The 69,457-nt window shown below is 40.1% G+C and overlaps 1 protein-coding gene across 1 annotated transcript; it reads left to right on the forward strand.

Annotated features, from left to right (window-relative positions):
* The first annotated feature begins 27,800 nt into the window (after positions 1–27,800).
* On the forward strand, positions 27,801–60,322 carry hs3st2 (heparan sulfate (glucosamine) 3-O-sulfotransferase 2). The gene is made up of 2 exons (XM_022195148.2): positions 27,801–28,814; positions 53,856–60,322. Exons 1-2 carry the CDS (start codon positions 28,312–28,314, stop codon positions 54,472–54,474), a joined length of 1,122 nt encoding a protein of 373 aa, XP_022050840.1. The 5' UTR covers positions 27,801–28,311; the 3' UTR covers positions 54,475–60,322.
* The last annotated feature ends 9,135 nt before the right edge of the window (positions 60,323–69,457 follow it).

Below are 69,457 nucleotides of genomic sequence, written 5' to 3' on the forward strand. Positions count from 1 at the left end.
GCCAGTTTACTCTTTGCTGTCTATAAAGATGAATATCAGCTAGTTAAATCATATTTAGTTGCCCCTGATGTTAAAGATGAATTGAAAGTTCAAATCTCCCTCTGTGGGGAAGAAAAAATGCATAAAAAGCGTGTTTTAAAAATTGAAAAATTTGCTTTTTCTTTCATTTTTTTTGAGCCAGAAGCGTCTACAAAGAAACTAATCCCAGTTGATGAATGGAAATAATTTGTCAGATCATTATTTGAACATTTTACAGGATATTGTCTCTTCCTTTTTATATCACTGAGGGGTTGCATTTTTTTTGCCGTTTAATAATATTCAAATTCTACAAGTGTGATGAAAACATCATCAATATCTGTCTGAGGGGTTGTTTTATCGGGAAAGTGAAATATTAGCATCCTCATTAGGTTTGCTATGTACCCGCGCTCTAAGTCACAGACGAGGACGTTCACTCAGTCCTCACTGGATTTAAGTTCTTTCAACTCAAAACTCAACTTCAAAAGCAGCCTTATGCTGATAGTGTGGCAAAAAAAAAACCAAGCTTCATTACGGTCACATCACAGCCTGCACTCTCTGGATGTGTCAACTCCATCATGTGGATCCTCTTAGTTGCCATCTTCTTCAAACAGGATGCGTTCAGCTTGACTAAGATAGGGAATACAGCAGTATATTTCAGTCTGTGCGCTGGGACATCAAGTGTGCTCAGTCTGAGGATCATGTGTAGAAGTTTTTTTTCCCTTTTTTTTTTTTTTTTTAAAGAGAAAACAGCTCCATGTAGGCCTGCTGAACATTATCCGCAGAGACTGAACAATCAAAAATACATCAGGGGGTGCATTATCTGCTTCAGCTCTATAATGCATGCTAAATTGCATTCAGCTGTAGTAAACTAATACAGTTTAGTAGCTCTATGCTGACAGAGTAATAGAAGTTTTTCCAGAATTAATCACCGATTACATAAATTGACCTCCATTCAGCTGCAAACGTAATTACAGTGATTCTTTTCTACTGAGAGAGCAAACGTAATGTGTACCTCTGTGTTGTGCACAGTATTTTAACTGGCTGATGCATTTGAAGGACGCTTTGTTTTCTATTTTTCAAACAGCCAGCCTCACCTTAGTTGTCATGATTTTGGTGAGAGAACAAACCGCAGTGGTTCGAAGACAGATCGCCCTGAAACACTGCAAATTGTTGCCAACCAGTTGCTTATTTAGACATCCCTGCATTATCATTCATTCGGAGACATGTCGGGAATTATCTGGCTTTTTTCTGTTTGGTAATGAGCAGGTATGGTGGGTTTTAAGAGCTTTTTCGTCTGCTGCAGCCCCAAAACAACATTATTAGAGCGGTGAGAGTGAACCAGACCAGAAAAGTTGCAGAGCGGATTGGTAAACAGTGACATAAAAGCACCATAAAGGCAAACAGAGCTGCAGATTCAGTCTAATCTTTAATACAAGCAACCTCTGTCACATTCTTTCATTTTGTTTTTGTGGAAAATATTATTATAACTGCTTTATGCATTAGCAATGCACTCATTATTGCGTAACAGAATGCATAGGTGGACTAAGTTCTCAACCTGTGAATCCGCTGAATATAAGCACTGATCTCCACTTTGGTTGATGTTTTGGTTCCATAGATTTTGCTGTGAATTTTAAAAAAAATTCATCTGAATAGGTATGACAAACAGCCAGCACTACCAAACTGCCTAAAATACGAGTGCAAACTGAATTTCCTTGCTTGCCTCCAGAACACATATTAATTCCAATAAGCACAAATCCCCCCAAAAAGGCTTGCGGCTGATAAATATCCTTAAGTTAACCTCTGCATAGTGGAGTGTACAGTGCAGCGCTCTCACACATCTCCTGGGAGGATAATTCCTGCAGGCTCTTGCTAAGTTGGGAGCATTGGCGGTTATGTGGCACACAACCTTGCCATTAGTCCCCAGTTTATTGTGAGTTAATGAAAACAAATTGGCAGTGTGCCTGTGAGGTGACTGATGCAGCAGCCTTAGTGTCTAATATCCTTGAAATGTCACAGTTGCATTTGTGTTCGGAACCTTTTCTTTGCTTAAATATTAAAACTGCACCATTCTCAGGTAAAAATGAACTTCCAACTACTAAATACAACATTTTTTTTGTCAGAAAATTATATTGTACAGCATGAATTTTTTGTCAGAAAATTATATTGTACAGCATGAACCAACTACTAAGGTAAGGAAGCATCGCACTCCATAATGTATGTTGTTCACTGCATGCAGCTGCATCACGTCACTCAAGTTTGCTCTGAACTTGAGTTGTTGTCTCACCTTTAAGAGCCAATATATCCAGGGTCTTGTGCTCAGAGAGTGTACACTCTGGCTCTTGCAGCAGAATACTATATAGTTTGCCTTTAGGTTGTGCTTGCTGAGTGAATGCGTTTCACAACACTGTACTGTGTGACAAGTCTGCTGTCATGTGACCGGTCACTTTGGGAATGTTCTGAGAAAGACCGCTGGCCTTTATTTGCTAGCAAAGCTTTGTTTGTGCAGAAAAGACCAGCAGTGAAAACAAACTGATCTCCTAACAGAGGTTACATTAATTATGTTTATAAAATTTTTGTCATTGGAATGAAATTCACAGATGGCAATACACACTGCCCGTCCAAAAACAAGTACACAAGCACACTCTAATCTTTTGTTGGACTACCTTTAGCTTTGAGTATGGCATGCATTCACTGTAGCATCATTTCGATAAGCTTCTGCAATGTCACAGCATTATTTCTGTCCAGAGTTGCATTCATTTTCTGCATAGATTTTGTATTGATGATGAGAGAGTCGGACCGCTGTGTAAAATCTTCTCCAGAACATCCCAAAGATTCCCAGTGGGGCTGAGGTCTGGACTGTGTGGAGGCCAATCCATGTGTGAAAATGATTTCTCATGCTCCCTAAACCTCTCATTCTCAATATGAGCCCCATGAATCCTGGCATTGTCATTTCGGAATATGCCCAGGCCATCAGTGAAAAAAACTCCATTGACGGAAAGACCTGGTTGTACAGTATATTCAGGTAATCAGCTGACCTTCTTCTTTGGACACATAACGTTGCTGAATCTAGACCCGACCAACTGCAGCAACCCCAGATCATAACACTGCCTCCACAGGCTTGTACAGTAGACACTAGCCATGATGAATGCATCACTTCATCTGCCTTCCTTCTTACCCTGATGCACCCACCATTTTGGAACGGGGTAGTTCTGGACTCATGAAACTACATGACCTTCTTCCATTGCTCCCGAGTCCAATCCTTATGCACTGTAGCAAACTGAAGCCTTCCCCCCCCCCATTTAGCCTCACTGATCAGTGGTTTTCTTAGAGCTACACAGCTGTTTAGTCCCAAACCCTTCAGTTCCCTTTGTATTGCACATGTGGAAATGCTCTTACTTTCACTATTAAACATAGCCATGAGTTCTACCGTTGATTTCTTACGACATAATTTTACCAAACGTTTACATGATCTCTGATCATGATCATTCACCCGTTTGTTTCCACTACATTTCTTCCTCGAAGATGATGGTTCACCACTATCCTTTAGGTTCTAATAATGCGTGTCACGGTTCTTAACCCAACTGTAGTAGTTTCAGAAATCTTCTTAGTTGTTTTCTTTGCTTCAAGCAAGCCAAGAATTTGACCCTTCTGAGACACATTAATGTCCTTTCCTTGACTGCAGGATCTGCCTTCCGATATGGTTGTTTTAGAAATGAGAAGCTACTCACTGCATGAGCTAGGGTTAAATAAGTTGTTGCAGCTGAAACATAATCATAACTGCAGTAATCATCTAATGGAAGGCTCTTACCTGTTCACTTAGGGGCCGTTTACACAAGGACCATCTTAACAGAAAACGCAAAAGTGGCGTCTTGTCATTTCACGTTTAGACGAGCGGTTTTGAAGGAAATCTGTGTATATACGGTGACTCTATAGTGTGTGGAATTCGATTGGATATGCATGCCAGGCAGCTGGGTGGCGCTGTGATAAAACTCCGCCATGTCTACGAGCATGCGTACTATCTCCCTTTTCGGATCTCCGCCGCGGTAAATGTTCATGAATGGAATCTGTACAAATTCTGTACGTTTGTTGGTACGACTCCTGTAGTGTACATAGAGCTGACAGAGTTGCTTGAAGGTACGAAGGATGGAAATAATCACACATCTATGTTTACTTCCTTGTACCAGCCAGCAAACTAAAGCACCGGTGCACGTATGTGACATAATCGTGTACGCGACGCGGTCAGCTCTCGGCAAAGTTTTGTGTTTTGCTGTTTAGACGGAAACGTAACGGCGGAGCGTTTACGTACTACTTTTCCACTCTGGAGGCCGGTTTCAAATTTTTGCGTTTTCAAGCCCCCAAAACGCCGTCCTCGTATAAACGATAGGGTGTTTTGTTGAAATATTTTGACGTTTTTACCTGCAAGCGTCCTCGTGTAAACGGCCCCTTAGTTAAATCCAGATGGCAACTTTTTTTTGTCTGTGTGTCACGGCCACAGCTTAAGCTGTGGGCTGTGGCAGTGCTCCCTCCTCCTTCGTTCCTGCTCTCTCTCTCTTCACAGGTGTTTGCAGTCCTGATGAGCCCCAGGTGTCGATGATTAATTAGCAGGTGGAAGCCAGCAGCATCATATAAAAGTGGGCTTCAGTCGTTGTCTGTTGCTGGACCATCTTTGTCCCACAGTTAGGTCTGTGTGTTGAACAGTCTGAGCCATTTAGTCCTGGGCTTGAAGTAATTATTAGTGATAGTGAAATCGAAGCTTCATGAAGCAATGAACCACTTTGACACATCTGCTTCAAGAATGACACATTGCTTCGAAGCATTTGACACAACCAGAAGAGTGACATCTGCTGGTCCTGTGTCAGAACTGCACCTAAGTGGAAAAAAATGAAAAAGCCTCAGGACTGCTTGTCTCACACTGCTTTGCACTTGCAATAAATGTTTTAAAACGTTATATATGTATGTTTGTGTACATATATGTGTAGTGTGTTTCTATGAATGAATGTGTGTTGTGTATGAGTGAATCTATGCATATGTATCTGTGTGTTATTTAATGTATGAAATGCAACTAGATATATCTAAACTAAATTCTAACTAAATGTATACTCTCCCTAACTTCTCTCAAAATGACAAATGGCAAATGCACTAGCGTGATCTCTTCCTCTCAAAAACCCACAATTTGAGGAGTAAATCAGACCCCTATGCCTTTTAAGACCTGGACAGATTGAAATTTCCAACCCCTTCAAAGATCGCTCGAAGCACCGCGACAAGCGATGTGATGTAACGAGGGCTAGTTCTCGATAGTCACGTGATTGTGGGCGTGCTGAAGCAGGGATCGAAACACCGTCTCGGAACACTTTGGCTTCAAAAGCTCGTCACTGTGTCGAGCAAACTGGCTCGAGCGTAACATCACTAGTAATTATGTTTTTGTGTATTTTTTAGTGCTGACCTCTGCCTGCTGTTAGTGACCTGGTTCTTCACATTCTTCCGTTGTCCCCTGGACCTTGTGGACCAAGGATACTTACCATCTCCAGTGATGTGCCTTCTACATCTGCTGGCTCATGGAAAAAAGCCCCTCCACTCTGGCCTGCTTCCTTGGACACCCTCTGGATGCCAATCCCCTCGTGGTGCTATCAGAACGATGGAAGGAAAGGATTACCAACCTCCCCTGTTGAAGTGAAGCCAGCTCTCCCCTTGTAGGGACACTGCCCCCCTTTGAGTCAGGTTTTCCAGCCCTAATAACACTAGAAATATTTTTGTGATGTTTTCTGTTAGAACTTTAGAGGTAGCGTGTCCATCTAGTTTGGTTTTGGGATTTAGTTCTGGGCTAATTTTAGTATTACTCAAGGCTTGGTTTAGGTTTTGTTGGTTTGTATTCCCTGTTTAGTTGTTTTCCTACCTTGGTGGTACCAATAGTGGGTTACCGGAGCTTCTGTGTTGCTATTAGTCCTCCCCACCACTAGAGTTCAGTTCTTTTTTTCTTTTTTTGTGACTTTGTAGTTCTGATCCCTGAGTTTAGTTTCCGTATGTTTTTTGTTTTTTTTTTAATTTTCTGTGTTCCTTTGAGCCTGTTGTAATAAAAGACGCTTTGCACTACATCTGTCTGGCACTCATTTCCTGCTTCTAGTATCTGCCATAACCCTATCACTGTAGTTTCATTCAGGCCATCTGCTGTGACATTTGTGACAGTTTTCTAAAATAAATAATTATGGTTTATTTTTGTCATGGACAAACTCAAGTTTTTCCGTTTTGCTTGGTTATGTTTTGCTGATTCTATGTCTATCATTATGAAAACGGGCACCACTGAGAATGAAAGAAATCTGAGTTCTATTTACATTTTGAGAATGTTTTAAGATTTTTTTTTCTTATAAAGGTGAAGTAACTACATACTTTCAAAATATTTACTAAGGTAACTATATTAGACCCTTATTCCTTAACACTTGTGTTGAGAATGCCTTTCCTTTGCCATCATGTCCCATTGTGGGACGTTTTCGGAGCATTTTCTAGAGAAATGTTCCATAATGCTCCATCCTCAAAACACTGCGGGTGATGTTAGCATGTCACCTGGGGATTCTTATCTCGTGGTCAAGAAGCTTTTCCAAAACCAAATTTGCAGCACTTCAGTCATATTTACGTGCAAAACACGACAAATTACCAAAAATGTCCCTTTCTGTTTCTGCAGTTTTGGCATCCCTCAGCCTTGTATTCTGAGACTCCACCCTTGTGACATTGGTGCAGTGAGAAGTGATGAATGATTGAAGTCAACCCATTTTTTCCCCCTCCATTCTTCTACATGGAGGCTACACTATCTCCTCTGACAGACACTGGTTGTGTGTAGAGCTTACCCTAAGCAGAGCAGGAATGTATGGATACAGAGTCAGCTCTGTGTGAAAAGACAAACTAGGCAGAAAATTAAACACCACTTGCAAAGATAAATACATTTAAAATTGTTGAAACATTAAGGCAGCGATCCTAAAGCTCCCTCTTCTGATTGTGTTCCATTGTTTCCACATCTACCCAAAGCTCTGATAAATATACAGGCCTTTTCCTGTGGCACAGTGTGACCCCAAAGTAATATAAAATAAATGTATCCATCCATATGTGTAAGATTGTTTCCCCTTCCTGTTTCCATGGTCACTGCCAAGCACCTTTCTTTTTCGATTCATCTTCCAAATCCCAGTAAGAACATTAATTGAGAGTTGATTCCTGGAGGATGAAGGCGATGAGTCTGCGCGGATGACAGCAAATGAGATCTGAATATGTAGTAGGGACCAAGAAAGATTTAAATATAAATTATGAATACGGCAGGAATTCTGAGTGCTCTAAAAATTCTCCCTCACACTTCAATAATAGATATGTTTTAGTGCTCTGCCAATCCATATGGAATCTGTACTGAGACGCTGGTGTTTGGTCACATAATTCCAAATAATCTTTGTTCTGTTTAAAATGAGATGGATGAAATTTACAGTGTTGATTCAACTTAAAGTTAAACTTATCACTCAGCTCAGTACTTTTTATTTGATACTGTAAATGTATGCAGCAAACTCGGATTCCAAGCTGAACTTCTGCATTCGCTTTTTCTCATTTTTAACTTTGCAATACGCATCACAGATCCTGAGTGCATCTTTTTTATTACACTACATGTTACATTTGCAATATACACCAGCAAAACAAAAGTTGCTTTATACAAACACCTTTTGTTCTCACTTCTGTTTTCACGGAAGGATGCTGTGTAAAAGCACGGTTGCTTCCTCCTGCACTGACAGCCCTCGTATGCCGAGATGTCTGATGAACTGTAAGGCTCCTCAGGAAAATCAAAATAACTGTTCAAGGGAGTGTGTGCTGTAGGGGAGTCAGTATCAGGGATCTTTAAAAATTAATGCATGGATACAGGCAGATAGGTACCCTGCCCATCTCAATCACCTCAGTCATAACAGATGAAATGCTCAACATTTTTGGATAGGAAGTTATTGGTAGATCTGTGCAGGGATGTGTGTAGAAAAAAAATCACTCTTTTAAGCTGAGACGGTTCCATACCACCTATACTGTCTGCACCACCTGCTGCCTTCTTGAAATCTCATACTGGTGCAGAACCTTTTAATCTTTTGTAGACTACCAGTTCACTTGAGGCAGCAGCAGGATACAAACATGCTCTTTTTACTGTGTTCCAGTCCACAGGGAGAAAATGAAGGAGCTGATGGCCCAGAAGTCTGCGCATTGTAACACAAAGCAGGTAGAAGAAAAAAAAAGAATGAGTAAACCCCATCCTGAGAAAACCAACAATGATCCAACTTCTTTGTGCAACATCATTCGAATGATTGGATCTCAAATTAGACCAGCAACCAATGGCAATCAAAGAACATGCAGAACACCTACTGGTTTTTGATTTTATAGATGGAAAGGTGTGAAAATGCGATCAGATTAATTGCTAGTTACCAACTTCCTCCTCTTCAACAACCAGCATGACCAGCAATTTCTCTGCAACACGGCGAAACCCAGTCGAGTGTGCAAAAGATGAGTTGCTTTTATGCTGTCAAAACATAGTGTTTTCGGTTTGCCTTTGATAAATGACTAGAGGGCTTTTACAAAAAGAAAACATTTAGGATGTCATTATCTTGAAGTATTTCATTAGCAAAATATAAACACGGCAAAAGGGATGCAACGAGGAAATCAATAATGGATATTTTAGCGCAGCATAGAAGTGTTGAGATGCAAAACACCACAAAAAACACAAAAAAGGTTAAGAAGGCTTTACAGAGCATAGGGACTTTTGGGGGCCTGAATGTTCCCAATTTCATTTAAGTAACAGCCCACAAGTACAGGACAACTTAACTACTCCACAGGTACACCTAGGACAGACAGCTTTTCAATATTTAACAGTGAACATGATGTTATTCATAAAGTTGCAGTATGAGCTATGACATGATTATACACTCAACAAAAATACACTCAACAAAAATATAAACACAACACTTTTGTTTTTGCTCCCATTTTTTATGAGATGAACTCAAAGATCTAAAACTTTTCCCACATACACAATATCACCATTTCTCTCAAATATTGTTCATAATCTGTCTAAATCTGTGATAGTGAGCACTTCTCCTTTGCTGAGATAATCCATCCCACCTCACAGGTGTTCCATATCAAGATGCTGATTAGACACCATGATTAGTGCACAGGTGTGCCTTAGACTGCCCACAATAAAAGGACACTCTGAAAGGTGCAGTTTTGTTTTATTGTGGGGGTCCACTCCTCTTCAGTGGCTGTGCGAAGTTGCTGGATATTGGCGGGAACTGGTACACGCTGTCGTATACGCCGATCCAGAGCATCCCAAACATGCTCAATGGGTGACATGTCCGGTGAGTATGCTGGCCATGCAAGAACTGGGACATTTTCAGATTCCAAGAATTGTGTATAGATCCTTGTAACATGGGGCCGTGCATCATCCTCCTGCAACATGAGGTGATGTTCTTGGATGTATGGCACAACAATGGGCCTCAGGATCTCGTCACGGTATCTCTGTGCATTCAAAACGCCATCAATAAAATGCACCTGTGTTCTTCATCCATAACAGACGCCTGCCCACACCATAACCCCACCGCCACCATGGGCCACTCCATCCACAACATTGACATCAGAAAACCGCTCACCCACACAACGCCACACATGCTGTCTGCCATCTGCCCTGAACAGTGTAAACCGGGATTCATCCGTGAAGAGAACACCTCTCCAACGTGCCAGATGCCATCGAATGTGAGCATTTGCCCACTCAAGTTGGTTACAACGATGAACTGGAGTCAGATCGAGATCCCGATGAGGACGATGAGCATGCAGATGAGCTTCCCGGAGACGGTTTCTGGTTACCATTTCCCGTTTTAAGGGTGAAACATTCATGCATGTAATGAGTGAAATGTCAGCATTCTATGCTAATTATACAGAAAATGTCAAATGTAGAAATCAGTCTATAATGTATCCTCAAGTGTTATTTACGTATGGCTGAATTAATGTAGTAATAATTTAAAACATCTCTGTTGCAGATGCAAATATAGGAGAAGACCTACTGCCTTCACTCTCCAGAGATGACATCAAAGATCTGTTTTCTGGTCCTGAAAATTTCCTCAGGCATCGGGCTCTATGGCTTGTGGTAAATATACAAAAGGTAAGTTTCTTGTCTATTGCAGTATGACAAAACAGTTCATTACTACAAAATTAATTTTATTATTAATTACTTTAACAAAAAAAATCAATTTTAACAGATGCCCAAGAGGAGTGACTGTGATCGTCTTGTGTTTGGCTTGAAACAAATATAACTGCAGTAAATGTACATCATTTGTACTTATTTAGCACTTTTACTTGAACTCCACAGGCCCATACTTTTGTCAGGGCCTCCTCCTTCCCTTGTCTCACCTGGCATCCAAATCCCCTTTTCCTATCTCTCTTCCTCTCTCTCTCTTTCCCTCTCTGTTCCACTCGCTCCCTCTCCTTTCTCTCCTCTGCTGCATCAGGAGGAGGCGCAGCACTTCTCCCCAGGATCCAGGCAGCTGGAGCTCATCCCCTGGTTACTCCTCAATCCATAAAGGACCGGTTCCTGCACCTCCACGGCGTGAGATCGTTGACTCTGCTGCGCAGTTAGTTCACCTCTCGCTCATCATAGTTTCCTGTAAAAATAACCATTCCTAACGATTGTTGTCCTCTTTTGTCTAGAGTAATTCCACTGCCAGGATCCATTCCTGAACCACCTGTTTCCCTCAAGCTTGTCTGGTGTGGCATCCAGCATCATGGTGTGGAGGTGCATGTCAGCAGGTGGGGTTGGTCGTATACATCGAGTTGAAGGCATCATGAAGACAGAACAGAACATTCACATCTTGCAGAAGTCGATGTTACCGAGTATGAAGAAGCTATTAGGGCATCAGCAAGACATTTTCCAGCATGATAACGACCTGAAGCATTCGGCAAAAACACCAAGTAGTGGCTGAACAAGAAGAAGTTTAAAGTTTTGGAGTGGCAACCACAGTCTCCAGACTTGAAACCCATTGAAAACCTGTGGGAAATCCTTAATCACTATCAGGACAAGTCTACACACATAAAAAATGAAGAGGAACTGTGGGAAGACTGTCAGTCAACCTGGTCAAAAATTGCTGGAGATATCTGCAGAAAACTGGTAGAGTCCATGCCTCGCAGGCTGCAGGAAGTCATCAAGCAGAAGGGATACCCTACAAAACATTGACATGACAATATTATTGGTATTTGTTAAAAAAAATAATGTGGTTTGAGCCCAATTTAGGACTAATTTTCTTTACATATTGAAGCACAAACAAAATGGTCATAAGTTTAGACCACCTGGAATTTAGAAAACATTTTCTTTCTCTTTAGTTATGTGTAAAAAAAATTCAATTGTGATGTTAATAAATTTGAATGGGTAATTCACAGTAAATATGTCAAGATTGTATGGAATAGTTTGATGCAATAACAATCAGTTTTGTACTTTGGGCCAAAGTTTTGGCCACCACTGTATACTCCCTAGCCAGACCACGATGAAAAATGTCTTGTACCCCCCACCCCTCCTCCTCCTCATTTGACCACACGGTCTTCCCAATGACCCCGCCCACTAATTTGTATGACATCAGGAAGTGGGCTCTACATTCCAAAAAACGTCGGAAGCAAATCTCGTTCCGAAATTGCGCGATTTCGGAACGGGATTTGCTTTCTAGCATCCTGAGCTTTGGATACAGACCACAACAAAGAGCGATCGCCAGGTAATGTGGAAGTTTTTGTTCACTTCTCATCTCTAGTATGTTGTGGGACACTCATTGAGACTACCCGAGCTGGTCAGCGTCGGAAAAAAAGCACGTTAGGGTGGACTTTGATGCGGGGGGGCCACTTGCCCCATACTTTTCGCTAGCTGAGCTGCTAGCTGAGCTGCTAAGCTGCCTGCCTGGCTAAATACAGGAGCTATGTCAAAAATTCATTTCTCCATCACTCACATGTATGAAATGACATATGAAAACAGACCCCAGGTTGAAAAAACCAAAGTTCCCCTTTAACACACATTGCATAAAAGAAAGGGCAACAGAGAATAAAAGCTGGGCTGGGACTTACCAAAAAGGGAAGGGGGGTCCTCAAATGAATCACCTGTGATAAGATGTTGCAGGCTGTGCTAGCCTTGATACCAAACAGATTGGCAACATTGGGAAACTCAACATTGCTGGCAAGCCTGTAGATCTAGTCCTCCAGGACAGGTGAGGGTTCCGCTCTGAGCGACAGTTGAAGACTTGGCGCTGAGCTCCTCCCACATAGGCGAGGCGGCGCTGATTCACTCAGGAATGGCCAGGAAGTAGGGCTGGTACAGGAAGGCCCAGCGATGAGGGAAGGCTTTGCCAATGGTGACTCCACAGAACACTGGGGATCATGGTCAGGCTGGTTGCAGTGTGGGTGGCAGGTAGGGTGTGTGGTGGGGAGGGGAAGAGTCAGGTATGGCAGGGGAGTGTCCACAAAAGCTAAAACATCTTCAGGCAGGAGGTACTTTAGCTAGGGTTTTGGGTGACCAGTCTGTGCCCCAGAGAATCACCTGGGTTCCTTTGATCCTGGCTACGTGCCTTCTTCCACTCTCCATACACCGATAACGCAGAAATTAAAAAATCAAAAGCCTCATTATCATCTAAATCCTTATCTAAAAGGAGAAAATCGGAGGAAGCAGAAGAATGAGGCAAACTAGGACTGAGCTGCCCCTCCTGGCTGGTTACAGCCACTTTGATCGGCAGGGGGACTTGTGATGGCTCAGAGCCAGCCTGTGTGCCTGCTGGATTCTAATTTGACCAGATCATACTGTCACGGATCAGGTGAGAACCCAAAGTGCAAACACACAGACAGCAGGCAGAGACAGATCTACTTAAACAATAGAGCTTTGTAAACTGTATCAAAAACATTCTACACAAGAAAGTGCTGTGAAAGAGTATTAGGAGACCTGAACAAATGCCAAGATCGCCGGACTTGAACAAACCGGCTCATCCAACATTTACTGGAACTGGAGATCAATGTACAAGCCTACTCAGTGAACTTCCTCCACTCAACCATAGCTATTTTATATAAAGAAGTCATGTAATGGATGGCATCCATGATGACTTCTGTCTGCAGCACAGCGACGAGTATGGCCAAGCAGTTGGGGTATGTGAAGTGAAAGGTGTAGTAGCATGCCATTATGTACATCATGTTGTCAGTGATGTCCACCTTTGGGAAAATCAGCACAGGCATGGTTCCAATGGCCAGAATGCAGTTGCTCTCACAGACAATCACAACAGGACTGAAGAGCTGTCTTGCATTCAGAAAGGTGTTGGGGTCTTCAACAGACTGAAACACTCAAAGAAATAGAAGTGAAAAAGAAAAGGAGCGAGATTGTTCATTCAGCTCCAAAAAAAACGAGGATTCCAAAGAAAAGCGCTGCAATCTGGTTTGTGAACGGAGGATAAAATGCAAACGAGGAAAAAGAAAAGTAAACAAAACTCACAGGTCCATGCCGACTCACGGGTGCGACAGAGATGATCTTGCTGCAGCTGGACGTCCTTCAAGATGGGTCAGGTTTACTCCGGCAATCGGTAACTGGTAACCATGGGCAACTTTTTTAGATTGCGTGGGGAGGCCAACACCATGGAACCAACTGTCGCTGACTTGCCATCACCATACTGCTTTGGAGGATAGCAGATATGGGGAAGTCGTAGGGCCGGCTCTCCCATAGCCGTCAACCTGGACACTCACATCTCTGAAACCGTTGGAGCAAATTTTTAGTCAGGCTTTATCTTGATAAAGATAAAGCCCAGTTCCTGCAAAACAACCCCACACCATAATCCTCCTTCTACCAAACTTTACACTTGGCACAGTGCAGTCCGACAAGCATCATTCTCCTGGCAACTGCCAAACCCAGACTGGTCCATCAGATTGCCAGATGGAGAAGTGCAATTCGTCACTCCAGAGAACGCGTCTCCACTGCTCTGGAGTCCAGTGGCAGCGTGCATCTGACGCTTTGCATTGCACTTGGTGATGTATGGCTTGAATGCAGCTGCTCGGCCATGGAAACCCATTCCATGAAGCTCTCTGCGTACTGTTCTTGAGCTAATCTGAAGGCCACATGAAGTTTGAAGGTCTGTAGCGATTGATTCTGCAGAAAGTTGGCGACCTCTTGACACTATGTGCCTCAGCATCAGCTGACCCCGCTCCGTCAGTTTACGTGGCCGACCACTTGGTGGCTGAGTTGCTGTTGTTCCCACACACTTTCGCTTTCTTATAATACAGCTGACAGTTGACTGTGGAATATTTAGGAGCGAGGAAATGTCACAACTGGATTTGTTGTACATGTGGCATCCTATCACAGTTCCACGCTGGAATTCACTGAGCTCCTGAGAGCGACCCATTCTTTCACTAATGTTTGTAAAAGCAATCTACATGCCTAGGTGCTTGATTTTATACACCTGTGGCCATGGAAGTGATTGGAACACCTGATTCTGATTATTTGGATGGATGAGCAAATACTTTTGGCAATATAGTGTATGTGCATTATATGTATATAGTATTGAGTCTCGGAGAGAAATGCTTTCACGCTGACAATAGTTGTGTAGAGAATCAGTGCTCAGAGCTGTTTATCTTGATACCCAATTCCTTGTAATTGTGTAAAAGTAGTGAACGGTAACATCCACTGACCCTCAAATACCTGTGTATTTCCTTAATTTTCTGTTAATTAAGCATTCATCTCCCCTGCCACTTCTCACTATTTGCCTTTTGTCAAGTTTTGTCAATGATTTTGTCTAAACAGTGTATAGATAGCGACAAAAACTATGAAGTAACACAAGTTCTGCTTTTTTTGTTTTTCTCTTTTTTTTCAAAAATGATATTTAGGATGAAAATTACAGACAGCATTTTGTAATTTACAGTTTTACTTACAACTGTCACTTTGTTGTGCATGTATTTGGATTATTGTTACATGAACACGGAGATGGAGCTCATCACATGTTAGTTCAGAGCAGTATTTTCTTTCATATTGAAGGGTTTTGAAGTAACCAACACTGAATATGTATCTGAGCATTCCATGACATCATGACTAATTAATGTCTGTGCCATTTATGAATCAAAAAGTTACAGCTGTAAATGGAAGTACACTTGTAAAGACAATGCATTTCTTGTCAATCTTGAGTTTCCAGTGACTTCTATGTATGATGACATGACTGAAACATATGTGTCTAGGTCACATAAAAACAGTCATGCATTCTGTTACCTGATAATTTTCATGACATATTTTCAACTTTTGGAGTCAGAAGATCTCACCAACAGACATTCTTCTGAAAAACATGGTATTGATCTGCTTTGGTCTCAACTTACAAAAGCTGACGGATGCTCTAAAAGTCTTGAGTTTGTGAAAAAGAGCCACTTCAGCTGAAAAACTCACACAAAAAATGCTGAAGATGCCACATCTGACCATCTCCTCTTAACTACAAAACAGTAGAGCAAAGGTATAAAAAGGATCCTGATTTTGTCAATAATTTGCATTGTAAACAAGCAATATCATCTTCATGTGTGACCTAATATGCCTTTAAGCCCCAAGATAAGTAGTTTTAGAAAAACAAACTATGTATTTAAGGAATTTTTAACATTCATTTTGTCAGTTTTTTTGCTAAAAAAAATACCAGTAAGGTAATCTGGCAACTGATCTACTGTGCTGTTATCATTAATTCAACGGTTTTTAATTTAAACACACTTTAAGTAAACTAAATAGCTTTTTTTGTCACACCAATATTTTGTTTTGGCTGTATGTGCTTGTGCATTTAGTTAATCTTCAACAGAAATTAGTTAATTTAAAAAACTGCATCCCTTAGAATAACTTAAAACACATATGTGTGTGTAGGGTCTTTATATTACCTTGTAAATATGCAGATGTGGACAATAAGAAATCTTATTTTCCTGCTCAGTATGTTCATTGGAAGGACTGCTTGATTGAAAAGAGCGGACAACTTATAAACGCTTCACGTAATATTCTGTGCATGCGGTCACATCTCCCTGTGCGAAAATTAAACAATCTACAATTTTGCTTGAAGCAGAAAATGGCCAAATGAAAAATTCTCATCTCTGCTGGACGTAAGATGCTGCAGGACATTCCAATTAATATTTGTCACTGTTAATTCTCTACTAAAGTCATAAATGAGACAACTGTAACTAAAATGTGGGGCGTTTGCAAAAAGGGACATCAGAAGTATCAGTTGTTAACTTTGCTGAGCCAAATAATCTTTATCTCAACCAAGCAAAAGCAACAAGTTTATTTGCACAGAGAGACCCAGCCAGTGTCATTATCAGTGTTGTTTTCTGCTATTTCCCACTTTGAGTCTGTGATCCATCAGCCCGCTGAGGGACGGTTCTCATTTTGGCTGGATTCAGGATTGCTGAGCCTCAGAATAACAGCAGGGATTAGATTTCCCTTGTTTATGTGCTTCTCACCGGGTGCTGGCCACCCAGAATAAAGTAGCTGCGATGCAATCAAGGAATACAAATCTGAGACCCACTCGAAGGACATTGAAATCCGCTTTGCAGTCATTATTAGAACCCTGTCACATTTAAGCAACAGGAACAGGAGTGTATCCTTGTGCACACAGTGATCAGTCACCGAAGCAGCCCCCCCGTGTCTGTGTCACTGAAACCCCTCCAAAAAGGCACAAAATCCATCAGCGGTGTGGTTTGTCTAAATCAATAAGCATCTGTGTTCAGAGGAGCAAATAAATGGCTTCATTTTTAACAGCACCGATGTCCTTCTGGGCAGGCAGCTGTCCGTCATCACAGAGCTGCTACATCAAAATGGAGCAAATGCAAATCGGTCAGTGTTTGAATATTTTTATGATGCAGAGAGATTTGCTTATTAAAAACGAGTCGCCCGTATATCACTTAAACTGCTTTAGAAACTGCTAAATATTTGAAAACGGCAACATTTTGTAATTGATTATTTCTGCTTTTTAAATCACTCAATCTTGTAAATTACTTATTAGATCCACAATTACTTAGAAGCAGTGTTTCATATTATCTCAACTAAATGTGCCTCACATTCCTGCAGTGATGAAAGAAATCAAGACTAGAGGGATCACAGCAAAGAGGCTCAGACATTTCTAATTAGATTTTTTTTTTTTAATTTTTTGCTAAAGTTGTAACTAATTTGAATTTTAGAATTCCTCCTGACAGTTAAGAGTCTTTTTTTCACCTTCCAGCAGCTGGATCTGTGGGTGTTGACTTTACTCTCTGTGCAGGTGGATCAGAAATATTTACTGCATTCAGGAAACTGCTGAGTCCTGTCAAAGCAAACTGTGTGATAATTAGAAGAGTTTTTTTTTTTTCCTAAATATCGAGATGCCCAGCAGACAGCGGAGAAGATGGCATTTCTAAACTGTGTCCGCTCTTTGTGAAGAAACAAAAGAAAGCAATGCATCAGAATAGTTCCGATTTGGACAACACAGGCAAAATGTCAGCAGCAATTAGCTGAACCCTGCCGTTGACAAGGAGAGAGGTAACCTGCTGTTCGACGGCCTTTAGTCGGTGCTTGGCTTTTGTTCTTGTTGTCTTTTTCTTGGTGGATCAGCAAACACACAGGAACATGAGGAAGATCATGAACAAAAAAAACAAAAGATGAGTACAAATAGGGGATGTAGTGAGAGGAGAAGCTGGCTTGAATTAGAAAAAAAGAATACAAATTAGTAGTTATTTGACAATAAGCTTTCAAAACTCAGTAATGAAAAGAAGACAAAAAATTAACTGAAATGATTTTGCTCCCTGAAGTTCATGGACAAGACAAGTCAAAGTAAACAGTGGCTGATGAGAATAAAAGAAAACTTATTTCCTATTTTTTAAAAATAAAAAAAATACCGCTTCTCCAGCATTATCACTTAGAAGGTGCAGGGTGCTCAGAGTCTTGAATAAAATGACATCAGTTTATAGTGGAAATGTCTTTAATTAAACAAAAGAACATAAATTCGACCAGGGTTTGATTGTTATGGCCCTTGGTTGTTGCAGGATTTGCTTCTGAGCTTTTGTTTTGGTAATGCATCACAGATAAGCATCTAACTAACTACCTCTGTTGTTATGTTAATTTACTTTGTCTGAGTAGCATCCATTGCCCACAGGTCCTCCTTTTGTACAATCTGTTGTTTAACTAGTGATAATTACCCACCTTTTAATAATATCAGCTTTAACTAAACAGCGTCTACCTGCCTGTTACTCATCATTCACTTAGCAGGCTGTGTTGTTTTAATGATAATTCAAAATATAATGAAATATAATGCAACAAAGCTCTCGGGCATTCGGTATTTCTTTTAAATATTCTGCTGTGGATCAACTGTTTTCATCTATGAATACCGCACATTAACATTTACTCCTCTGTCCACTATTGTTTGCAGCTGTAACCTCATCATTTTCAAGGATAAAGCCATCAAATTTTAATAATTTTAAAATGTCCTCCACTTTATTAGTTCAGGTGTGCTTCTGCACATTAACAATATACCATACAGATTTGTATTTATCCCCCCAAAAATCCACAGTCTGCACTCGTTCACTCGTCGGTGTGGTAGACATGACACAATTTAATTGCATGTCTTTCAGTGGTTCCAGCGAGTCAGCAACATTTCTTTAGTGTGAATCATGCACACCTTTTTTCTTTTTCTCTCAAGCACAGATGAAGCTCCCGCACATTTATTGATTAAGTTGTAAATGATAAAAATAAAACTGTTAATAAATTTAATAGACCACAAAACAATCACTAAGTTTTGATTATTCAAATGTCAGTTCTTGACCTTAAAAGGCCAACATGCAAGAATTTCATCTCTATTTGCACTACCAGTCAAAAGTTTGGATACACCTTCTCATTTAATGGTTTGAAATGTGTGAAATGAATCAAAATCTGTTCGAGATTCTTCAAAATAGCCACCCTTTGTTTTGATTACCGCTTCGCACACTCTTGGCCTTCTGTCGATGAGCTTCATGATGCAGTCACCTGACATGGTTTTCACTGCACAGGTGTCCCTTGTCAAGATTAAGTTGTGGATTTTCTTAATGGGGTTGGGACCATCAGTTGTGTCGTGTATAATTCAGGTTGGTACACAGCTGACAATGCTATTTGACAACTGTTAGAATCCATATTATGTGAAGAACCAATCAGCTAAGTAGAGAGAAACCACAGTCCATCATTACTTTAAGAACTGAAGGTCAGTCAGTCTGAAAATTTGCAAAAACTTTGAATGTACCCCATAGTGCAGTTGCAAAAACCAGCAAGCGCTATGATGAAACTGGCTCAAAAGAGGGCCACCCCAGGAAAGAAACCCCAAGTGTCACCTCTGCTGCTGAGGATAAGTTCATCTAAGTCACCAGCCTCAGAAATGGCAAGTTAACAGCACCTCTGATTAGAGCCCAGATAAATGCCACACAGAATTCTAGAAGCAGACACATCTCTACATCAACTGTTCAGTCCAAATTTGAGATCTTTGGTTGCATCCGCTGTGTCTTGACACAGAAAAGGTGAAAGGATGATCTCTACATGCATGGTTCCCACCGTGAAGCATGGAGGAGGAGGAGGAGGTGTGATGGTGTAGGGGTGTGCTTTGCTGGTGACGCTGTTGGGGATCTATTCAAACCTGAAGGCACACTGAACCAGCATGGCTACCACAGCAACCTGCAACGACATGCCATCCCATCCGGTTTAGTTGGACCATCATCTACTTTTCAACAGGAAAATGACCCCATAGACACCTCCAGGCTGTGTAAGGGCTATTTGACCAAGAAGGAGAGTGATGGAGTGCTGCATCAGATGAGCTGGCCTCCACAGTTACCTGACCTAAACCCAATCCAGATGGTTTGGGATGAGATGGACCGCAGAGTGAAGGCAAACGGGCCAACAAGTGCTCAGCATCTCTGGGAACTCCTTCAAGACTGTTGGAAAACCATTTCATGAAGCTCATCGACAGAATGAGAAGAGTCCACAAAGCAGTAATCAAAGCAAAGGGTGGCTATTTTGAAGAATCTAAAATATGTTTTGACTTATTTCCCACTTTTGTGTTTTCTACATAATTTGTGTGTTCATTCATAGTTTTGATGCCTTCAATGAGAATCTGCAATATAAATTATCATGAAAATAAAGAAAAACCATTAAATGAGGTGTGTCCAAACCTTTTCCTAGTAGAGTATATACTTTTGTAAAAAGGACCAAAACACTCCCACACTGTCGCTCATTTTATTAGTCCTTCTAATATTAATTTTGATGGGGCAGTGCAACGGTAATAAAAGAGATTCATTGGTGTGAAAACTGCATTTTAAAGTGTCCTCAAAGTGCTCATTCTGTCAGTCCAGGGTCCAGATTAATTAATTAAAATGTGCAGGAGTATTTGATGGCAGAAAAAAAGACAATATTTAACTAAAATAGCAAGAAAACACAAATTTCGCTGGAAGAAGCAGCAGATCATCTGACTGCTGCTTTACACTTTGATCGCTGCTACAGCAGGACATTCTGATGAGGGTTGTTCAGTAGTTGTATAACACTGTGTTATGGATTCAGTGCATGTGTTTGTTCTCAAAGCAGCAGAACATTACTGCAACTCCCAGGGTTCTCTTTGGGCTCTTTGCTCTTCTTCCTGCATAATCTCATAACTGGTCCAATCGACAAACACTCTTCTGCAGATTTGTTCTTCCAATCTTCTGAAAATGTTTCTGATCTGTGTCTTTTAGGCATCTTTGCTTTAATTAAAGTGAATTGCTGGGTGATAAAGTCAACAAAGCCAAGGTTTTCCATCTCTTTTTTAATATAAAATCATACATTTTTAATTTTAATGTCTGTCTTTTAATTTTTCAGTCAAAGCATGTGGTGTATTTTTGATTTAATACCTAACTCTGCAGTAGTTACTTTAGATTGAGATGGTGAAGATACACAAGTCAATCTGATTTGCCACCAGAAAAGTAAGGAAAAGATTGCAAACAATGCGTGGGTGTTAAGCACAGATAAAAATGACACATTTTACTTTACTGTATAACCTGAATTCTAAAACTCATTATCACTGTCAAACTCTTTTTTTTTCGCCAAAAAAAAAAAAAAAAGAATAATAGTTGTTGTCCTCACACTGGCATCTTTTTCAGCTTCATCTACAAAACTGCAGCCTACAGAATGCCACATAATTTACCCATATAACGTCAGGTTCTCCACATAGAGTGGATGGAATAACTTAATGCTGTCGAGTCCTGATACCACACTGATACTGTGATCCTATAATCTCTGAATAGCACGAAACTAAATGAAAAAGTGAGATATCCTGATATCCTTGGCATTATGGGACGATGGGAAGAAGAAAGAGAAGGTGTTTCATTACCACAGGCTGCTCCGCCGCGCTGCTTTGCAGAGCTTGGCAAGGTTGCTTATTCTCAGTGGTTTATACCAACTTAAAAGGGAAAGATTACTTGAATCCCCCAGGACAATATTCTCTGCTGGAAATGCAAGCTTCAGCCAGGGCACAGCTGGCAGTTTAGCAACATAAATACAGCGGCAGAAGAGATACTCCGTTGCATTTAATTGGGACATAGCAGCAAGTGGTCAACACATGAGATTTCAGTGTTGATATACTATTAATTAAACATGAATAGGCTGGTATTTGCAGAAAATGGAGTGTGTGATGTTTTGTTTGCTTTTGCTGTGAAGCAGTATCAGCACGAACAAAAGTACACAAGGCACAGCGTGTAAGCGAGAATATTTGCTGCACGACAAACTATCAAATATTGCAGAAAGTTGTCATTTCGGAGCAATTTGAGGGACACCTGCACACATCAAGCAAAAGGTTCCTGATACTCTGCTCTATTACTGACTGCAATTCCATACATTTGCACAGAATCCAAAAAATAAGGTCACCTTCACCAGAGTACTCCCAAATGATGACACAAACTTGATATTTACAGAAATTATTCTGTAGATTTTGAAGTGTTTTTTAATATTTTTTGTCCAGAACGGCTATGATTTTATAGCCTTCGCATTTCTTCCTTTTACTTTGTGAGTATGATGGTCATGTCTCAAGGCATAATTAGAAAAAAGTACCTATAGTGTACCACTCTACTGTTCACTGTCCTTAGATGCTGAAGGAGTTCAATCATTACTTAAAGTGTGGGGGATGTGAGGGAAGTGTAGTGTTGGACATAAGTGCAAGTGTTTAAAAAGTGTTCTGGAAAGATCCTTTCAATGCCTGCCGTCTGTGTGAGCAGACATTAAGTAGGTTATTTTCTGGAGAGGATACTGTATGTGTTTCTGTGTGGAGGAAGGAGTTGAAGCTTGAACACTAATTTAGTGAAGTCACCACTGTATGCAAGGTTTATTTATTTGGTAAAACAGCAACTCATAGGGCCGACTCATAGCAGTTTATCAATTGCAAATCAATTCCATTGCTCAGCTGACTGAGACACAAAAATGTGAACCACTCATACTCCAAACATATTCTGACACCGCCAAGAGCTTTTCAAAATTCCAGCAGTGTAAGAACACATATAGATTTAAAATGCTGTCTCTTCATGCCCTTGAATTTCAGTTTGGAGCCCACAGTCTTTCATAAGAGACACAAACATTTGCGTCCTTGCAGAGTAGCGCCTCTCTCATGTACGGTGTTGAGTGACAGTGAGTGTTAGGACTGTCCTCAGCGCGGTCTCTTCTGCCACGCTGAAATTTCTGTTTCATATTCATTTTGACCTGAGTGCACTCGTGTTGTGTACATGTTTGTGGATCTGGCGGCAGCTACATGGCACGAATCGAGAATGCTAAAATGACGCTATATCGTGTGGTGTCATTCACATGCATTCAAGAAAAGAAGTGTTTTGGTCGGTTCATCTCTCAGTTCATTTGAACTCTCAGTCAACTGTGAGTGAACGTGCAGAAATAAACTCACATACTGGGTGAACACTTCAAGTCATTCATTCATTTGCAGGGATAAATCCAAGCAAAATAGTTACTGGATGCAATTCCACTGCTATGAGTCTGTGTAAAGCCATGAGGTAGCTCAAGATTATTCATACATAGGATCTGCAAGACAGAATGAATGGAGTTATATGACGATCGGCGTATATTTGTCTGTTTGTCTGTGCGTAATATTATTCAAAACAGACTAACGGATTTGGGTAATTTTTTTTCAGAGAAGGTCGGAAATGACACAAGAATGAAGTAATTAGACTTTGGCAGTGATGTGGCTTCTGGTCTCGATCCACGGATTTGTTCAGGATTTCTGTATCATTGCAAGATAGCAGCACGGCGTCACCGTAACTATGACAACAAGCAAACTCTACGTCAACTGCCAGCTGATTATCACATGATTGCGATTCTACTACATGTCAACCCCTGGTGATTATCGAGACTTATCCGTTAAAATTGATACAGGGAACAGTTGATTAAATTGTGGGCGTGTTTCCGAGTCCCATCAATTCCCACCACGTCGCTACATATTTAGGTCACACGATTCAGTATCTGTACATAGCGTACACATGCATAACACACACCTGTGGTCAGCGCAAGGTCATTTGGTTTGTGGGTACATCTATACTAAATGCTAAATATGTTGCCGTGATTTCTGCCACAATTTTTTTCAAGATTTTAGCCGTCAGAAATGATACGATTGAGCACCCTAGGCAGACTACTGCACTGTCTGAGTGCTTTTCTTGTTATATTGTGCTATAGGGGAAAAAATGCCTGCCTTGCTTGTAGTTTTTCTACTTCCTGAGATTTGGATACAGACCACAACAAAGAGCGATCGCCAGGTAATGTGGAGGTTTTCGTTCACTTCTCATCTCTAGTATGTTGTGGGACACTCATTGAGACTATCTGAGCTGGTCAGTGTGGGGCAAAAGCACGTTAGGGCGGACTTTGACGCGGGGGGGCCAGCTGCCCCATACTTTTCGCTAGCCGAGCTGCTAGCTGAGCTGCTAGCTGAGCTGAGCTGCTAAGCTGCCTGCCTGGCTAAATACTGGAGCTATGTCGAAAATTCATTTCTCCATCACTCACATGTATGAAATTACATATGGAAACAGACCCCAGGTTGAAAAAAAACAAAGTTCCCCTTTAAAGAAACTTTTAAAATATCAAGCATGGTGAGCAACAAAATGGCACATCAAGTAGTGGAGGCTGGATGACAATGAGGAGCACACACTGCTGCAGTCCAGTGAGTTAGTCGGAGCTCCAGTCAAGCACTGCACAATTCAATGAACGATTCTTTTTAATGAACACTAACTTAAAGAACTACTTTGCTCCTCAACAGTGGCAAAGTCTCAGATTTGCGACAAGTCCGCCTCATTGCACTGCTTGTTTTCTAACAAGAGCAATACCTGATGGGAGAGAGGAATGTGGTTCTCTAATCTTACTTAGATGTAGAATTTGTTTATTAGAAAGCAGGCAAAAAGGGGAACAAATAGCAGACCCAAACAGATTGTTATTGTTTAAAAAGCACATTTTTTAGAGCTGGTTACATTTCTGGACATCATCCAACATGTGCCGCAGGTGAAACGATGCTGTCTGTGAGGTAGCTCAAGGGGCCTGACAGATGATTTCATTAAAAAGTACATAGCTTTAGCAGTCTAAAAAACTGCCACTTGTTTATTTTCAGGGATACAGCACAGCAGTATGGTGGTAAACCCAAAGCAGCCAAGAATGTTGTCTGTCTTTACAATGTGGCAATATTTGCACCTCCGGATATTTTCCTAAAATATTATGTGGAAGCAGTTCATCTGTGCAACATGACACTACTTTATATTCTTCTTTAATATGTAATAAAGGCAATTTAATGATCAGTACGGGGAATAATAACGCTGAAAACATAATACTGTTTTTTTTTTCAGTTCATGATAACAGGCTCAGTTTCACAGGCTTTTGTGTTAATGTGAGGATCCTGCTTTTGTTTTAATGTCAAATACGGCTTTTATGAGCTCTGAGTGCCGGGAAACTGAAATAATAAAGAGTTAGAAGGGGACAGAGGCTGGTTATTGAGTATCTGCATTCTCTATTTAAGAGGGATTTCACCTTCACCTCTTTGCACCTCTCCACTTTGAGCAAATACAGTACACTTTTATCATCCTAATCCTTTATGAAACTGACTTCTTTCGCATTCGTGGTTTATTCTTTTGTATGAACTGTTTGCCTTGAAGCAGTAAGTACATACAGGCACATGACTTTGCTCTGAGTTCTTTCAATTCTAGCTGCTTCACATCATTGTTGCTGCTCAGACAGCGCTTCAAAGGACATTCATGCAACACACAACCGCTGCAAATGGATCCCAAGCTTCATGAAAGAGCCAATACGAGGGAAAGGCTTAGGCATGTGTCTGCAGGGTCTGGGACATACACAGAATAACAAATATATTATATTGATATTTTTGCCTTAAAAAGCAGGCAAACATAAATATTGCAGCTGCTGTTTATCTAGATGCTAAAAAAGCCATTCACTCCTCCATAATTAAACAAACTTAAGCTACGACACTGAAAATTTTGCATTCCAGTCTGCATCCAGCTTGCATCATAGCAACGCAGAGGATCAAGTGCGATCTTGACTTTCAGTGGCTGCGAATGCCCAGCTGTGTGTACAGAGCGTACTCAACATGTAGAGAATAGCGCTCAGCCTTCATGAATCATTCCGTTTCAAGCGAAAGGAAAACATGTTGTACACGGCAGAAATTTGATTACAAAACTGTTCGTAGCTGCTTTCAAAACCAAGGTGCTGTGGCTGCTGGAAAATAAGAGGTGGCGAATATCTAATTATGGTGGCCCTGAGAGTTCAAACACATTGCAACTTTTTTTTTTTTTTAAAAAGAAAAGGAAATCATGGATGGATCCCTGTGCGGGGTGGCTGGTCACAAGCTCAGGGAGACGAAGAGTCAGGGGGGCATCTGTCCAGAGCTGCTGTTTGAAGTGATGGTTAACATTCCTTGCTGGTAAATCCATCAAATAAACAGCAAACAGATGCAAAATTTGCCAAATCAAGAGCCACAAAAGCAGCGACAGGGGCCCAGAATTACAGGGAGAATCAAAAGGACCAGAGAGAGATGCCAGCTGAGCGCAAATAAATGCAAAATGACTGTAAATGAATACAAACTGAGCAGAGATTTTCAGCACAAACACAAAAGATACAAAAGAACTACAAAGAGGTGCAACCACAAGGCTCAAAACACTTCAGCATTGTGTGTTGCCTCCTTCAGTCTGGATAGCTTGCTTCTATATGTAGGGGCTTCGTACAAACACAAGAGAAATTCTGCATGAATGTGACAACAAACGTGCAGAAAACTCAACCCAATACACCAAACGGCAGATATCTGGAGCGATATCTGAATCATGCTGTCACTGGGATAAAACAAACACACATTTTAGCCCATTTTCCAACACAACAGTTGGAGAGTGGAAATCAGAGACCTCATGAATCACCATGGCAGCAGCAACTGTGTCCCAGCCATCTTCATCACTTTCATCATAGTCTGTGTTGTTTCTCACTGTATTTTCTCACTTTTTAGCATTTTCTTTTTTGTGAAAGTTGCACAAGTGTTGACAACAGTGTCCTCTTAAGATGCTGACCCTTGAGCTTTCTGAATCACCTTGGACAAGATGAAACTTCAAGTCAGAATAGGCTCAAGGACTCAAGGGCTCAACAGACTAAGCGAGTACAAGAATCTAAGTGGAAAAAATGATTCTCAAGACTTGTGGCTCACAAAGTGGTGGACAGGTTGGATGACAAGTGGACAACTGTAGAATTTTCTGAATTCTCTTTGATGTTGATGTTCGTCATGGCTTCACAGATAGAGATAGCCGCAACATGAAAGCAATTTTTGCCATACATGGAAAATTGGAGTGTATATCAAGTTACATATTTACAGAGTGATGTGCTAATTATAACAAAACGGACTAAATCTAAACTACTAGCATGCTTAGCAACCTGTCCAAATGACAAAAAGCCAAGTTTATTTATGATTTTGTAACCGCTGAAAACTGTTATGACAATCCAACTACTAATTTATGAACAATGTAAAATGAAAATATTCTGCCAACCCACAAAACATGAAATTGTCAGGGTGACTCCAAACTTTTGAACAGTGGTGTACAATTTCAACAGGACTCATTTATAACCCCCCCCAGAAATAAAGAGAAGCAAAAGCCTGGGCACCAGCAGACTTTGGAGGACCTGCTCAATCTTTTACCCGACGCTGACAGACTCTCCAGCAGCAGAGGGAATACGAGGACAGCATTCATAGACAGGAAAAAGGAATACAAGAGGCAGCATTGGGCCGTGCAGCGTGAAAATGTGGAAGGAGACGCAGGAGGCTCTGAACAACTTCTTTAGCAAAGTTTTAATCCGGACGTCTGTTTTTGACCTTGACTTCAACCCATCATTTCTGGATGCCTTCACAGCTTTTATGGAAAAGTAAGCAGGGTGCACCTTCAGTTCCTGTGAGATTAACAGACAGGAGTGCATGTCTGAAAGGGGCTTAAGTTGGATAAATATGATTTCTGTGAAGAGTTTGCTGATGCTGTTCACTAACATGGATCCTTTTCTGTTGAATCTTCCTCTTATTGTTAATGATAAAAGCAGTGAAGGAGGCGAACTTTTTTTTACTTCAAAATGTGAGGATGGGAAAAAGAAGTTGCCCCCTCTCCAATTTCCCCAAACTCTCTATATGTTGTGCTGAAGAAAATAATCTGGATGTCCCTTTAAAAAATACACGCATATAGAATTATGATCATGTGCGTGACGTCAGAGGGCTGATTAAATATTTATACCTGGCAGCCTAAGTGCATATTTCTTCACAACTTCATTATGAAAGGGAAGGAAAGGTGGGCTGAGCATCAAATTCCCCTCTGAGCAGAACAGAATTTTCGTGCTGGTGAGAGTTTTAGGGACGCTGAGGACGCTTTATTTCTTCTCTCTCTCGCACACAACAAAAAAGCAGAAGCTGGAAAACGGTGGGATTCCTCTGGTGTGCGTTCCAAGACAGTGGTATCAGTTAAAGATCCAAATGAGTCACCTCAAACTACTTAAGAAGAACTCGTTTAGAGGAGGACTGATCCAATTTTGTCGGCTGTAATCACATTCAGCTCCCAAGTTTTCCCACCCTCACAGTTCAGCAGCCTATTGAAAAGAAATGATGCGCAGTTGATGCCTCCAAGAAGCCACCCCTATCCTCATATGCCAGTGTGTCTGACTTTGGAACCTATATTGTTGCCAGACTCCGACCGCAGAGCAACACAAGGAGGGAGACTCCGATGGAAAATCATGCAGCACTTTGAACCCATGGAGACATGGCACATAGGTTCCTCTCCTCTGCGAACAGATTCAGCGCCAGATTCGCCTTCATATTCACCGTGTCACTGTCTTGCACCTACTTGTGCTATAGTATCATTTTCTGCCGCGGCACAATCATGACAAACCAGGGCTACGAGGGGAAGCGATGTCCGCCGAGCAAGAACGCGGGAGGGAAGAAACTTCTTGGGAAATTAGACAACTGCGCGTCGCTGGAAGTCAGGTCCGCTTTGGATGAATCCGCTGCCCAGCGAGGATCAAGTGATCTCCGGGACCAAAGTAAAGCCCCTGGTAATCACTGGACTGACGCAAAGTTGAGAAACATGAGCGTTGCGCAGAAATATGGGAACAAGAAGCTGCCAAATGCGTTAATAGTCGGCGTAAAGAAAGGAGGAACCAGGGCGGTGCTGGAGTTCATCCGGATACATCCAGATGTGCGCGCACTCGGAACAGAGCCTCACTTTTTCGACAGAAACTATGACAGAGGGCTGGACTGGTACAGGTGAGAAAAATATGAAACAAACACTGAAATATTCACTTGCACTGTCACTGAAATAGGTGCATTTACCGTGTCAGCTTTGTGCGCCAACGCTGCGCTATGTGAACAGTCACCTCTGTGATCTGTATGACGGATAACTCTTCAAGATAAGAAGACACTTTAAAGTCCACATCCTCATTTAACTTGTTTTCAATATAACTGCAAGTCCCAAGGCACTTGTCTGCGGCATAAAATCGTTTCTTATCTCATAATGGCCTGTAATTCATTTTAACTGGCTGTACTGTGCCTTCAAAAGCATTCTGTTGGCAGAGCAATCCCACACACCCTTACACCCATGCTGAAGTTTCATGTCCGGACTGAGATCACTATTTAGAAATACTTTTTTTTTTGCTTTTTCTTAGTGTGTGGAGTGCCGTTTCTGTCAGACTTTCACATAGCTGTCAGCAGGCAGCACCATGAGCCTGATTTAGAGTGATACAGTTCACACCAAAAAAATCGCAACCAACACTACAGATGACACAGGCAACCCTCAGGTTAACAGCTGCCTTCAAACAGGATACATCCCGGGCACAAAATGTTCTGGGTTGGCTGTTGAAGGTAAAGAGGGCCCTCGGCTTCACCCCCATCCACACGATTGCTGTTTCTGCACCAAGTTTCTATACAGGGGCCCTGTTGAATCTAAAACAAGACATCTTTCTACTTTTTTCCCCCCCTTTCTGTTTGTAATCTACTGAGTAACTGTAAAACTTCAATTCTTACCATGAAGCAGAAAGCAAGTAAGGTGCTCCTCAGCAAAAACCCAAATAATTACTGAAAACTCACTAAAAATGTTTTATTCGAGTCCTCAAACATTCTCATAAAAAGGCTTGATAATATCGTATTACATGACATCTCATGGTGGCTTGGTGGTTATCACTTTGGCCTTGCAGCTAGAAGATTCCCGGTTCACGTGCCTGCCTTCTCCCTGTCCACGCACGGGTTTTCTCTGGGTAAACATGCTCATGTAAATTGGTAACTCTAAATCATCCGTAGGTGTGAATGTGAGTGTGATTGTTTGTCTCTAACCCGAACCCAACCCTAATGAGGATTAAGCGGTGTAAAGACAGTGAATGGATGACATCTGATTGTTGGAGCTTTCCATTTACACGATGCCACCAGTGTCATCTATGGAATTGCTGACAAAACCTAGAACAAGAGATGAAGTGTGTTCTCAGGCAGCACTGCAGGAATGATCACCAAGAGGCTGCAGCAAAATTATCATGTATATAAGTACCTGTCCATCATGTTTCGGCTGATGGTTTGCTCAGATCGCATCAGACGTGCACACTATGAGGTGTTTTTGATTCACCTCAACTTTTAACAGACTGAGCTAGCATAATTTTTAATACTAATAAAATAGTCACAGGATGTCATGTTGAAATTCTGAACAGGCAAACATTTCTTTGTATCCGAGTTCTGTGTTTATACTGGGTTCGATGTGCTGAAACGAGAGTGATTAGTTGCCAAAATGAGCTGGTTTTTGGAACTACTAATGTAAATTTGTGTGCTTACAAGAGGGAAACTGTATTTTTTTCTTCACATGAAAGGCCACACGTAAGTGGTTAGCACTTTGCCTTGCAGCAAGAAGATCCCTGGTTCAAATCCCAGGGTGGGCCTGGGATCTTTCTGCATGGAGTTTGCATGTTCTCCCTGTGCATGCGTGGGTTTTCTCTGGGTACTGCTTCCTCCCACAGTCCAAAAATATGCTGAGGTTAATTGATAACTCAAAATTGCCCGTAGGTGTGAATGTGAGTGTGACTGTTTGTCTGTGTATGTAGCCCTGTGACAGACTGGCGACCTGTCCAGGGTGTCCCGAGTCAGCTGGGATAGGCTCCGGCACCCCCCGCGACCCTAATGAGGATAAAGCTGTGTATAGAGAATGGATGGATGGATGAAAGGCCACATCTCTGGGCTGAAAGTGTGTTTTTTAATGAACTAACCTCGTGCTCAGTCACGCATACAACCGTCATCCTTAGCTAAAGTCATTGTTGCACTTTGAATGTGGCCATTATAAGGGCCTCATTTTAGATCTGATTAGGTTTTCCAAAGGTAAAGGTGAATACATGAAAAATACACCCTAAAATCAGTAGTGGTTAGTTACACATTAAAAATAAGTTAAACTCTGTAGTTGATCTTGTTCTGTCAGATAATGAGTTTTAAAATCAAATAAATGTCAATATTTTATAATAATAATGCATCCTTGATAGTGCCAGTATGAACAAATAGCTCACAGTGTACATACTTCCACACAAAGCCTGATTTTACAATAGAGCTATCATTTATTATAAGCTGCTCCCCACTGACACAAAGAGAATTTGTCCTTTTCATACTCAAGCTAATAAACCAGAGGCTATAATATTTTAAAAACGCACCAATATAAGACATAAAAAGTACATTACAATCCCCCGGCGTGATGTTAAAATAGAAAATACTTATCCAATAATTTGCATGTTATTAAAGACTTTTTCACTTTCTGATATTTATCTTAATTTCCCATATATTATACTTCAAAACATATAGTGTGATTTCACATTACTTGCATGCATGGTGAGGAGCATTTAAACAGCAAAGTAAAACTCCCCGAGGGGTTTCTTTATGAATATTTAGTCTTTTATGTTGTCTACATTTCAGAAATTAGATTTAGAAACAATACATTCATAAACAATGGTGCCTAGCTTAGTAATGTGAACAGCATGAGCTGAAATGTCAGTTACATACGTTCACTCACACTTTTATCGGGCCAGAGGATGTACTTTTTAACTGCTGAAAGAATCAGTTAATTTATGAAAACACAGTCACATATACAGCCAAATGGAGTAATTTAGGACATAGTGTATTGATAGGCCTGTCTTCATAGTGACAGAGGAACTAAACCTCAGTTTAAACATCTGAATTACGACTGAAGACTGAGTACGCTGAAGTAAACAGCTGTGGTGCATTTATCAGGCTCTCCAAGAGACCAGATCACACATCACCACATCAGCCATCATCCTGCCTCATCCATTAGTCCGTTCACTGCTTCTGCAGCCTTCCATCATTTAAATCTGTCATTTTAATACAGCTTAATGATACACAACATCAACCTCATCAGTAAGAAAACTACCAGACCGCAGATTTTAGCTTAACATAGCTTTGATGTAGTTTTTGTTTTTTTTGTTTCTTTTCCTGTCACTTCGAATTCGAGATAAATTGAGGTCTCATGCTGAGACGATGCCACTTGTGGACAAAGCTGGAACATTGAACACTTGTCACAAAACTGACAGCTCACATATTCAAGATATATACTTAAGCAATACCTTGGACACAAAGACTAAACTAAGGAAAAATAAAACAACAGTTATTCAACCCTGAGTGACTGAGGCTGGCCCTCAGCGATTATCTGTCACAGTGTTCAGGTTGTTGGCAGCAATGTCACGTAAAGTATCTTTCCGTTTAATTTAACTGTGACATTTATCTCTGTAGGCAAGTAACTATGTGTCCAGTCGACATGTGTTGCCCTGTTTTGCTGCACTCTGTCTACCTGTCTATCAATGCATTTCAGATCACAGTTTCTTCTACTGTTATTTTCCTTTGGCTATTATTGCTTTTTATTCTCACATTTTAGCCTTGAAATATAAAAGATGATGGTCGACAGAACTCTTCAGTTCTCACACACTTTCATGTTTACAGTATAACAACTTTTGTTACTACAGTATAAAAGCAGCTTATATACAACCCAAGAGATATGCTGCATTTCAAGCTCAAAAGTATTCAATAGAAAAACAATATGCTAAACAAACAATGTAGTGTATCGACAAAATAAACTCAGATTCAGGAGAAAACAGCCTGTCTGATTTTCTTCTCTATAATAGAAATAAAGAAAACATTGGAAATGTGGATGTCTATAAAATGTATAATCTATAGAATAATAAAAAAAAAAACCAAGTATAAACTTATAGTCTGTAAGTTATCATATAAAATCAAATAAATGAGATACAAATGTACACTGGCTGCCGTTGATAATTATCTAAGGATTGCCATAAAATTTGGAACACATATTCACTGTCCCCAGTGGATAAATCCTAACTTTGTTGATCCACTGACTCACACCAGGTCAAATTTTTCATATCACTTCCATGACTTTGTATTTTCTAAAAAAAAAGAAAAAAAAGATTGAAGCTCAATATTGTGGCTCCGACTGCTTTAATCTTAGAAGTGCCCGACTCTGCATAATTTGCAGACAATCCAAAAATTGGCAAATAGGTGGAACACGAGCGGATCTGAGGTGAGTCATGCAAACATCTCTGGACCTTGGAATGTTCCGTGATGGCCCCCATTTGTTATTCAAAGTGACCACACCCTTAATTAGGCATAACTTTTAGCCTTAATGACGTTTCATCAGTGAGTTATGCATAAAATGTACCCACTTCACAGGTGTCAGAATAAGCTAAATTAGCTATGGAGACCAAAACCGTGCAGTAAACATATTTATTTCTGCTGCGAAATGGGACATCTTAACATGGGTGTCTATGGGGACTGACTGACTTTTGGAGCCAGCCTCAAATGGCCATTCGAGGTACTATAGTTTCTGACACTTCGGCACTGGCTATATATTTAATTAAGTCTTGGCGGTTGCTGCTTGGTTAGAATTGGAGATCAAAGAACTAAGACAGCCCCAGATTAATTTTCCTTTAATTGGTGAATTTGATCACGGAAGCTGATCGCTAACCTTTAAATGTGTGACAAAATGCTCAAAACAGGAGTTGCTCTTTCACATTTTTCATTAGAACATGCAAAGAATTGGTGCATCATAAGACAGCATTACCCAAATGCCTGAGATATCATTTTCAGCACAGATCCATCTGTAAAAGAAACACTTTGTACTCAAGACAATCCTCTGCAGAGGATAAAAAGTGTTTTTTAAAGACACATTTCAAAACGCCTTTTTTTGTTATTTGAGCTAATTCTCTGTAGCTTACAGCTCTGGAACTGTCTAAAACATACAACGTGTGACATCAAATTAACTCTCGTAAGTTTGAGTGTACCGGCCAGCTCTGCACAGTCTGTCTTGTTACATTAAGTGTGTGACAGACCATTTAGACTCAGAAGAAAAATGGTGCGGTGTTCATTACCGTGCCTCCTGAACAGAACACACACACGGCCTCATTTATTTTGTGTGAGGGTTTTCGCATAACCACACAGGACTTGAAGAGAACAGACATTTCGCTGCCACCAATTGCCAAACGCTTTCCTCGCCACTTTTTCCATTCTCTAAAGAATCATAAAGATCAAACAAAAACACATTGCTATACAGCATCAAGACTTAAAAGGGCATCTCAACTTTATTGATTTCACAAGAGTCAGAAGCACTTCCAGTTGCTTCTCTGAGAAGTGCAGAAATTGTATGAGAGGCTGCAGCTACGAATATTCTCCAGGTCCACATTAATTGGCTCGGGGAGGCAGGGAGCTCTGGAACAGAATCATCAGAAAGGTTGATGAGGACAGAAAGTTAGATGGTTCTCATTTAACACAGAAAACTACACATTATAGAGTGAGGGATGGTTAGGCCCAACTCTGCATTATTAATGAGCTGTCTTCATTGTAGCGCTGCTCAGAGACATGTAGTAGTTAACATTAATTACAAAACAACTCTTTAAGACATTTCCCCAGCGAGAGAAACGGAAGGAGGTTGTGCTTTTATTCCAGTAGAATAGTTTAGGAACTGTTCTAATCATGCATATATTGCAGGCTAATCATGCTAAAGCTCCTGTGTAGGTAATTAAATGACCAACAGTGAATCTGGCAACTTTGGTGGCGCGAAGATTTTATATTTATAATATAATAAGTTGTCACATTTCGCAGTACTTGCTTACATATTAGTCAGTAATCGGTCAGCCACTTCGGTTCAGAGTGAAACAACACAAGTATGAGATTAATTGGAATTTTTTATTGTATAGTTTTGCACATTCACGGGCCCCAGTGCATCATAATAATGTAAGTGAGCCCCCTGAATTTGCCTGTACTGTCAGCATAAGCTTGTGATTTTGAGATGTGGCAACTGTTTGATGGATCGTCATGAAATTTGGCAGAAACAGGGCCAGCTTATGACACCTGCCAACCAGGTGGTTGCCTGAGGCCTCACCAACTTCAGAGACTCCAAAGAGGAGGAAGAAATATCACATCATGCATCCTGATCTGTTCTTGTCCAATGCATCAGACAGTGCAGAGGGTTGACTCTCACATGGCCTGACTTTTTCTAAACTTTTCCAAACTTGAGATTCATTTGCTCACACTGCTGAGCAAGAATCACATATGAGGAACCAGGTTGCTGAAATGCCCCGCAAGCATTTTAATATCACCCACACTGCGATATATCATATTATATTGTAAGTGCACAGGTGTTTCCCCAACTTGGGTTACAGGAGTCAGTGATAAAAGAAAGCCTGTAATGAGGAGCAGTAATCTACACTCTGGTCTGATGCTAAGATAATAGCAAATGCAGGAATTTTAATAGTGATAGCATATCAGCTAAAATCCAGATGTTTGCTGTGGAATGAGTGCAAAAGACACACTTTACATGCTTAAAAGAGGAAGGCCCACCCCCAGATCTGCGTAAAAATGAATGTAGTTTTGATCAAATCTAAACCAAAATTAAAGTTTGGTTTGTTGCTCACGGCTGCTTATAGGAGATGTTCCTCTTAAATGATTAAATACATGCAACACCAGAATCCATATGTGTCCAAAGAAAAGAGAGATGCATGCATTTACACGCATGGTGCAACAGCAGTAGCCTCATCAATTATTCATGACTCGTAATTATTCCCGGCAGAGACATGATCAGTCAGGCCTTAAGAGTAAATTACAATTTGTACATTTGTACGCTACAGACAGGTGAGCTGTCACACACAGACACAGTTTTACAATTAGGCCATTTGTTACGCAGCGACCGTCCTCAGGTAGAGCTCTGAACTCTGTCACACTTGTCAGATCGTTTTTTTTGTTTTACTGTCAGTAAAAGTCTGATCTGTTAATTAAAGTCAGGATTGATATTTTTCTGCTTTTTCTGCGCCTTTTTATTTATAATGAATATTTGCAGTACACTGCATATAACTATGTTAACTCTCTAATCATTGAAATAACTATAAAAAATGATACTGATAACTTTTCTTTGAAGATGCCTTTCTTGGCACTCAAGGACATGGTACAAACAAACAATTCCATATATACACATTACAAATTGAAAACATTAACGCAATAGAGTGTGTTAAATGCACAGGATAATTTCAAGGCATGTGAACAATGCAAATTAGTCCTGCTCAACCTTACCTATAATGTGCAGTGTAAGTAATCTGAACTACACACAGGATGTGAACTTTTGTGGACCCGTCATTTACCCCAACCTCCTCCCTCCTGTGCAGCACAAAATAGAAACACTGAACTAGACAGAAAGTATTGGACATTTATGCATATAGCAAAACAATCAACAGCATGTAGGCATAGGTTTAAGGAAGCAAGGTTACTGATGAAGTCTTTAGTGATTTTGTATTTTTGCTTGGTCACAGTCTGCTGTCAGCTATGCCATGTTAGACTGATGACAGGTGTCAGATTGTCACTTGATGTCTCTTGAAAACTGTAAAAATGTAATTAAATATGGGCTTCAGTGGTCCCTCCATGAAACAGAGCGATCAAAGGAACTCTGTTATTATACAGACATTGTGATTGTGAAAATATCCAACAGTCAGCGATCCTCAGCTCACATTCAGTGATTGTCAGCTTGTTAACTGTCCCCTTTTGGCAAACCCAGCGTGTCCCTGCTGACCAGGGATCAAATCCTGTCTGAGCTTTCCCTCCTCGGTCCCCACTTTTCTGTCTCCTTTTGTACTTCTTACACCATCTAAGTAAAGACTAAAGGTGTGCAATCTGTCTGCTTTCCATTTATAAATATCCTTGACTGTCACATTGCTAGAGGCAATACTGTAAAACCCAGAGAGAACAGCTAGGGGCTCCGATGTTGATGGAAATGCAAGAAATCACCATTCATGTCAGTGGAAATGCTGCTGTAAAGCTGCACAAATAGGTGAGAAATTAAGGCAAAGTGTGCGAGCACAGAATGTGATCTTCCCATCAATCATTCAGGCATTCACAATATCAACAATAAAGGCATTAATTGTGAATTGCGAAATTGTAAAACATTTTTAGTTTAGTAGAAACACAGATGATAATACCATGATTGTATGTGTTCATCAGCTGGAATTTCAAAACTCATCAAAATAAATGCAGAAAATTAATCAAATCATTTAAATAAATGCACAGAATAGACAGAATCCTCATCCGAGAATGTGCAGTTTAGGATTTCAGAGGCTTTTAGTGTGTCGGAGTGTCTTCATTTCAGTGACCGTGGATACTTTGCCTTGCCACATGTTAATGTGACAGCTCGTAGCTCAGTTCAATTGAACGTGTTATTGCTCAAGGAGAGCAAGTGTCAGTCATTTCCCTCTGCAGGCCAAACCATGAATAATTGTTATTTCAAGGAAAACAAGAGCCTTGAGTTGAAATGACAGCAGTTAAATAGGATTTTGTTCAAGGGCGAATATTTTATGCTATTTTTTTTACAGTGCTGCAGGACTGCATTGTCCTGCTATAAATGTGTTTTGATTCTATTATATGGGCTGAGGACATTCCTGATGTCAAAAAGATCCTCTCATGCAACACATCTGCCTGAGTCAGCCGGCTATTTTCAGCCAATCTGTCTCCAATTAAATTAGAGAAATAGATGCTTGATTCTCAGGTCAGCCAATTGTTATTCACCTCTGTTCCTCACCTAGCTGAATTGGCCGCTGGATCACTGTAATCGCCCGGACTGCTCTTTGTTAACTCTTAATAGACTTTTGAGGTGGCAGGCTTCGGTTGTCGGTGATTAATGACAAGGTGTCATCACAGCTGTAATCTAAGTGAGTGATAGTTTAATAATGGAGCACGCTTGCCGTTGGAGAGACTGGATCTATGCTTTCATTTCAGGAAAAAGGAAGATGCCATTTTTAGGAAGTGCAGTGGCACCGACATTATGAGAATCACGCAGCATAAGAACATTTCCTCCTCACGGTCTACCTGTGTAATACACGCTGTTAATGGGTTTGGACGGCGGGGAGCAGTTCTATTTGTGGTGTTGGCTTTTTCAGTACATTTCGTGGCCAAATGGTTTGTACGATTTCCTCACGCCAGAATGAAGAGAAAGACTGCACACAGAAAAAGCATACGGAAAAAAATAATTAAGACAAAATAATGTAAGCAAATTGAGCAGAAACATCTCAAGTGAGACAAAAATGGATTTCTCCACAGCTCCATTTAGAAATATATTCTCGTGTCCCACGCAAACTAATTACCCTGAAGCTTCTGTGACACGCTCCCAGGACAGTGCACAGTTCAGTTACTAATAATATAAGTTTTCACAAACCTGACGGAAACATTTATTAAATTAGTCAGACAAACCAACAACAGAGACATGCCGTTTTTCTTAGTAGTACATTTATGCAAAGTTTGAACTGGATTCTTTTGCATTTTTTTTAATTTTTTGCCAAGGTTTGACCATCATTACAACGCATGCTGCTTACTCTGATAACACTCTAGCAATGAGAACCCAGGAGACTCGTTCTTAGAATTCATCGTTTAACTTGTTTTGCTCTTAAATTACTCCAGAGACCTGTTAAACACAGCATGTAATGGATACTTTGATTCGGGCCTCTGCATGGTCAGCCTGTGAGCCTGCATATTGTGTAGTGGCCAGTGTTCATTATTAGTCCTTGTAATGACAAATATTTGTTGTCCGGCGGGAGGTAAAGGCCATTCACTAAATCTCCCTGTCGCTGCCCCTGTTGAAACACTTCACATTGTGATTAATGGTCTCCAAGTTAAATCCCAAACAGATCAGTGTTTGCCTGAAATCCTCCAACTCATTAAACTGATTTGTTAGTAATAGCTTGTCACCACAATGCTTTGATTAATTAAAAGTGATGGGAAGGATGACGTGTATAAAATGCTTGTCAGTTTTCAGCTGAAGCCACACATTTTCAAAAAGCTTTCTTGCAGATCGCACAAAAAAAAAAAAATAACGCAGAGTTATGATTTAAAATAGAATATTAGAGTCTGAAAGCCTCACTGACCAAAACACACATAATGTGAAATAATAGTTTGTGCATTCGAGTTAGTGAAGTTAAATGGTGTTTCAGTTCGCATAAGCTCGTGTGATGCAAAACGTATTAAACGGCAGCCATAATAACCACACAAATATGGAGAAAAAATCACTGGAATCAAGCAAAACTACATGGCAAAGCAACAGCAATAAAATAGACATTTTGCTCACTCAGTAGTTTTTTTTCTTACAAAAAACATTAGTTTAGAGCTCTGTCTTTGATATACAGTATATAAAAAAACACACAGCTTGAAAGTCCACTCTTGGATTTACAATAGCTGCAACAAAACCAAACCACTTCAAAGGGTCCTATTTTCCTGGAACTGGGTGCAAGAGCAAATTCTGAGCACAGTCAAATGCAGCTTTTGGAGACTCATACAGTTAGGCCAAACGTAGTCTATTTGCCTAAACTAAGACAAACTAATATTGTGAAATATTCTTGTCTCACAGCAAATTCTGTGCCCGAAATATGTTCAGTCCATCGTCAGGGTGTTGCAAGTTCAGATTGGACAGTGAAATATGTCACACACAGTGCTGCTTTTGAGCTAAACACGCTAAATTTGTTCAGTGAACCTGTGTGCAGTTTTTAGATCAGGTGACAGAACCTGACAGGGACTGTTCTGTCAGAGATGTGCTGTCTAAAAGGAGAATTTAACTTTCACTTGCAGTTTCCTTTAAAGCTTTGGGCTGAATACTGATTTTAGATTAAATACCGAGTTCCACTTAGGACTGTGACATGCTGAGTAATAGTGAACGCTGAGTTATACTGAACACCAGTAAACGCTGAGTGCCAATACCTTAAACTATAGAATACATAGCTACACTAGGGGACACTGTAAAATAGCTTTCCAAGTTGCAATCGCATAAATGTTTAATATTGCCCATAACTAATTGTTGCAACACCCAGCACTTTGCCTTACATTAGAGAATGTATTATATTTGTATCTCAATTACTTGGCTTTGTTTGACTCTAAATCTGTAAATGTGAGTCATTTCGTTTTGCCAGTAAACAAGCTTTAAATTCAATAAAGTTTAATTTGGAAGTTAACTATATTTAGTGAGGTTACTTGTACTCAATCAGAACAATCTAGGAGCGACATGGTGGAGCTGTGGTTAGCTCTATCGCCTTACAGTAACAAGCTAATGACTTCAGGTTTCCCCAGGTCCTCCAGCTTCTTACCACAGACTGAAAACCTGTCTCGTAGGTTAACAAGAGATTCTTGGTTGTTGGACTCCATGGATGCCCCTTGTCCTCTTCTGATACTCATGGGAACAATCTCAAGTTGTGTCCATGTTGAGGAAGGTGTTCAGTTTGGCAAGCTCAGAGTTGCAGCTTCGTTTCTTTGCGGATGACATGGTTCAGTTTGCTTCATCAAGCTGTGACCTTCAGTGCAAACTAGGGAGGTTTGCAGCTGAGTGTAAAGCAGCCCGAAAGAGATTTGGTGTCTCCAAGTCTGAGGGCATGGTTCTCTGCCAGAAACCGGTGGAATCCTTCCTCTAGGCTGGAAGTTAGGATTTATTGTAGCCGACTGTTGTGATGAAAAGTATACTGAGTTAGAAGGCAAAGCTCTCCTTTTACTAGACTCTTTTTTTTTTAACCCTCACCTACGGCCATGAAGTCTGGGTAGTGACCAAAAGAATCAGATTGTAGGTGCAAGCGGCCTAAATGAACTTCCATTGTGGGGTGGCTGAGCTTAGCCTTAGAGATAGAATGAGGAGCTTGGACATCTGGTGGAAGCTTGGAGTGGAGTCACGACCCCTTCATGGTGAAAGGAGCCAGCTGAGGTGATTTGGGCATCTGATTAGGATGCCTCCAGGGCACCTTCCTTAGGAGAATGTCAGGACATATCATTCTGGGAGAAAGCTGCGGGGTAGACCCAAAAAAAATTGCTGGAGGGATTACATATCTCATCTCGCCTGGAAAAAACTTAGAATCTCCCCGAAGGAGCTGCAAAACTTTGTTAAAAAGGAACATCAGGAATGCCTTGTGTAGCCTGCTGCTACAATGGCCATGACAGATGGATGGACGGATGGACAGAACATAAGGTCCATTCCAGTGCCTATACTACCATACTATATAGTATGTCAGAAAAAGTATTAGTATGTCTGAGCAGTAGTGTCAAATGTATTATGCCAGAAATACCAGGATCTCCTTCCTTCAGATACATTTTGCATTATACATGCCAGCATGTTTATCTGGCCTTTCTGACATACAATCCTCTGCTCTGTTAGATACAACACAATGTCTGCACAAGTATATATAAGCTTGAGCTGCCAGGAGTCAGCAGACAGATCACAGCTCATTTCATATTATAGATTGCAACAGATATCTGATCAAGAGCTAAAACCTTCAGCATTATTATGACAATGTAGTATGCTATGTCCTAACTGTATGCATATTGCATATAAAACTGCAGACTTCATACATACTAGAAGCATAAAGAGAACAGAGATATCTACAGTTGAACTCAATCAAGACAAACTGTATTACGGGTTTGTAGCACAAATATTAGCCCAGTTGGGGGTGAAATAATGTTTATGATTCAGTCTCTGGGAATAGTGTCTGAAATTGCATTTTTTTTAGCACTGATCACAGTCAAGGTTGGAAGTATTGTGACACCATAAATGCATTGATATTTAAAGAAAGTGAAGCTGTACAATAATATTACCTTGGATTGGTTGTTGTCGATTTAAAAATATGCATTATTGTTACATGCGTTATTATAAATATATGAATCTTCTGATGCCTAAGACAACATATCAAACATTTGCATGAAACAACCAATCACATGTTTAAGTAGTTTGATACAGTCTTTCTGTTTGCAATTTGTATGCCACCTCTGTATGACAATTTTGCATGTGAGCCGGAAAATATAAAGAGAACTTGCCTTGAGCTGACACAATGTAACAGCCTGTTTTAAGTTCAAACCATCGTGAAATGACAGTAATAAATTCTGAGTTCATTGATTGCTCGCAAGGAGATGATTCAAAGCTGACCTTTACTTGTTCCGATGGTCTGCATCCCTGATGAACTTGCGTTGCTCTTGAGAAGTTTCAAATTGTTCAAAAAGACACACTGTTCTGCAGCCAGGTCCTCCATTTCTCCGCATTTTCTCAGATGAGTTATACTGGCAATGATGCAGGGATGGACTGCAGGGTAATACAACAACCGTGCACACAATAGTTTGTAGTGTCAGCGAGGTTTGGATGGTACTTTGTGGTATTTCCTTGGAAAAAGCAGTTTGGAAGGATTTTAAAAGGATTTTTACTTGGTGGACTGGTAAGAGTGAGACTAATTTGTTTTATTAAAAGTATGCTTTATCCATCACAGTGTCAACAGATGAAAACATTGTGTCTTTATATGTTTATATATTAACACAACATGAACAAATCTTCTGTATTTGTTGATCTTTTGATAGTTTCTGACACTAACAGGCCAAAATTGCGGCATTTAAGTAACATATTTCCAAATGTAATAATCAGTTTTCCATTATTTAATGACACTCAGCCCATTCATGCTCCCCAGAGGATGAGTACTTATGTTTTTCCACCCCCAAAAGGTAATTACATAATATGCTAATGAATATCACATTGCAGACATTAAACTCAAAACAATATTGTATATTGCACTATGGATAATTTATGCGGCCAGCCAGAAATTAACAGACACCGTTGCAGAGATGGGCTGGTTTCAAGCTCACACCAAAATGAAAAGCTGAGGCCTAAGGACAGAACATCCAGTTTTTTGATTAGATTTCTTGGAGACCTGTGCGAGCTCAGCCCTGCGAGGTCGAAATTGCTCATTCTGACTGCCTGAGTAGATACTGAACATTCATATATCCTGTACCTTTAGAGCCCCGTGAGAAGTTAAATCTTGTGTGTAATAGAACAACTGGGCGTTTTACAGATATTAACTGGTCAGTTAAAGAAATGGAATGGATTCATATGCAGATGAACTGCTGAAAGTTTGATTTGGGCGTGCATTAAAGCTGGAGTCTGGGATTTTTAAATATAAATGAACATCAGTTATATTAAAGCCATTGCCAAAACAGTTCACACAATGCTGATTAAGCCTATTGCCGGCAGGTATATCGCCTGTGTACTTCATAGTATATTGAAGTATTAAATTAGTAATTTGTCTACATTCCCATGCTGGGACACCAATAGTGATGCATTTTATGTAAAACAGCTATGATTAGATGATTGAAGTTAAACTCCAGATGAAAAAGAGACCATTAAAAGGAAGGATTAATGTGTTAAAAAAAACAAAAAAACAACTGTGATAGTGTAATTACTGTCCCTGCCAGAAGGCAGTATAAAGTGATGCATAAAATACTCATTTTCGGCATTTATTTTAGGGCAAACATCAGTGTTTCCACTGTCCAAACTTTAGCAGTCTTACTTAAACAACCTTTAACAGTCTGACTTTAGCAGCCAGTCAGTTGTGATGATCATGTTTGTGTAATTACCATCACTGCCAGAAGGGGGAGACAACAGTTCCACTCTGCAGACATAAAATGTTGCATAGATGCTTCATTTTTTACATTTACTTTCATGTGAACATCAATGTTGTCCTCACTGGCCAAACTTTTACAATCTTATTGTTGACACACACAGACTTTTCCGCGGTCAAAAGTGCGTCTTCCTCTCCCAGTAGTTATATATACAGCAAAAGATTGCTGTGGCTGGGTTTAATCTTGAAATAAAGACATCTGTGTTGGTGTCTTATTCATTCTGTAATGATATAGCAGCATCCAGAAGGAGCTAGCCTGAACTCCAGACCTCCTGCTTCTACAGCGCCAACAGAGATAAATAGTTCAGCGTGATAGCCAGCAGGCTCTTTCAGGTTCACTAGAATATGCTTACTAGCTTTTGGCACGCTGCAGCTCATTAATGAGAGGCAATGACTGCCGCTTTCCCACAGTTGACCCTAACAAACCTGTAGATAAGAGTTGCAGGAGGATGTGCATTTCTGTTTTGTTTTGTTTTTTTGTCTTATCTCACGGTATAGGCCCGGGGCTAACATTATGAGAGTGGTTGAGAAAAGTAGAACATTAAAATTGACGAAGTGGGGCATTTTTGCCGTACTTCAACGCCCAAATTCTAACGGTTATAGTTGTGGCGTTTGTATGAAGCAAGCCTTATCTGTTTCAGTAGACACATTTAACGAAGATGAGTGTATGTTAGAGCAGATTATATTAAAACAGGCCGGCGCATATTGTACTGAAAAATACTACTGGTGCGAAGAGGCCCAAATCTAGAATTTCACATGAAAAGCATGTGTGTGTGTGTACCCATCAGTAGCTTCATATTTATTTTCAGTAACTTTGCGTTTTGTCTTCCATCTTTAAACAGACAGATCTGGTACTTTATTTTAGATTGCCTAGGTTAATTTTCAGCAATGTGTTTCTTTGTTTCTTTCATATATGACATAAAAAAAGAATCATTAGCTACACGTGCAGCCACATGAGCATTCAAACCATTAACACAAAAATTAAAAGTACAAATGCTAATATTGAATCAAAATTTAGCTAAATAATTCAATAAAATTGCATTTGCTGTTTTTTTTTTTTTTAACAGTCTCTATTAGTAAAATTGTGCAGTTCTAGCCTCAATTGCAGTGCCGAAGCGTAAAGAGCAAATTAGCTTTCAGCTGTGTTCTCCACGAACAGGTCTCATTTACAGTATTGAGCAGATCTTCCACACCCGAGTTCATTTTCCCAGTGTGATTAAAATGTCACTGCCAAGTCTGTAATGCATCCTGACTTCAAGTTTGACCAAGAATCGAGAAGAAGATTGTAAATTACCCCAAAGAATTTACTGTTGATTCTGAGGGAAAAGGTGGTAATCAATCAAGGCACTTCAAATGTCACTTAATCAAGGTGTGTGTGTGTGTGTGTGTGTGTGTGTCCAAAAAGGCAAGATGTTCACATTTAGTCCCAAGTTACAGAAACGGCGATTACTTTTAAAGCAATCCCAGAGGAATTACAATCGTGTAGGTTTTCTAATTGCAAATAATTATTATCCACCAGGGACTGAACAGCTTTAAAAGCGCAGCATAACCTGCTGCAGTAGAGACCCTCAGTTTTATCTTTTCATTTCAGATGCTGTGCATTTCAGATGATAGTTTCTTGGGGGCATGGTGAGGGAGAAAAAAAAGTCTCTGAAAAGCGCATTTCTGATAGTTGGTTCAGACACCTGCCTCAGGTATCGCATGTTCTCCTTCTGGCCTGATTCTTGCTATCTCAATAACGAAAAGACACACATGCAGCTGCTGCCATGCATTCAAATGAGGTAGATTTATTTAAAAAAATAATATTCTGTTTCCTTCATCACTTAAATAGAGACATATGGCCATTAAGGGTCGACATCCAGCCATTAAAATCAACCCGTGCCAGAGCCAGCTCATGTGTGGATGCTAATTTTATGCTAACCAGACAAATGGACCTGAACATGAGCCCCAAGTACAAAATGTTACATCAAACCCCTCCTCCTGCAGCGTTTCTCATTAACATCACCCCAAGACAGGCAACTTGGAAATTATTGGTCCAGGCTGCTCCCGCTGACATGAAAGCACCCCACATAAATAGCTCTGATTAGAATTTAAAAAAATAAAGACTAAGGTTCTTTGATCATTGTATCTCCGTCTCCGCGGCTGCAGCTAGTTAAACAATCCTTTGCACGGACAGCTGACAGGTGAAGCAGCCGAGCTCATATGACACGGCTGCTGTAGGTATTGGTTTAATGAGCCAGGGGGAGGAATTAAAAGTCAGTTTCTGAGGATGCAAAGCAGAAAAATCTTCTGTTGTTATTTCTAGTTTTACCTAATCTTGTGTGAACAGATACTAGTTAAGTCATACTGGTAACAAGTTGGTCCCTGTTTAGAGATCTTTCACTGGAAGACTACACACACACACAAAAGGGATTTTTTTCATCCATCAGTGATAATAATTCTAGCAGAGAGTTTTAATGTGGATCATAGCAATGAAACTGCAGCTGGCCTGAATAAAAGCGGATGAGCCACACAATTCAGTGTAGCTCAGCAGCATTTACAGTACATTACAAAGCACAGAAGTGTTCTGTATGTAATGACCTGCTGTGTCATATTTCCATCCCATAATGGTGATAAAAATCAAACCAATCCACTCTGTTCAGTTACTACAGCAAGACACAAGCATCCCACAGTAGACGTAGCAACAATACAAGCAGCTTCATACACGGCAACGACACGGAAGCATCAAAACCAAGCCTCATATAATAAATATACAATGCATGGCCATAGTCCATAGACACTGTAAAATTCTGAAATCAATCAGCTCTGAAATCCAACTCCAAGTCAAGTTGTGCCACTCAGCAGCCATCTTGGTAACACCCTCGGGCAGTTATTTTGAGCTAACAAGGTCCCCATATAAATGAATGAGAAGAGAGACATAGCTGGAATTCTAGTGGTATTAGAGCATTAAAATGTACTTCACATTTAGAGTCACAATTCAAATCTAACGAAAACTTACTTTAAAAGTTACGAAATATGTTCTTTAAAATGTTTTACCCTGCAGGTTATGTACATGTACACAACGCTGTGCTTGCTTCAGTGCAACGCCATGATTAGCTGGCTGTTTTTCCTGGTTCAGCTCATATAAGGAAGTTGATTGGTTTTTTATAGAGAGGGATGTTTCATTCAGCTGCCATTTTTATCTATACAGAATTCTATCAGATTTCTGAGTGTCTCTTATAGGGCTGCACCTAACGACGCGTCGATGAGTCGTCTGAGCACGATACGTCATCAAAAGCAAAAGTGAGCGCGCAATGCAACAGAAATTCCGGACGTCCGCGTTTAGATACAGCTGTATAGTAAACGCTGACATCCATGTTTACGATAGAACGCGGACATCCACGCTGCAGCGTGCATACATAATACATGCACGATGCCGCGCCGACGTTCATCCGTGTTCCACGCTCCGGTCGGAAGAGAATTTCTGTTGCATTGCGCGCTCACTTCCGCTTTTGATGACGTATCGTGCTCAGACGACTCGTCGACGCATCGTTAGGTGCAGCCCTACTCTCCTACAGCATCTAGTGTTTATTATATTGTTTATAACTCCGCCAAGGAATGACAGAGCTATATGACGATCGGCGTACGTTTGTCTGTCTGTCTTTTACCAACATTATTCATAAATGGACCAACGGATTTAGATGAAATTTTTAGAGACGGTCAGAAATGACAAGGGCCAACCGATTATCTTTTGGCAGTCATGTAGCTTATAGTCTGGATCCATGGATTTGTTAAAGATTTCTGTACCATTGCAAGAAAGCGGCTCACGTGAACACTACATCAGCTGCCTGCTGATGATCCTGATGATCACATGATTGCGATTCAACTTGTAGCACTTGGAATGGTGGGCTAAGGGCTAGGTTATGAAAAGGTTCGGCTCTGGAGGCCGCGTGAAAATTAATGAACACAAGACTCAGAAATTAGATTACCGGTAATGTATTAAAAAAATAATCAACAAAAAATACTTGAATACATCAAGCCAAAAAAAATGACCAAAATAATAGAACAAAACAATAACAGAAGACCAGAGTGAGAATAAATCAAACATTCACCTGTAATTCTGTAGCTTCACTTTTAACAATCAAAAGTGACAGTGCTATGTGCAGTTTGGCAATTCAGTGACAATAAATTCAGGTGAGCATGGTTCCACTGTTGCCAGTGGTGTTAATCAAAAGTCATTCAAAAGACAAGTCCATAACCTGGACAAAATAAATCCAAACAGGGTGAATCAATCTATCTAAACAAGTAAGCAAGTCCTACCACACCAGTGGGGAAGGGATGAACCTGTGAGGCTTGTGGCCTGCCAACAGTGGAGTGGGTGAAGGGGTGAATGCAGCCAACTTTTTCCAGTTTGTTCCAGGGTAGCTCGCCATCAAATCAAGTTCTCCATAGAAGCCTAACCTGTTCAGCGGTCAGGCTTAATTATCAATCAATCATCATATTTTCCGTTAATTGTTGCTCACCAACATTCAGCACAGTATGGGTTCAGGTGGGTGACATCCAGAAATCCAAAAACATGGTTCCAGTGGTGAAGGTCTGTTAGCATTGATATGAGCATTAGCATGATACTAAAAAGCTTTTAACATGCTCAGCAAAAGTTTGAACTCACTTCCTCCTTAATGGTATGATTTCCAGGTGTCTAAGATTGTGAAAAGTGAATGGTTTCCAGAGATGAGTGGTGTGGGGGTGATCCTGTTGTTCAAGTTGCAGGTGTGTGACTGAATGAAGCTGATATGCTTCAAACAAAGGAATGGTGTGGATTCCAGGTGAGAGAGAGGTGATTGGTTCAGGTGTTGTGACTGACAGTGAGGAGGTCCAGTAATATGGAAGTGACTGACTGATTGTGACTGGCAGGTGTCTTGTTCATGTTGGAATCTTGATGGCCAACAATGAACTATTACAAACTGACGAGAGACTATTGCAGAGTGAGTGCTACAAACTACAACTCAACTGCTGCAGACTTATCAGTACTTATCAGTCAGAAATGATACAAGGAACAATTAATTAAATTGTGGGGGTGTTTCCTAGCCCCATCAATTCCCACCATCTGCTACATATTTAGGTCACACAACCTATCCATACATAATGTACACAAACATAACACACGCCTGTGCTCAGCACAATGTCATTGTGTTTGTGGGTACATCTATATTAAATGGCCACATTCTATAGTGCCGTGATTTCTGTCTTTTCAGGATTTCAAGCAAGCGACATGATACAACAGCTGAGCAGTCTTGGGGGAGTACTGCGTTTTCTGAGTGCTTTTCTTGTTAAGTTGTTTATTATTGAATGTCATTGGCAGCCTACATGATTGTTTCAGCTATCTGTGGCTGTTAATAGTTGAAAAGTCTTGCATTTTTTCAAGCACATGACAACAATGAACCAATAGTGTCCACTTTGGGACAAAATAAGAACTTACCACATAAGTACTGCATGCATTATCAATCAGCTTCAACAACATTCATAACTAATTTTGACAGCATGTCATCACTGCTTTGGTATGATGCAGAAACACAAAAGTTTAATCATGAGAGATCATACGAAAGTAAAGGAAACATTCGTAGTGGTATACGCATGCTAGATAAAAGTGTCGGCAACATCACAGAGTAGTCCCAGATGAAGATAGCCAATGAGGACAGGATGCTGATGGTGGTGGAAAACTGATAACAGAAAATTGTTTTTCTCATTTTGAATAAAAAATTTGGTAGTACAGTCAACAGCCGCACCGCTACCGTGGAGACCAGGATTCGTTGTACATATGGGATCACTGTTCTGTTGCAGCTGGTGCCGCAACAAAGGAGAGGCACAGAGAGGCATGTTAGTGTAAAACAAACCCAACTAAAACAAAGAAAAGCATGGGTGGCTGGGTGTGAGAGAGGGACATTGGCCAGGTGTACCAGGTTAGCTGATTGTAGCTCCAACCAGCCAGAGACCTGCAAGAGAGAGAAGACCAGGGCTCTGGGGTTGTAACAATTCTTAAATTAAACTTTCATTTTCTACTTATCAGTTCGGTTTGCCACAAAAAAATAAGCAACCAAGTGTAGGAAAACAAGGCACTTTTGCAACAAGTTTGGGTGTGGTTAGGCAGCAAAACTATATTGTTCAGTTTAGGAAACTGTCATAGTTTGGGATAAACTACAACTATTTCATCACAAGTTTGAAGCTTCTCATCTAATATATGATTGTTTGAATGGAAAAAGTGGCATTAAGCAATAAAATAAATGGAAAACAATTAATTTCCCTCCAAAAGTAATTCAAAATGCAGTTTAGTTATACAATTACTGGAAGACTCTGTTGCCAAATCTTGTGACAGATTATTATTATTTACCACCAATTTGTGACAGTTTTGGAAAGCCAAATTGTTGTGATGAGGGCTTCTGTTCAGAAGATCAGAAAATGTCTATCTGTTGTTCCAGAGGGAACAGAGGAAAAGTTCTGAATGTATCTGTAGAAATCTTGCTAACATGGCTCATTTTACTTCGACTGTAAAAAAAAAAAAAAAAAAAGGCAATCAGTGCCAACATAGAAACTCTCTAGGTGCCTTTCCTTTCCTGTTCTATAAGCTGTGGATTCAGCTCCAAGCAGTTACGCTATCACAGCATCTGTGGACTTTTACTGGCTGCCTCACACTTCTCTGATTTTGGGTTCATAGAACATGTGTAGTAGAGCGAAAGTCTCAGAGTGCGTTCATGTCCGACACATTAATAGGATAAAGGTATTTAATGATACAGCTTCTCAAGATTTTCCTAAAGTTATTGGACCAAATAAATCCAAATGTTATAATAAAAATCATCCTTTTGAGGGATTTGTGATGCCCAGAAAAATGTTTTCAGCATTTGACAGCTGCTCGTTTTCCAGCGATAGTGGGTGTGTTTTTCTTTACCAAACCTGCACAGAATGCACTTACACTTTCCTGTCACAGTGACTCAGAACACCTCCGGATGTGATACAGATGTATTTCGATTGCAAATGTGTCCTGCATGCATTAACACCTTGCAAAAACCTGTTAATGATTCGATTTTAAGTGTATGTGCATTCAAACAGTCACATTTGCAGTCAAGTCAATTTTTTTTTTTGCCTCAAAACAACGACAACAAGGCAGAAGAATACTTGGCAGAAACCTGTGAAAAGCACCAGAGTGTCTTTCAAAGTAAAAATAACAGAATAATGGTAAAATTACCACTTCTTTTTTCACACTTTCCAGATAATTGTATACGCTACCATTCAGAAGTTTGGGGTCACAAAAAAATGTCCTTATTTTTGAAAAAAAAAAATTTTTTCAATGAAGAAATACAGTTTAGACATTGTAAATGTAGTAAATGACTATTCCAGCTGGAAATGACTTTTTTAATGGAATATCTCCATAGGGGTACAGAGGAACATTTACAACAACCATCACTCCTGTGTTCTAATGCTACATTGTGTTAGCTAATGGTGTTGAAAGGCTAATGGATGATTAGAAAACCCTTGTGCAGTTATGTTGGCATATGAATAAAAGTATGAATTTTCATGGAAAACGTGCAATTGTCTGGGTGACCCCAAACGTTTGAACATGTATTAGGGCTGGGACTTTAACACATTAAATACGATGAATGTGTTACAAAAACAACAACATGTTAAAATAAAAAGAACGCAATTAATCGCACCTTTCTCATTTCCCTAATTTCTGGGACACTGATGAAAACTGTAGCCAGGTAGGTGGTGGTAATGCACCTAAAGTCTGTTTGCCGGAAGAAGATACACAGGATGCATTGAGTGAATCAGCATAGAAATGTTGGACCAACATGGCAGCTCAGTCGCAAACTTTCTATTTTATTGCGAAAACTGTTCAGCAAAAAGCATTTCTGAAAGCATTTGAAGCGAGAAACAAGCTGCTGAATCTGTCCTCGTTTCAGTTCAACGATGGCTAGTTTAAACGTTTAACGAAAGTTTCGCGATGCGTTGGACCTCCACTTCCAGCGCCACATTTGCACAGATGAAACTACTTTATGCAAATGAGCTCCGGGGTGACACACCATATGTTTAACTATAACAGTCCTGGTACCGGGAAACAGTGTAGCCAGCCCACAATAGACGACTTTTGAAGACATTGAAATTGCTTGTTGAATATAATCATTATAATTTCACTTTGAGTTTGCAGTAATCTGGATGATGAAAAATGCAGATAAATATAAATGAAACAAACATTTTTGTTGTTTAAGTTCCCGTAAATGTCTTTTCATTGATTCAGTCGTCAATCAAAATGTAGTTGAATTGAAAAATTTTGCTTATTATTATTATCAAATATTGCTATTTGACAAAAGTTAGATTCATCACGGTTAATTAATTTCAAAGCTTCTAATTGATTTAACTTTTTTAATCAAGTGCCACCACTAGTATATAATAATAATGCTGCTAGTTTCTGAACTTGAGTCTTTTTTTACGCACATATTCCCGCTTGTCAATATGAGTTTCTTCTGTGTTTTATAGTTTCCGTGTAACAGCCGTGTAATTTTTTTCCGGTGCTAAGACTCACTGGGAGTAAACAAACATAACAGCTGAAAAAATCAATAACTCAACGTAAGTCAGCAGATGTTGCAACTTTATCTGATAGAGGAGACTCACTCTGGGCTTTATATTCTGTAACCAAACGAAACAAGCAGTTTTGAGTGAAAAAAAAATCCCTGTGTGACATACTTTGCTACCTTATCATCCCCATCTTTTCCATGAATGCCTCCGTTCTGTCGTCATCCTGCTGTGGCATGTGTGTGAACATGATGTCTACAGAATGGTGCTGTTGTGTATTCGACACCAGGTGGCTGCGGAGAGTATGTACTATTTTAAGCGGAATCATCTGTGACCTTTCACTGTTAGTGTTCATGCTGTTGGTTCAGTTTTACAACATGCCAAGCTACAGTTTTGAAGTTGCACATACATGAGCCTCTGCTCATCTACACAGTCTTTAAGTATGGGAAAAAAAACTGTGTACGGAATTGACAAAGACAGTTCCTTCTACAGAAAACCAAAGATTCTCTTTAGATTCTGCACCTCCTGGAAGGTCCTTGCAAGTTTTTTTTCCAGTGTGTTGCAAAGCTGTTTGCTCAAAAAGGTGCTGTTCTCATAAAAGATTAATAGTTCCCTGGTGGCCCTGAGGCACCCAAGCACAACAACTCAGGATTCATAAATAAAACTAAATGGATCAATATTTCTAAGACGTTAGAGGTAACCTATGGCTACCCCTACCTTGAGAGAGAGAAACCTTTGAGAAAGGTTAGGTTTTAATCGAAGCCTTCCTCCACTTATAATAAGGATAGTGTGGTATTTATCGTCAGCACTGTGTGGCAGCGTACCTGAGATCCAGAGCCTGATTCACGCTGGGTGAATGTAGCTTTAGAAATTCAGGCTCTCCTGCTTCTGCAATCATAAACCTTAATGACCATTTTAAAAGAACTATCTCAGTATTATTCCACCCAAACTGCAGAGATATTGTGCAGCGGAGCCACTTTTCTATCCAGAGGACACGGAGAACTATGGGCGTATGAAGGAGTGCAGCCGATCTCTGAATTGTGAACGAGGTATTCATCGTCTCAGCAGCCAACACCAGATGGTTATTAATCAACTTTTATTGAACCAAAATGCCAAAGCAGAATGACATATTATGGTGGGAAGGAAAACTCTCATGACAAATATGACAAATACAATCATTTGCCTGTGGTTTGCAAAGCAATTATCTTGGCAGCCTGATGATGATAATGATGATGTATGCTTTTTGGTTGTACAAGCTGTCCTGTCACCGCTGAATATCTAACAAATACATTCACATTGTGTTTATTTGGGCGTTTGTCTCAATGTATCAAAGTGTTACAAGTTACTGGAAATTATTCGACACATCTACAACTTTCTTTGTTATCTCATTGAATATGTAAAACCCAGTATTTGCTTGTACCTTTGGGTTAACGCCCATCTGACATGGATTTTTACATAAATCTGAAGTACGATTTTCATTGCAAGCCAAAATGAATTACCAGCTGCAAGTCATTAATGCATCTGTAACAGTATTACTTCTACTAGAAACTGACTCTCTTCACTATTGTATTGCTAAGATCTTTCTCCAAACACTAGTTTTTAGATCTTCTGTGATGCAAGTGACAGGCAGTACTGTTCAACTTCCACCTGATATATTTTTATTTGTCATCCACGAAACAAAATAAGAAAAGAAAAAGCGTTTGGAAATGTTCCTGGACAGGAAAACAACAACTCTTGCTGACTCATTCATGTGCTTTATTCTTTGTTTTTGCCTCCCAAGGGGACTAATGCCACGAACACTAGACAGCCAGATCACATTAGAGAAGACTCCCAGCTACTTTGTCACCAGAGAGGCACCCAGACGCATCGCCGGCATGTCCCCCGAGACCAAGCTGATTGTTGTAGTGCGCAACCCAGTCACAAGAGCCATCTCCGACTACACACAGACTCTTTCCAAGAAGCCTGATATCCCCACGTTTGAAGAGCTGGCCTTTAAGAACGGAAGCTTAGGCCTTGTCGACACCTCCTGGAACGCCATTCGGATTGGGATGTACATTCTGCACCTGGAGAACTGGCTGCAGTACTTTCGCCCGTCGCAGATGCACTTTGTGAGCGGCGAGCGGCTCATCACGGATCCGGCCGGAGAAATGGGCCGGGTTCAGGACTTCTTGGGGTTGAAACGAATAATCACAGACAAGCACTTCTACTTTAATCGAACCAAAGGTTTTCCCTGTCTGAAGAAGCCAGAGAGCAGCAGCCAGCCGCGATGCCTCGGCAAATCCAAGGGCAGGACTCACGTGCAGATCGACCAGGAGGTCATAGAGCAGCTGCGGGAGTTTTATAGGCCATTTAATATCAAATTCTATGAAACTGTGGGACAAGATTTCAAGTGGGATTGAATGTACCATTAAGAAATAATGCTGTTTTTTTGTGAAAAATGGCTACCTCTGGAAACATGCTAAGATATAAATAAGGGTATTTTTAACAAAATGTTTAAAAACATAAGTTTATTGAGCTATGTGTGCTGTAAAGTGATCAGATTAATATAAATTAATATCTTATTCAGAGTTTAAAGGATTTCACATCATGCTGGGTCATTCAGGTAATTAAAACATATACAGAGACCTTGCAATATAGACTAATTCAGCAACAGGCAACCGATTCCTTAACCAAATCACTAACAAGTAACCATCACCATGCTTTCCTATCATTTCGCCACACCACACATAGAATAATGACACAGTTTGAATATTCATGGCCTAGATTGCTTATATATTCACTATTTCCGCTGAAAATAAACCACTGTCTTTACTGTGAAAATGAGCACTCGACATGAAGTCGCGGCGAAATGTCAAATGAATAATAAAACCAGTCTGTCAATTATTCTGCTATGAAATTTATCTCCTTATTGTCAACAATAGCTCATAGGCAACAGTGACAAATTTACTGAAAAAATGTAAATGAGAGCAAATACAGGATTCCATTACAAACACGCTAATCAAACTCGCTGTCACAGGGACATGCAGGCATTTTAACTCTATGATTCATAGTGAAATTCTTCAAAAGCAAAGCTTGCCTTAGCTGTGATCACACTTTCATCCGTGTGATTTAAGGATGCACCTGCACATTTCAGCAGGAATCCACCTGACTAACCACAATACAAGTAAAATATAAGATAGTTGTACTGACAAGTTTGTATTGAGCTTCTTAGAAGACAAGATATTCCTTTCCAAGTCATGCCACACATGTCATTGATCTCATTAATTTCAAGATTCCTTTTTTTGATATACTTGATTGTGCTTGTGCTAACTGGCTACATTAGCCTCCTGGATTCCCACCCTAAAGCCAATCAGAGCTGCCGTTAATAATTTACGCTGAAAGTGCAGACCAACAAGGAATCGAGCTTTGCAAAAACTAAATGTTAGCACAATAATACAACCTTAGCTGCCTGTATGCACATTTACAACACAATATATTATGTGAAGTGTAAGAGCAAAGCTACAGATTCCAGACAAGAAAAACAAACAATCACCATCTGTTTCTGTTCAAAATGAAACGTGGCAGTGAGGAAACATGCATCATTCTTATAACTTCAACTGAAAATGTTTTGCAGTGATCATCTTGAGTATATAATGATATAACTTATTAATACGTTATGTATTTTTATCTCTGATAAAATAATGTGAGGATAGCATCGTGACTGAAACAAGTTGAGCTGCTGTGCTACCGGCCATGCTAATTCCTGCATATGTGCCATTTGAAAAGTGTTTTTGACTTCTCTTTTCATAGGTGTGCTTTTCTCTCTCATTGTTTAATCCGCTGCTGCAGGGCTGTGAATTCAGCAGCCCTATCTAGTCGCACTTAGACTAATGTGCAAATGTGACAATGTGACCTTCCATATTAAGGAAATGAGATATTCTCTTGCATTCCGACTGCCCTCCTGCAGCACATGTCCGTCGGCCAACAGCAGTATTTAAACTGTCATTTGTGATATTCGCCATTAATTTTTGATTAACCTGCCAATGCTGTCTGCAGCCGCCTGCTACTTAGTGAGCCATCAGCAGACACGCCAGTTTAGCAATAAGCTCAACTTTATCTCAGCTCAGTTAATTATAACTTTTCCCCAAGAATGCTTAGGGCTGGATGACATGGCACTGAGGAAAACTCCCACACCGTTTCCGCCATATGATGCTCAGTGAACACTTTGATGCGTTATCCGTTCAGCATGTGGCTTCTATCTGTGTTTCTGGGTAACTTTTTTGGGGAATATCCACATTTCTGTAACAGAAGGCAGTTTGTTGCACATGAAAAATAGCTTGTGCTCATTTACTATTCATGCTTTCTTACAGTATCAAAGGCAACCTCCACCTGCAAAGTCACAGATGCAGCCGCTGCAATCATGCAGTTCATTGATCGCATATATTGTATTAACTCCTCATTATGACAAAACAAAGGTTCACCGGGTAACTAAATGCTATCTGACTGACCATTCTAACCTTCAAAGTAAATACCAAAGAAGCTGCTGTAAATGTCATGAACTTTGCAAGACTCAGAGGTAAAACACACCTCCGCTGCTCATCAGAAATAGCTAACGGCGTGTGCTGAAATCCATTACAACCGTGTTGCATTTATTCTCCATTTTAATAAATAAATGGAAATAATGAGGCGCTATTCAAATACGTGTTTTGCAGTCGCCTGTTGTGGATTCCAAAGCATCGGAGGGCTTTTAGAACACCCGCTTTGAAAACCTAGTGAAGTTCTACTGAGACTCCAACCTTGAAACTTCACAAACTTTACAAGCTTGTGTGTGTAATATCTCCATTGTAGGGAAGACATCTAAAGAAGAAGGAAAAAAAAACATTTGCAAAAGTGCTGTGTCCCAGAAAGCAAAGTAACTATAGACTGCATCAAAAAAGTAACAAAAACTCAATCTTAGGGGAAAAAAAGCTAAAAATATGTTGGAATATTTATAGGATTCTTGTGTGTAATGCACCATGTTTTCTATTATGTTCCTGAAGCCACTTGACATTTCCAGATGTAACGCTGGCTGATTCCCTCCTTGCTTTTTTTTTTGCTGGAATGTACATTTTCTCCTAGAAGACTTCTTTTTTTTAGTGGAGGGGGACAGCGTTGAAGTATTTATATCGAGACAACTCCTCGTTCCCTTTAATGAGCCAAAGCCATGAAGGATAATGAGGATGTTCCTTTTCTCCAATGGACAATGAGATGAGCAGACTTCCTTTTAGATGATTTGAAACTTGGCAGCCAGAAACCCCTCCAGAGGAAATCTCATTAAATACTAAAATGGTATGCGAGCCAACCTCTACCTGCATCAATGCACCTTTTGAATATGTCATCATTCCCCGAGGTTTTCTCCCGGAACATGTTCTATCAATGTGCATCTTCAAGTACTTGGAGCTGTTTCTTCGAAATTAAAAGATGTACGAAAAATCGATTTATTTCCACTGCATGTTGGTATTTTCTCAGGATGTATCAGTGTCTCTGCAGTTCCTTCATGCTTGATGTAACACAACCGGCAAGCGCTGTGCCACGCTAATGAAAACTTTCCCATTAAAGACGCCATGCACTCTTGTGGAGAAAAAAGGGGGAGAACTCAGCCACACGTGCACGCCTGCTGTATGTACACACATGTACCAACGTGGAAACCTTTTCCCCTCACCTCATTTCCTCTGGTCTGTTGAACATGTGCTGCTTGCCTTACCTTCAGAAAGGTCAAGTGCAGAACAGGTCTCCAGGCACACAGTCAACTAATTAAGCAGTAGTGGTGGAAGATGTGTACCAGCTCCTGGGATACCGCTGTGGTCGGTTGCCACCCTCAGGGGTGACGAATGTATTGTTTAACATGCAAGCAAGGTAGGGATTTGAACTGCATTGTTCTCATGCAAAAATATAAAAGACTACTATTCTATGCCAGGAAATGAAGCACTCACATGGCGGGGGGGGGAAATATCAATGTACCACTGAATCTTTCTACTTACTATTCTTGTTTGCAAAAAGAAGTCATCACAAGTCATTTAAAAAGGTGTTAGTCATGAAAACATAAAACAGCTTTTCTGTATCTTGATGCTGTAATCAGGAAATACAGGTAGAAAATAGAACTGCAAAGGCTTAAAATGTCTCGTCAGCTGCTATCATATTAAAGGAGAAGTTCTTTGACAAAGACCTTCATTAGGCCTGTCACCAAAACATTGCATTTCTTTGCAACTGCAATTCAACAAACAATATTACAAAAAGCATCATTGAGCATTAAATGTTTTATTAACAGAATGAGAAGAAGTGACATGCATTGGGTAAGTCTCAAATACACTGCTGTTGAAAAGTTAGGGGTCACTCAGACAATTTCTTTTTTTCCAGGAAAACTCACACTTTTATTCATGTGCTAATATAATTACACAAGAGTTTTCTAATCATCGATTAGCCTTTCAACACCATTAGTTAGCACAATGTAGCATTAGAACACAGGAGTGATGGTTGCTGGAAATGTTCCTCTGTACTCCTATGTAGATATTCCATTAAAAATCAGACATTTTCAGCTAGAATAATCATTTACCACATTTACAATGTCTAGACTGTATTTCTGATTCATTTAATGTTATCATCATTGAAAAACAAAATGCTTTTCTTTCCAAAACAGGACATTTCGAAGTGACCCCACTTTTGAATGATAGCGTATATGGCTACTGAATGTATGTCAGCATGCATTATGATTAAAATCTAGATATTTTTCCATACCAAAATATCCAAATCATGTTGTACAATATCCAGTTTAGTGACTAAAGCATTATGAATTTTTGTTGATGGTTTTGGTTGGCTACACTTGGTTAGCTTGGAAGGCATAGACAACTGGAACATTGCACCTAAATGGCACGAGAAAGCAATTTAGTTACATAAAAACTGTCATTTCTAGAACACTGTATTGCTTTGTTAGCACTTACATGTCTGCGTAATGCGCCAAAATACTGTATTTCCTATCCAGAACCAGTTGCCAGGCAACTAGAGGAGACTCCAAGATAGTCCATGAGACAGTTTAATGCATAACCCCCCTTCAAAAAGGTGAACTTGCATTTTTACACGCAGGTTTTTCATTAATCAGATGTGACATAACACGTTCATTCATGCTGATTTATAGCACTTTTATGCAGAGCAAGGTTTCTTCCATTTCAAGTTCTTGAGCTAAGCTAGTTAGCCAGCTGCTGACTACAGCTTTAATTTAACAGACAGTTAGAAGAACTGCATCTTCTCATCATCCAACTCTACAAAAAAAAGGCAAATAAACAGCTTTCTTAAAAATCTTCAAGTATTTGAGTGCTGAATTATGAACAGATGTGGTAAATAGTCTTTTGGTGGTGATTTGCAGTTTATGTCAGTCGATGATTTTTTTTGTTGCCACAGCGGCTTCCCCCTGCAGCAATATTCCAAACTACCAAGTCATTTGCTATCCAGCATTATATTTAAATGGTCTTTTGTTGGGGGGGAGAGAAAAAAATCAATCTGGAAGACAAATGATAACATGCAAACTGTTACGGAGGCTGCATATTTGCAAGTACAACAACTGGTTGGTGTTGGCAGAGGACTGTGCTCTGCTCGCTGCCTTCCATTTAAATGTGGGATCACAGAGGAAGTCAATTCAGTGTAAAGGACGGCGCCCGAGGGAGCCCCCAAAGGAGAAGAAGGGGTACGCAGTGATAACAGACATGCTCTCCAAGATGCCTGATAAATGTAGTCAGTCTGAGTCTGTAACTCAGATAATTAAGTCCTTATTCAGCTGAGCGAATGTGCCTGGCAGCGTGTTCAGGAGAGCACGGCACAATAGGGAGCTCTGCCAAATGACCACCACTTACCCAAACTTTCGCCACTTTTGTCTTTCTTGCCAAATCCCAGAGCCCATCAGCCTCAAATATAAATAGCACACAGCTCCTGAAGCTTGAAAAAAAGACCCAGCAGGTGGTGAAAATGATTAGTATTTCATTCCTAAAATCATTTATTTGACTATTAATATGTGGGAAAAAGCAACTTGAAGCAAGTAAGAAAGGCTTCACAATACAGACGGAATGTGTTTATTGTTTACTTCATGCATTTAATGTAAGAAACTGATATCTCTGCAATGAATTTCTTTTGTTTTCCCCCCTTTCTGTGTCTATTGTTTTTGCTTTGCCTGTTTTCCATCTAATACATTCTGGAGTCTGTGCAAGTTTTAAATGTGAAACATTAAAAAATGATCTCACATCTGTTCCCGCTCTGGACATAAGATAATGGAAAGGTTTGCACACTTGTACAGTATTTAAACCGCTCTAATCTCTGGTGTTGCCATTATGTATCACAAAAATTATGCCTTCATTTGACTTGTTGATCAATACCGCACATTGTGCTGCCTGTTTAGATGTAATTATTAATGCAAGGTTGAGATTTACGAGGGCGTCTCTAATGAAATGGAACCGTAAAGCTGTCATGCTTGTTTTCAGGGTGTGAGTAAAGTGCCATCGCTGTCGTAAACATAGATGGTGGACGTGCTCTGTTGATATAATGCCTCATTGACCCGTAATGTGTAGGCATTTTGGGGAAAAAATGGCGAATGATTCTTGAATATAACTCTCTGTAATTGCGAATCTAATAGCCTTACTTTGGAGAACAGGAGACAATAATCAGAGCAAATGCAAAAGCCACTGAGATTGCCTCTGCCTGCCTGGGATGGAATCTCGCAGGGATATTATCATAGATCGTTGCAAAGCTTTCTGCAATCACAGCGGCTCTGCTTTAGTCTAATGTGACTTATTAAAGCATTTCCATTGTGTCATTACTTTCATGCTTTCAGAGAAAATGGGCTCATTCAGTCAGTATCAGTCCAACACCTTCTCTTATCTTTTACTGTCTCCCTGCTCAGCGACTCTCAACCCCCAACCCATATATTAAATATTTTAAGATATTTGCTGCTCACTCCAGCCAGCTCTCTGCTCTGATTACTCTTCCTCATGGAGTTTTACTCTATGAGTCTAGAGTATATTTCTTCATTTGAAGAAGGAGAGGCTGCATGCATGCATGCACAGAATGAAAAAAAAGAAAAGTCAGCGGACATCTGCTGCAAACTTTAGCACTGAGGGTCCACTACGGCCATAAAGTCAGAACAAGTTTAGCGGTAGTTCGACTTTGGGAAATATGCTTATTCAGTTTTTGGCAGAGATGCAACACTACAACAAGCAGGCATTTACTTTAGCTTAGCATAAATACTGGGAATAGGGGAGTGCATAGCCAGACTCTATCCGAAGAGCAAAGCATTATATGCATATAAATTATTTAAGAATACAAACTGAGAAGCAAATATGAGAATTCCCATACATTTTGCCAAAGACATAATATCTTAATTTGCACAGCTACAGAAGAGATTCTAGGCAGATTTTGTTTTGAACTTTTGGTAGAACTACATGATCTGTTTTTCATTTTTAGCTGCAGGTTTGTAACACACAAGAAGTATCAATCACCCCATCTAACTCTGAAGGAATAGGTGCATTTCCCAAAATGTTAACCTCAAATCAGACACAAAAACAAACCATACACAGACTCTGAAGGTTACATTTATACAAGGTATACTTACTTCAACAGAAACTCTGAAACAGGATGGAACTTTGAGTCCTCCAAAACATCACAGTCACAGAGATGATAAGAATCAAAAAGGGTATAAAATTTAATTTAAGTAGTGTAGACGAGGGAATAATAGGAAATCATAGCACAGTTTGAGCATTTTTCCTTTTTGAAAAGCCTCAGATTTAATAAATGCGGCAGAGAAAATGACTCGATCCGAGGCACGGGGAGAGCTTTTAATTTAGATTTTGAAGCAGCTGAAGTTGGGAAGTTAAGACTCATTTAAGTTCATCATGGAGCGTGCTATAGTGCTCCCAATTTGATCAAGAGAGCGAACTGAAAGAGTGAAAGCGAAATTAATGATATTTTTGAGCCGTCAACATGCTTCTAACTGAGCTACTTCTAAGGACAGAATATAAATTATTCAGTGTTTGCTTTTAACAGTTTTTGAATGAATTCATGCCTCTTGATGACTAGCTGGAATTTTCCACTGTGCTGCAACTCTGATCACAAAACGGTTATCGATTTCGTAGAACTTTAACCTCCAGCGATGTCAGATGAGTTTGATGTGGGGAAAATGATCACTATCTTCAATCGTGTGTCTTGTTTCTCTTTCAAAAGTAAGAGCTGAAAATGACGCATTATGCACTTTGAAACAACACAACGCCAGGTAAATTAGAGAAAATCACCCTTTTAACATGAGATTTTAACAGCTCTGTTTGTGCACAAGTGCAGTAATTTTTACCCCGGATGACGTCACGCGGCGCCTGGAAATGGGAGAGAAAAGGTAGAAGCCATAACAAGGCTCGTCTGTTCTCTCAGCCTGTGAAATGGGCACAGCTTTAATGGCTTGCGGTTGGCAGAGACGTTTTATAGCTATGTGCAGGCAACAAAGAATCAATCTGAAATGCATGACAAGTTGCACTACATGGGCTCCAAATGTAAGAGCATTAGTAATGTTTGCTGACATAACTGGGACTTACAATGAGCTCCACCACAATTGTCAGCCTTAGTGTCTTACAGCATCAAAGTTGTTTGAGTATTGCATTATTAAAACCGGTCTATCAACAACACTCAGTTGAGAAATACGCACGAAAAGCAAGAAAACCACAGCAGAGCGAGCTATCCTCTCTAATGAGGGCCGTGCACTTTGGACAATGATGCATTTTCATGTTAAGAGGAGTCGATGAAGCGACTCTGAGATCAGCCTGTAATCATTCATATGAAGACGTGTTCTGATCAGACTTTACGAGCACCTTTCTGAGCTCCTCAGTAAATAAATATGGCTCAGAAAAACAGAGATAAAAGCACAGAGCTGGAGCTTTGCGCTGGAGTTTCTTGAGATTGAAGCTGTTTTTTTTTTTTTTGTAATGTTACCACTGCACTTGTGTGGATTTGAAAATAAATAAATAAACTGCGTTATCTGAAATTGTCAAATGATGACTTCCCACAAAGTGTCAAGAACGAGTATGTGCAGTTCTTGTTTGCTGTATTTTTTATTTTTTATTTTTTATTTTTTTCCCCTGCTCCTGGAAGTCGTGCTGGTGCTTTGACACAGCCCAAAATCATCGCTTGACTTTGAAGTGAACGTCTTTTCTTTTAAAGACGCCAACGCTTCCACGCGTCTTCAAGGAGCTGAAGCTGAAGGTTTCCAAATGTGTTTTTCTCTCACTCTAAGTAAATGACTCCGGTGCTGCAAGAATCGGAACAAAAGAACTCACTGATGACATTTCAGAATTCAAGGACTATGGGGGTCTTTGCCAGTTTTAGGTCACTTAAGAAGAAATCGCATAATTATTACAACTATATTACGGAGGTTTTATGATATGTAACAACTATTTTCTCCTATTTCCTAGACAAACAGTAATGGTAGTTCGTGTTAGCTTTGGTATAAAAATAAACTTTAAGCGGATCATTTGAGCTTGAAGCTTTAGATCATGGTTTGTTTTAGATATTGATCAGGTTTTATTTGTTGTTGAGCAAATTTTAAGCAAATCTTCTCACCTAACTCTCACCAAGAAGAGCTGAATTAGTCCTGGAAGAACACAGAACAAAACAAATGTTTGCTAATGTTGTTAGCAAAAGTGCCGGGGGGAAAAAAAACATTAAAATCTTACAATAAAAACTGTTCAAGAACAGTTATTAAATGTACCTCAAAACCTTTTTTAAAATTAATTTACTAATTTATTCAAAACATTTAAAAATGACCTCAAAAAAATTAACACCTTTGAATGACTTTTTGCTAAACTAATTGAAAAATAACAAAAAAAAACATCCGGAATACATTAGAATTTGCATGCAAAATAGAAAAAATAATCTGCCGTGAGGTCACTAATAAAAATCTATGATTGCAATTGAGAACTGTTTTGTTGACACAAATTACAGTTTGAGCCATTTTTTATGGTTAACAAGTAAATAATATTATTTTTTCAGTGATTTTTCAAGCTATCATCTGCACCGACAAAACAGGGAAGATCTGTAGAAGAAGAGCAAATTTAATACGATCACAAAATTACAGTTTTTGAACAACTGAGCAAAATAGCATGTCGTGTGCAGATGTTGTACAAACACTAATTTTAACAATGTCAATGAATATGAAAAGCTCCTGTTTTGAAACTAATCTGTCATTAATGATGGGAAACATTGAACCGTGCTTACAGTGGATTTCTGCTTCCCCACCAAACTGATCATTCATGCATGTCCACAAACCACCATCTGTTCTGCAGCTTTTTCAACTGAGGCTGTTTCTAGGTTTAGATTCTAATTTCAGAAGTTGACATTTTGAGTAAAGAGTGAGGGAGAAAAAGTAAAATGCAACTGCTATTGCAAGGTTTTTTTGTGTATCCAGAGCTGGTAAAAGTCTAGAGGAACTGTAAAACATGCAAAGAAACACCAACAGAGTCTTAGAATGAAAAATATATATGAATATGAGCATAATCTGTGTCTTGTAACTGACCCACTATCACTGTGCTTGTCTGGCGATGGGGTTGTGATCCACAGCCTCCAGCTTCCAGGGTATTGTGCATCAACAATACAAGGAAATGTGAGCACACATGAAGTTCACGGTGGCCGAATGGATCTCAAAGCAATCACTTTGGAAAAGAAACGAGAAAGAAGGGCCGAGTGCGGCAACAACTCCGTGCTGTCACCGAGACAACTCAATGTTTTCTCTTTATCCTCAAGATAAGAACACATTAGAGCAAATAAAGGGGCGTGATGTGGGTGAGCAGACGTGATTCATGGGGCCGAGCTCACACGGCGTGTCCTGGTTGCTTGTTAAATGTTCTGACAATGGACAGTGGCCTTTCAAAAACCCCACAACTCTGTCATGCATTCTTGCACTGAGGAGAGTTGAGCCTCTTTGCCAAAGACTCCCAAGACAAAACGATATGTCAGAACTGTGCCCTCACGCGGTTCATCATGTAAAGGTCAGACATATTGAGGGCCTGATGAGCATCCAAAGATGGAGACCATGTGAAGTCGGCAGGAGTTGCAGTCTGGCGCAGAGCTGCACTTTGGTACAGATTATTACAACCTTAGGCTCAAATTCTTGGCAAACCGTATTTTCACAGCGTAATGTGCTTTCTCATCCCACTCTTTAAACCACTGCCAGTGTAATTTCCCCATTTGGTGACCTTGAGTTGGCCCTCCAACTCAGTCGCAGAAAACACGCTCACTAGTTTAAACTCAGTATAATGAGGTGTTACAAACCGAAACGCTGACGCCGTCATTCTTCTGCCAGCAGTCACACAAAATATGAAAATGGGTACATCAGAGAAATCACAAGAGGCAAAGAAGAAGGAGGGCGTGCTTGCAAAAATATTTTAAAAATCCCCATATTTTACATAGCTACCTGCAGTCTTACAGTATCTAATCATGCTGACGGTTTGGGCGTGAAGTTTCTGTCCGCTGTTGCCTCGGCACAACAAACAGAGCAAACAACAGCTGAGTGGTGCTCAAATCACCAGAAAGAGTTTTTGTTTTTCTTTATTTCTGGGAAAAGATTTCTGTTGCCAAGTTACTTTGAAATGTCAAAGCTAATTCTGATAATCCACAGACCTGATTACAAGCAGTTTCCATCAGCGGCACAGGACGCAGACTTGTACATTAATGATGACATTTGCATGACATCATGCCAACACTATATGACAGGGAAAAAAGTATAAGAAATATATGAATCAAATATCGGAGCAAGCAAAAATACGAACATCAGGATTCAGGATTTGTATTGGGGTGTATAAATATATACACTTTGAAAGCTTAGGGATAGACTGACCTGGAAAAGACTCTGACTGAGGGGGGAGAAAATGGAAATACAGACCACATATATATTTATTTTTTTACCGCCAGCATCCCAATATAACTGCTGCGTACAACAACGCACGAGGCAGCGTTTGTAAGACGGCATACTTGTATTATTCAAAATAGATTAGAGTGTGATAATGCACTGCAGGGGTTACCAAATGTCACTGAATCAGCAATGTTTGAAATCAGGAGCCTTCAGCAGCACTGCCTCAAACTTCAAAGGGGATCAGTTCAGCGCTGTAGTTTTTGATCACTGAAGACAATTGATCTTTAGTGTTCAAAGAATATTTATGCTTCAGGCTTCCCTAAGAAACTTTTCAAACAACCTGCCACGAAATGTGTGATTGTAATATCAATGCTGTGAGAAGATTCAAACAACTCCCTGGTAGTACAGTATCTGCAGGGATTTGGCTGTTTTCCTACAATTACTAAGCTCCTTCCTGTACAGCACCAGAGAGTGTGGATTAAATCAGTCGGGTGGACGCTCGGCAGCGCTGGTATGTACTATAGTTCGTGCTGTAAAGCAGGGAAGGTTACAGCGTTGCTGGTATGTGCGAGTTTACACATCTGTGACACTGAAATTCATCATGCAATACATGGTGTAATTTTGTCTCTTTAAAATCCTCTCACAGACACAGATTCTTTCTCAGCAATATAACCAGGTGTTTATTCGACCAATGCACTAAAGATTCAGATGTGATGATGCGCATAAAAATTCTATCCAAAAAGACCTCCATAGACAATGGCTCTTCATCTCTTTTTCAGCAAACATCAAGCAGGTGCAACACACCATCAAACCTGCGTTTCAAATATTCACTCTTGTTGTTTTGAGACTCCGTTTTCTGCAAATATGGGTAAGTTTAGTTCCTACAGGGATGAAACCCATCAACTTCAAGCCCTAAACATGAATCTCTGGTCGATTGCTCCATCTGGGATTGGGAGGAAGTTTGCTGCCCCCAAGCAAAGGAGTTTAAGTATCACAAGATTTTGTTCAAGAGTGATGGGAAAATGGAGCGTAAGATACTTAAGATTAACACTTTTTGGTTTACAACATAATTCAATGTACTCTTTTCTCTTTTTAATATCTTCAGTATTAATCTACAGTGTACAAAATAATTAAATAAAAAGGTGTGCCCAAGCTTTTGACTGATAGTGTATCAGTGGCGGCTGGTGAATTTTTCTCTTCGGGGGGCGCACTTAATTTACCAAACCAAATAGCAGAGTCGGCAACACTGGAATACAAGAATTGATGTAAATTACGTTCACAGCCTTTTGATGTGCTATTACTATGCACCACTATGAGGGTACACCTAAGCACTACTGCTGAGTCAAATAGACAATTAAATGCACATAAATGTTACCAGCTAGTGAATTTGAATTTATCTCCCCAGTGTTTGATATGATTTGCTCCAGATAAGGTGTAATTGGTACACACAAACCCTTAACATCTCCTTTTCTATAATTAAACAAATTAAGAATGTATAAATATGCAAATCTATTTTTTACTTCAAAAGTAAAAAAAGAAAATTCATTCTTCCAGCTTCAAATAGTGCCAAGTGCTTCTTCTGTCCAGCAAAGTCTTTGGGACAACATATTTATATTTGCATACTCAAATAAACAAAAGCAAATCCATACCTGTGAAACCAACAAACATTGGACATTTTGTTAAAAAAAAAAAAAACTAATTATAAGGCTGAAAGCAGACAGTGCTTCTGTGAGATAACTTTTACATTAACAACCTTACATGACAATGAGAAAACAGCAAATCTGCATATTTAAGATCAAAGCAATAAAAATTTGTCACTTTGCCTGAAAAAACAAAATACTGAAACCATTAGGCATTATACTATGTATAACTGTGCATGTGACAAATAAAACCTATCTTATCTTATCTTAGGCTTTGAGCCCAAAGTGCTTCTGTCAACTAACATTAAATATTTACAATGAAAATGAAGAAAAACAGGAATTCCTCAGATTTCAGAACATATGAAAATCAACAGGCTTTCAGTCTAAAGTGCCACTTGTGTCAACTAACATTTCTATTTACATTATTAAATGACAAAAAAGTAAATCCTCACATTTTAGAGATTAAAGCCAGCACCTCTACATCTGTGTTATTTTTTTGTATGCAAGTTTTGCTCTTCTGTCTTTGAGACATGTAAATTTCTGAATGACTCTATGGTTAAAATCTGGGGTCTCCCTGACAAGTTTCTTTTCCATAGAGAGCATGGCCAGTGCATTAAGACGATCCTGCGGCATCGTGTTCCTGAGGAAGGTCTTGACTTTTTTTAGTGTTGAGAAGCACCTCCAGGGCCCGTGTGGGGCTGAGCATGCGTGTGTGTGACGCATGTGGGCCTGCGGGCCTGTACAGGGCTGATGAATGGTTGGACGCTCATCCCATTCGGCCGCATATGGATAAATAAACTTTTTTTTTTTTTTTTTTGCCTTTTTATTGTGATAGTTGCAGTGAAGAGTGACAGGAAATGGGGGGAAAAGTAGGGGGAAGACATGCAGCAAAGGGCCATTAGGCAGGATTCAAACCTGGGCCGCTGCATCGGAGACCAGCCCCTGTACATGGGTCACCTGCTTAACCTGATGAGCTATACAGGCATCAAGTGTCCAATAAACAAAATTATTTAATAAATACCATCGCACCGGCCCACATGTGGACCAGCCCTTCGGTCAAACATTCATTCGGTCAATCCGGCCCTGAGTACCTCTCAGATTCAGCTGTTGTCATTGGAGTCGTGATGAGGATCTTCAGGAGAGACACAGTCTCTGAGAAGGTGTCCTGAAGATTGTTGGTCATGAAGAGCTGGTACAGAGCCACAGCACCATTGCAACTCCTGAACTCTGTGTTGCTGAAGATGAGCGACAGCCTGCGCCCTGCTGTCTCCTATCTCTTGTATTGAAGAGAAACGAACTGCGCATGTCAAAGTTATAACGAGAGTCAATGGGGAAAGATGAGTGCACCCCGGCCATATATCTCCACTATTAGTAATTGTAGACAACGTCGGACGTTTCTAATCTGACTTTTTATTACAAATTATACATTTTAGTAACTCTCTACAGGCTCTATTATCCATTTTGCTTGTTAAAAACATAGGATATACATGTAAATGTAATTTTAAAAACGTTTTATTAAAGGAAGGGCTGTGACCCGGCGTAAACTAACCATGACGTCACCCGTTGGTTTCAACGCCGAGAAAATGAAGCCTGGATTTTGCTACTTTCTGGTCGCCGTTTTGGATTTTTTGGAGCCAGTGACGTAAAAAGCGTCATCAAACAGACTGGACCGGAGAGCACCTAGGGGCAGGATTGGCTGAGGACTCTCTTATCCCGCCCACATTTTACCGCAGAGGCTTCTGTTGCTGTCTATCAAGTATAGCCACGCCCCCTTGCTCCGCCAACTTTAACGATTTATTTAAAATTCAGTATTGACTTATTTTAAGATCGGCCACCTGATCTCTCATTTTGACC

The sequence above is a fragment of the Acanthochromis polyacanthus genome, chromosome 21 (assembly GCF_021347895.1).
Source record: "Acanthochromis polyacanthus isolate Apoly-LR-REF ecotype Palm Island chromosome 21, KAUST_Apoly_ChrSc, whole genome shotgun sequence".
Taxonomy (NCBI): Eukaryota; Metazoa; Chordata; class Actinopteri; family Pomacentridae; genus Acanthochromis; species Acanthochromis polyacanthus.

What these genes read in the sequence shown, in the direction of transcription:
- hs3st2 (XM_022195148.2), top strand. Translation starts at nt 28,312, where the DNA reads ATGGCACATAGGTTCCTCTCCTCTGCGAACAGATTCAGCGCCAGATTC. An exon ending in AGAGGGCTGGACTGGTACAG is followed by an intron (nt 28,815 to 53,855) that starts GTGAGAAAAATA and finishes TTGCCTCCCAAG; the next exon opens with GGGACTAATGCCACGAACAC.